The sequence below is a fragment of the Solanum lycopersicum genome, chromosome 6 (genome assembly GCF_036512215.1).
Source record: "Solanum lycopersicum chromosome 6, SLM_r2.1".
Classification (NCBI taxonomy): Eukaryota; Viridiplantae; Streptophyta; class Magnoliopsida; order Solanales; family Solanaceae; genus Solanum; species Solanum lycopersicum.
The window spans coordinates 6,895,046-6,967,134 of record NC_090805.1 but is presented as its reverse complement, the minus strand read 5'-3'; the positions used below and the strand labels follow the sequence as shown (position 1 = coordinate 6,967,134).

At 35.2% G+C, this 72,089-nt stretch overlaps 1 protein-coding gene across 14 annotated transcripts; it reads left to right on the top strand.

The window, feature by feature from the left end:
• The first annotated feature begins 36,334 nt into the window (after positions 1–36,334).
• Positions 36,335–71,789, top strand: LOC101248680 (uncharacterized). Of its 14 annotated transcripts, XR_011221668.1 has the most exons (11): positions 36,335–36,459; positions 36,562–36,660; positions 37,685–37,861; positions 42,149–42,228; positions 46,420–46,459; positions 48,797–48,904; positions 51,770–51,850; positions 61,186–61,308; positions 66,867–67,523; positions 67,883–67,994; positions 71,610–71,789. XR_011221668.1 is itself a non-coding variant. In XM_019214570.3 (10 exons), exons 1-10 carry the CDS (start codon positions 36,448–36,450, stop codon positions 71,621–71,623), a joined length of 846 nt encoding a protein of 281 aa, XP_019070115.1. In that variant the 5' UTR covers positions 36,335–36,447; the 3' UTR covers positions 71,624–71,789. The 14 variants fall into 14 exon arrangements, 11 of the variants coding, with proteins under 11 accessions (XP_019070115.1, XP_069155154.1, XP_069155155.1 ...); XM_019214570.3 differs by lacking the exon at positions 66,867–67,523; XM_069299053.1 differs by lacking the exons at positions 66,867–67,523; positions 67,883–67,994 and adding an exon at positions 61,535–61,609.
• The last annotated feature ends 300 nt before the right edge of the window (positions 71,790–72,089 follow it).

Below are 72,089 nucleotides of genomic sequence, written 5' to 3'. Positions count from 1 at the left end.
TCAATGACTTTCATAAGGATGATTTCATGTTGTTTCAGCCAAACAACCCTAAGTCCAACATTCAGACAAGAAGGATACCATTACGGCTTTCAACTTCAAGGATTTCATAACCTTCCAACTAGAATGAAGGTTCCACATAAAGGACCTTCTTAACAATGTTCAAGGTCACATATCAATCACACATACAAGACTAAGAAGCTTTAGCATACTAATTCAAGAACTCATATTCACATTATACATGTATCAAGTAAGGGACACAAGTCTACCAAAACAAGATACACACATACTTTACCATATCACATATAGCATATCATTCTAGAAGCATGTAGGTATAACAAATATCATCTATAGGTCACCCTATTCACTACTATACTATCAGCAATTTAAGTATCACAAGTATCATATAATTTATCTAGAAACATCATATTTCAAAATCAAGTAATCCACATGATGAATACACCATAGTCTACTAGTGACTCACATCATCAACTATAAAAACTCATGCTTTGACTCCACATAAACACATAAGTCTTCTTGACATTCATACTATCCACATATTCAAGTTATAACATGATAAAGACATAATACATAAAGAAATGCCGGTGAGGCCAAATGATTCTCAATTCATAAAGTAATGCCGACAAGGCCACATTGATTCACAAGTATAGCACATAAGCAATGCCACCATAAGTGGACCATACCAACCATCATTATTATTTAACAACTAGACTACATAATATCAAAAAAGTTAGGTCAACATACCATTGATTCAATGTCACAAATTCAATCTATAGTCAACTCAACCAACAGAATATACCAATGCCCTTACCAATGGTTATGACCACCAATTCAATCCAATAATTACAACATACAATGAATAAAGGATAATACAACATGAATTTATGAATTTAGGGAATCCAACTAACAATTATAGCATGACTTATTCAGAATTCAATATCTCTAATAGAACTACACAATAATTCAATAACATTAAGACATAATCAATTCACCCACAAAGTAGTCAAAGCTAGGGTTACATGAAGTACATGGGTTCATAGAGATCTTAAGTTAAAATCTAATTAGCAATAATTCAATCAATATACAATGATTCAAAACATTTAATGCAAGAACCCATGGATAGATTACAAAATTGGACAATTTAATCTTTGAAAGACTTTAGAATTCACTTTAAATATTGGCTCCATGAAGAAAAGAGATTCAAGGATTAAGTTCATACCTTAATTGATGCTAGACCACGAATTTAATGAAGAACAAATGAAGAATCACTAAATAAATCTTCAATCCAAACTCTATCTTGATTTTTGGCTCCAATGGAATTCTAGAGAAAATCTTAGAGAATTTGGGTTATTATTTGGTAATGTGAATTCATCTAGGTGTTTAAGACATATAAAACTTATAATACCCAAAATACCCCTACTAAACTGCCTAAACATTTATTTGGACGTGGGGTGAATTTACGAACTCATATTTTCACTTAACAATGAAGCTGCGAAATCGCAAACTCCATCGACGCCTGCCCATCAACGCCTTGTAGCCCAACCAACGGATCGTCATGTTGGTCCATGGTTTGGGTCAGAATCTGGACAAAAGAATATCAAGCCTCCCACACCTAAGTGTCAATCTTCTCCTCCATCAATGGGGCGTTGACCATCCTACTAGGCGTCGATTGCCTCCGTCTTCTAGGGCTGGTTTTTGACAGCTTTTGGCTCTTGGGTAAGGTCCTCCTCAAGGACCCTTGATTGGTCCTTGGGGACTTTTTTCCAGACGTTTCCAACTGAATTAGTTTGTATACGAGTTTAGGACCTCTCACATCAATTTCATTGAAAACATAACATGTAAATCTCAACAAAACCTACTAAGACACACAAGGTCGTTTCAAGGCAAACCTTTCGAACGTCATAGTCATTCTTGGACGTTTGACCTCCAAACTTCATGAAAATTTAAAAATGAATCCTAATATCATTACAACCCATTTTAGGACTTCACAACATCAAGATACAAGTGTTAGACTCTAGTTACACCTAAGTCATTTTAGAGGTGTTACAATTATCTTGGAGTTGTGGTGGGCTGCTTAGGATATTCTTCAACCCACACCTTCATTTACCTAGGTTATTTTGGTATTCGGATAGGATATTCTTATGTTTAGATTTTCATATTAGTATGGACTTGTATCATATTGTAGAAACTCTTGTACTTATGACGGTAAATTTTGTGGTGGTAATTTAGGTTTCTGCATTCATGTGATGACTTAGTGATTGGATATTATATTTTCGTTTATCTTTATACTTTAATTATTGAATTGAATTGGTAAAAGTATTAGATTGGTTAACCTATCGATTGGGAACATAGGTTCAATCACGACTTGTGATTTTGGGTCATGAAATTTATAGAATTTTTTGAATTATATAAATTTTTAATCATTTTATAATCGACAGTGTCTATTACGTAAATTTGTAATGAAATATTTTAACTTATTAACTCTAATAATTTGTGGTATATTAAACGTAATCTTTGAATATATGATAAATTAAAAAGACAAATAAAATAAATAAATCATAAATTGAATAATTAACATTTCCAAAAATTAATTTTGTACAAAATAAAAGTGAATGAAGTTGTGAGGTAGAAATAAATAGAAGGGAATGGAATTGAAGAGGTAAGGTCCATATCTATTAAAAGGGATTGAAATAAATGCACGGCAAATAGAAAAGGTGTTAAACAGAGAGGGAAATGGGCCCACATGCATTGAGCATTAAAAAACTTTCGGTCGATGATGGGAATGTACAATTATAAAGTAGTCTCGTACAATAGTGTTGAAGCTTGGCTAGGGAAGCAGGCATATTAACGAAGAACTACTTCACTAACCTGTTCTCTCTCTCTCTCTCTCTCTCTCTCTCTCTCTCTCTCTCTCTATATATATATATATATATATATATATATATTCAATAATAATTTATATTTGTCATTTTTAAATTAAAAATTATTCATTTCAAAATATCGTTTATATTTGAAAAGACAAAAAAGAGTAAAAAAATGAACGGAGAAAATTTAAAATTAAAAAAGAAAACTTTTGAAAATATTGGAAATATTAATTTCATGCCAAAAAGTTTTTAATTACTCTAATGTGACTAAAAACAAAACCAAGATTTATTTGACATATTTCATTTAAATTTACTATTCGCCATCTTCTTGAGATAACTCGAGAAAATTAAATGAAAGGTGTCAAATAAGTCTTGGTTTGGTTTTTGGTGACAGATTGATCATGAGTTAGTCAAATCCTCTTGAAAATGTAATTAAGTAAATTTGGGATCAAATTATCATTTTCAAAATTCTCTTATCTTTTATAAAATACAAAAACACTTCATTTTTTCAACTTTTATAATTCTATCCAAACTATTTTTTTTTAAAAAAAAAAGGTAAATCAAAATATAATTTTCTCTTCTTCTTCTCCCAATGTTCTCTTTTCTCTTCTCTTCTTCTTCTTCTTTAAGAAAATCCGAAAATTCAACTATCAAAACAAATATTCTTACACATTATCTTATCTTCCTCCTCATTTCTTGTGGTGACTCTTTCCTCTTTCTGTATTGAAGATTGTGTTTGACCTAAAATGGGTAAGTCATTTTTTGAGAGATTTACAATTTTGAAACAATATTAAAAACATTTCTTGGGTTAATGAAGAATAAATCATTCTATAGATGTGAAAAATGAATAATCGTGTTATGATACCTATTATTTATTATCTTTTAAAGAAGTTAACGAACCCAAAATGCCCTAATTTTGAGAAAAATGTATATATATTGTTAACATTAAGTGAAAATTCATTTTTTCGCTTTTTGTGACCATTTTTTTCATATGATTTTAAAAATATAGTTTTGCTCAGTTGTCCAACATATATTTGAAGTGTAGGAGAATGAAAAAATCTATTTCTCAATCACTATCTATAATTAATGAAAGAAAACAATAATGATTATTGCTCCTTATCACACTCAAACCTAAAAAGCAAGATGAACAAGAAGGAGAAGGAAAAGGAGAAGAAGGAGAAGCAGAAAGTGAAAAAGAAAGCGAAAGACAAAGAGAAAAAAATTGAAGTCGTCAATTATGATGTGAAGTAACAATATCCTCAATCGATTAGATTGATGGTTATATTTACCACTGTGAATTAATTTTTTGTTGATAAGTTGAATAAAATAATTTGTGAACTGTTCATTTTTGCTAACAATATTTATGATTTTTTTTGTTGTTGTTGGAACAAATGTCAATTATGATGTAAAAGAAGAAATGTGGTGTATGTGGCAACATATATACCTTATGTTGTAAAAAACACCACAGAATTATCTACATGTACCCTAACAGAAAAGATATATATGACAACATTTGTTATAGAAAGAAGATATGTGTAACATATGTCACATAAAGAAGATATATGTAAACATATGTTAGATAAAGGAGATATGTGGAAATATTACATCGTCACCAATTGTTGATTTTTGCTGATAATATTAATATTAATGATTATTATTTTTTATTATTTTGCTGGAACATATGTCAGTTATGATCAAAAGGAAGAAATGTGGTGTTTGAGGAAACATATATAACCTCTGTTGTAAAAAATACCACAGATATATCTGCATGTGCCACCACAAAAAGGATATATGTTGCAACATATGTCACAGAAAGAAGATATGTGGTAACATATGTCACAAAAAGGAGATATGTTGCAACATTATATTGTCACCAATTGTTCTTTTTTGCAGATAATATTAATATTAATGATTATTATTATTATTATTATTATTATTATTATTATTATTATTATTATTTTATTTGAATAAATGTTAATTATGATGGAAAGGAAGAAATGTCATGTCTGTGACAACATATCTAACTTCTACTATAAAAAAAACCACAAAATTATCTACATGTTCTCTAACATAAAGGATATATGTTGCCACATATGACATGTATGTTGCAATTTTTTCAACAGAACGTGCATATGTTGCCACAAATGACATTTCAAGGATGGGTTAATCGATAAAGTGAGCGATTTAGGAATGTAAAAATATCAAATTAGACCAAATTTTAGTACATTGAACTATAATTAAGTAATAAAAATATGTTATAACACTTGGAACAAAGATTTACAAGGGTGTTATATAACTATCATTTGATGGTATGATGAACCAATGGTATGATAATTTTGTAAAAATAATTGATAGATATGATTAAGGTTGTTGTTTAAGACCAAAATTATATACATAGACGTGTTGTATGACTATATATTAGTGTTACATGTTGAATTAGGTGAACCCCAAAAGACACATTTTAGGATATACATATGTTGCTACATATGACATATTTGTTGCAATTTTTCGACATGACGTGCATATGATGCCACATATGTCACTTCAAGGTGATGTAATCGATAAAATAAGAGATTTAGGAATAGAAAAAAGTCAAATTAGATAAAATTTTAGTACTTTGGACTACAATTAAACAATAAAAATATGTTATAACACTTGGAACAATGATTTGCATGGGTGTTATATAACTATCATATGAAGTTACTTGGTCATTGCATGATGAACTAGTGGTATGATAGTCTTTGTAATAATAATTGATAAAATTGATTAAAGTTGTTGTATTACACCATATTTTTATACTTAGACATGTTGTAGGACTATATATTAGTGTTACGTGTTGAATTAGGTGACAATTTCATTTAATTAATCCCAAAAAAACCATTTTATTATATACATATGTTGTTACATATGATATGTCTGTTGCAATTTTTCTAACAGGATTTGCATATGTTGTCACATATGTCACTTCAAAAATGGGTTAATCGATAAATTGAACAATTTAGGAATAGAAAAATGTAGAATTGGACCTAATTTTAGTACTTTGAATCATAATTAAGGAATAAAATTATACTATAACACTTGGAACAACGATTTACAAGGGTGTTATATAACTATCATATTAAGTTACTTGGTCATTGTATGATGAACTAGTGATATGATAATTTTTGTAAAAAAATTGATAGAATTGAGGAACATTGTTATATTAGACTATAGTTTTGTACTTAGAAATGTTGTAGGACTTTATATTAGTGTTACATGTTGAACTAGGTGACAATTTAATTGAATTAACCTCTCAAAGGCCATTTTATGATATACATATGTTGTCACATATGACATTTCAGTTGCTATTTTTCAAACATAACGTGCATATGGAAAAATGTCGAATTTAACAAAATTTTAGTACTAAGGACCATAATTATGCAAGAAAAATGTGTTATAACACTTGAAACAACGATTTAGAAGGGTGTTGCATAATTATCATATGTAGTTACTTGGTCATAGTATGATGAACTAGTGGTATGATAGTCATTGTAAAAATAATTGATAGAATTGATAAAGGTTGTTCTATTAGACCATAATTTTGTACTTATACATGTTCTAGGACTATATATTAGTGTTACATGTTTAATTAGGTGACAATTTAATTGAATTAACCGTCAAAAGATCATTTTATTATATATATATATATATAAATGTTGTCATATATGACATTTTTGTTGCAATTTTCCCAACAGAATGTGCATATGTTGCCACATATGTCACTTGAAGAATGACTTAATCGATAAGTTGAGCCATTTAGGAATGAAAAGATGTCAAATTGGATAAAGTTTTAGTACTTTGAACCATAATTAAGAAATAAAAACATGTTATAACACTTGAATCAATGATTTACAACGGTGTTATATAACTATCATGTCATTTGCGACATGTAAGTCATTTGATTCTATATGTGTAAGTTATATATAAAAGCTTGTGTAAGTTATATGTTGCAACATATGTCTATTTGTTGGTATTGAAATAACCTATCGGTTGCTACATATGTCTATAATTTGTTCCAATAGTCAATCGTTGCAACATATAGCAATCTGTTGGAAACGCAAATGCAAATTATTGAAAAAATTGAAGGTACCCAAGTAATGATCAATGACTTCAAAGAATTATTAATTTTTCATATCAAAACAACGATTTGTGACCCCAATCATTTATGAAGTAATTCTAATTGATACAAAATCAAAACTATAAATTAGTTAAATCTGATTCAAGAAGAAGAAAAGAAGAAAGCTTTATGTCACATCCCGCCAATTCTCAGTAAAATTTTGCATCCGGATAGGTGAGGAAAAGTCTAGAGTATTGGAGAAGTTTTTGTAGAAAACTCTAGAAGCCTCTAGATCTTTCTAGAAGGCTTTGAAGAGTTCTAGAAAGAAGACTAAATATTTTCTAGGAAAACTTTGGAAAATCCTAGAAAGTGTAGATAGTTCTAGAAAGGGACCAAAGTGTAAATACGTTAGGGACTTGTAAGGTAATTATAAATTACACTTTATCCCCTAGAGAAGTAGTATAAATAGAGGAGCTCTCATTTGTAAATTATCCAAGAAGTTGTAAGCATTCTTCCAAGTAATCAAAATCCTTCTTCCAAACTTCTCAAGTATTTCTTTACATTCTCTTAGCGATCTTAGCATAAAGGGATTACTTGAGCTTACAAGATCGTGAAAGATTCATGAGTAAGTTATCAAGTTCCACACGGAGTTTTAGCAAAAACTCTAAGTCCGTGACAATGTGGTATCAGAGCGAAGGTTGCACTAAGGGAATGGCCAACGAAGGAGACGTAAACGGTGCAAGCACCACCAACGTCCGTATGATGGTGGAAAGAAGAACCGAAAGGCGAAGAAACATCAAAAGAGCAATGAGGAGATGTTGGACAATCCCACACCTAGCGAGGCACTAACATTCCACCCTCGACGTCATCGCTGGAGAAGAATGAGTCGCAAGGGTGGAAGTGGCAAGGCAGGCCATGGAGATATTAGGTCGGCGCATGAATGTGGCCTATGGAAAGTTCAAGACCCTCGAGGACTTTACTCTTGAGGAGACCGAACACCTCCGCAAGGAATTGGAGGGACGCTAGCATGCCGAGTTCAAGATGAAGAAGACTATCACTTCCTTAAAGTTTTGGCTCATGGAGGCGTTGAACACGATTGAGACCAGAAAGGTAAAACCACTCAAGGAAGGCGCAGAAGTTTGAGGATCACTGTCGCTCGATCGAGATAGGGAGGCCAAGGTTGAGGCTGCCAAACCACCTATGTTCAAAGGCGTCCATGACGCGCAAGAGGTGGAGAATTTCCTATGGCACTTGGAGAATTACTTCAAAAGAAACAGGTTGGAGATGGCCATGCTATGGTGGAGGCATAAAGTGTCAAAAATAGGGAAAGGGCGTTGTACCATCAATACTTGGGACTAATTCGCGAGGAGTTCAAGAAAGCCTTCTTCCCTAACAACGTTATCTATGAGGCAAACCGCAAATTTAGGGTACTGAAGCATACGGGCAACATACACGCATATGTGCAGGAGTTCACCATCCTCACGCTTCAGATTCCCAACCTCACGTATGAAGATATGTTGTTCCACTTCATGGATGGGCTGCAACACTAGGCTAGGACGGAGTTAGAACGCCCACAGGTCAGGACTATTGAGAAAGCCATCACACAGGCCGAAGCTTTGACAAATTTCAAGCACGAGAGGCCCCACAAAGTCGGAGGATGAAGTGAGAGGTAGTTATGACCATGGTGGGGGGAGATCGTGGCAAAGGAAAGGAGCATCGGCCACATCCTAAGAAGAATGATACCTTTAAGTCTGATGGCAAGAAGTCTGGACGTCATGGCAACACGGAGAAAAGTACAGAGGTTGCCAAAAGAGATGGTTGCTACATATGTGGTGGGCCGCATGGCTATGCAACTAAGCTGAAGAGCCTTGGTGCTATCCTGCGAGAGCAGAAATAGAGGAAAGCAGAGCAAGAACAAGGCATAGAGATGATGCAGTTGGGCTTAATAGGAATATGAAGAGCTATCACCAAGCAACCAGAGAAGCTGAGAGTATGTGCAGCGCAGTATGTTGACATCACAATCAATGGAAGACCCGCTCGTGTTATGGTCGACGCAGGTGCAGAGGTCATTACCATGACCAAGACGGCATCAACAAAGTTGGGGCTTTATTACAGTCCAAGAAACGCCCAACTCAGGACGGTCAATGCACCACCAACTCCCGTGAATGGAGTCGTGCATAGAGTAAGCATCCCGCTAGGAGAGTGGAAAGGTAAGATCAACTTCGTTATCACTCATTTAGATATCTTTGACATTATTCTTGGGAAAGAGTTCTTCCAAAAGTAACACAAGGTGATCAATCCTTACCTCCAACAACTTCTGGTCATGGATCAAGGAGGAATATGCATGGTTCCCATGGTTAAGTCACCGAAGACAAAAGGGCAGGTCAGACTTACAGCCATACAGCTCAAGAAAAATCCTAAGAAGGAGAAGACGACATGTGTAGCCACCATTACAAGTTCAAAAGAAGACAATGGTGCTAAGAAGGCCTTGTCATAGCGCACGAAGAAGGTTCAAAGAGGGAACATGATGTGATGCCAAAGAAGTCGTCGGGGCGCTTGCCTCCTAGGAAGGAGGAAGATCGTGACACCGAGTTAGAAGTGATAAAGAAAAATTTGAAGGAGTTGCACGAGGGCATTACTCGAGTCAATGGACTGCTGGTCGCGCATACGAGAAGACAAGACTCAGTTGCTGATAAAGGGACGATGTGACGCGATCATCGCATTAATAGGTGGGGTAGAGTGTCACGTCCTACCAATTCTTAGTAATATTTTGCATCCGGAAAGGGGCGGAAAAGTCTAGAGTTTCGGAGAAGTTTATAGAAAACTCTAGAAGCCCCTAGATCTTTCTAAAAGGCTTTGGAGAGTTCTAGAAGGAAGACTAGCTATTTTCTAGGAAAATTTTGGAAAATCCTAGAAAGTGTAGATAGTTCTAGAAAGGGATAAAAGTGTAAATACTTTATGGCCTTGTAAAGTAATTATAAATTACACTTTAGACCCTAGGAAGTAGTATAAGAGGAGCTCTCATTTGTAAATTATCGAAGAAGTTGTAAGCAATCTTCCAAGTAATCAAAAGCCTTCTTCCAAACTTCTCAAGTGTTTCTTTACATTCTTTTAGAGATCTTAGCATAAAGAAATTACTTAAGCTTACAAGATCGTGAAAGATTCGTGAGCAAGTTATTAAGTGCGGCACGAAGATTTAACGAAAACTCTAAGTCTGTGATATTTAGGATTAGCAGTCAAGACCAATAATGTACAAAAAAGAAGAAGAAAAAGATAAAGATAACGAGAAGAAAGGCAAGCAAGCAAACAAGAATAAGAAGAAGAATACAACGAGAAGTGGGGGGAAATATTTTATTGGGAAAAGGATCAAAAATACCCCTTAACTTTGGTTTTTATTGTTTGATTTTACCCTCGTCGTTAATATGAAGTAAATTTACCCCTTTATTTATTAATTTCACAAAATTTACCTATCATTAAACGGAATCCCCAAAATTGACCTAAAATTGACTCGAATTTTTTTAAAAACCCTATATCCTATTCTAACTCGATGACCTAACCTCATTTAGAATAGCCTGATTAACCCTATTTTACCCATTCTTCCAAATTTTCTTACCTATTTACCTATTCTCTCTCTTTTTGTCCATCAGAAGCATGTATTAATCAAATACTTCTCTGGAACGTTGATGTACCATGGTTTCACGGTACTTTTAATGCTTTTTGCTTAAGTTTAGTGTGTGTCCAAAAGCCTTTTTGTATTGATTTTTATGTAAGTTTCTCCTTATTTGCAGAAAATCTGTCCAAAGATGAACGTGGAAGTTTTTGAGTGAGAAATGCAAAAGAGACCACCTACGGAGCTTATGAAGGTCCGTTGAGTCTGTGACGGTTCGTAGGTGGCATAGTAGGGAGGAGAGAAGTTGCAGAAGGAAGATGGGGAAGTCTGACCTAGTGTGGGATTTCGGAAGTCCATGACGGACCGTCATAGCCACGACGGTCTGTCCTGCTGGTACGTCGTAATGATCAGAGAATAGTCTCAGTACCCAAATTCCAAGAAGTTAAAGTATTATGCAACGGAGACCCTCGAAGGACTAATTGTTGTATTGAAGAATTAATTTCTGTAATTTATACTTTTTCTAGAATTTATTTGTTGGTGTTTTGTTGATTAATCAAGTGAATTTCTGGATTTTATTCTTTCTCATTAAAGTAAGTGCATGAATTCTTATATTAAATATATGAATAGTGTGATTATAACCATGGGTAATTAAACTCCATAACTAGAGTTGTGGAACCATGGATGAATAATGAGGTAAAATCTAACTAAAATAGCAATTATAAAATAGTGTCATGCATGTATTGATAATTCTTTCATTTAGAAGCCTTTTTAATGGATGGTCAACGTTAGATTTCGCCTTAATGCTACTTGGCGGACCAAGGGGGTAGATAATAGGAAAAGAATTATCAACATAGATTTAGTGTACACTATCTAATAGGCTAGTGTGGGTTGGTAAGAGGTAATAACTTAGTCAAATATCAAATACAATGCTTAATATGAGGTAAAGGTAACGGTTAGTATAGCAACACACTTAGCCGGACCAAGGTGCGGAGTGAAATTTTCTAGATGCCGGACCAAGGATTTAGAGATACATAACTTATCACTTTACATGTAAGATACTAGGATAGAGTTATTATAGTTAGAATTATCAAGTTAGGAACCTGTAGGGAACACTTAAGCCCTAGTTACTTTTATTAATTGATTAAGCTCCGAGATTTGAATCTGTTAGTTGTTTACTTTAATTTAGTTAATTATTTTCATTAATTTAGAAATAAAAACCCCCTTTTTTATCTTTTGTGTTCTAAGGAAATAGTTGACTAAATAATAGTAATAATTAAATAAAGTTAAGTCTGAACTATTTTCCTCGTGGGATCGATCCAAACCTCATTAGTTGGGTTCTTTACTTGATAAGACTGCTTTACTTCTTATTTGAGAAGTAAGTTTGAGCGTATCAAATTTTGGCGCCGTTGCTGGGAAAGTAGCTTTTAGATTAACTTAAACTTATTACTAAAGTTTAGTCAATATTTTCTTAGTTTTACTTTTCTATTGTTTTTTATTCTTGCAGAACTAACTTCCTTGTATGCCAAATACATGGAGAGGAAGAGAACCCTTGTTTCCCTACGACCACGAATTAGAGCATACACTATGCAATATGAATTGAAACTTGGGTATGAACGATAATGATCCAAACTAGAACATCCCTGCTCCAGTTGATGCTCATGGTCAGTTATTACCAGATGATCCTGGTGAAAATCAACAAAGGGGACAAAATCCCGCTCTATGTCCTCAAGAACAGTACAGAGGTTATGATAATATTGCAGACTCTGATGGGCCACTTGTCTTGCACCCTCTACCACAAGGCCACACCTTTGTGCTAACAAGTAGACTGATGCAAATGCTCACTACTAGAGTATTGTTTTCACGGCTACCTTCTGAGGACTCACAATCCCATATAGCTAAGGTAAGGGCAGTGTGTAAAAGCTGTGTAGGGAGGCCTGATTTGAATTTTGATGTAATAGGGCTAAAAGTATTTCCTCCCTCACTGACATGAGAGGCTGCTATTTGGTTCACTGAGCTCCCTTATAACTTAATTTTCACTTGGAACCAACTAAGGGACATTTTCTTAGAACGTTACTACCCGGTATCCAATAAAACTAAATCACAAAGACAGAGTCAACAACTTTGTGGCACTACCAGGAGAGTCAGTTAGCAGTTCTTGGGATAGATTCACTTCATTTTTTAGAAGTGTCCCCAATCACCGCATAGATTATGAGTCACTGAAGGAATACTTCTATCGGGGATAAAATAATAATAATAAAGTGGTATTGGATACTATAGCGGGTAGTTCTTATGGGGAGTGCCCTTATGTCGAAATTGCCGAAAAGTTAGAGAAAATCTCGCGGAATAATAAAGCTTAGAGTACTAGGAAGTCATTTATTAGAAGAAATACCTTCGCAGTGCAATCCGCACACAACCCAGCCACAGATTAGATTCGTGAAGAGATGGCTCAAATGAGAACTGATCTTGGGTTGGTATTAAAACATGTCATTTAGGGTGCAGAAAAGATAAATGCAGTGAACTACTTGTCTAAACCACCACCACCAAATGATGAATATTATTATGAGGAGGATTCCTATGCGGTAAACGAGCAGACGATGGGTTTCCGACCGAATGTCCAAGGCTCAAATCAGGAGAATTGGCGCCAAGGTCAAGGAAACCAAGGTCTCAACTATGGTAACTATAACCGTGAGGGTAATTATGTCCGAGATGGAAATTACAACCGCGATAACAACTTCAACAAGGGTAACTATGGTAACAGAAATGATAGGAATGGGACCTATGTTCCTCCTCAAAATCCTGAAGTTGGTGCTAGGGATGGTGGAGGTAGTATAGTGTGAATTGAGGATATGTTGCGCAAAATGATGACAAGCTTCGATGCTAGAGATGAGCACATTAAAGAGTTAAGGAGTGATTTAGAGGGTATTGGGAAAAAATTCGATGCACATGCAATATCGATAAGCAGCTTGAGTTGCAAATGGCCCAATTATTTACGACTGTGAACACACGACAACCAGGCACTCTTTCTAGAAACACTGTCCAAAATCTGAAAAATGATGGACACTGTATGACAATCACTACTCGGGGTGGTAAGCAAACCATTGACCAACCTATTCCGTCTAATGAGGAAAAGGTGATAAAAGATAATGATAAAGTGGTAGAGGTTAGTGGTGAAGTAGAGGATAACATTGGAAATGATGTTGAAGTGCCTAAAAAGGTAACTCCCATGCCTAGAACACCCCCCCCCTTTCCTCAAAGATTAGTGAAAAAGACAGAGGATGGTAAATATCGGCGTTTTATAATAATGTTGAAGAAGCTTTCTATCAATGTCCCTTTGGTAGGAGCTCTAGAACAAATGCCCAATTATGCCAAGTTTATGAAAGATCTGGTTACAAAGAAAAGATCGGTCACTTTTGAGGATGATGATAGAATGCAGAATTGTAGTGCTATTGCTACAAGATCTCTAGTACAAAAGAAAGAAGATCCGGGTGCATTCACTATTCCTTGTACAATCGGGTTATTACATTTTGCGAAAGCATTATGTGATCTGGGAGCAAGCATAAATCGCATGCCCCTCTCGATTTGCAAGAAGTTGGGTTTGGGTGATCCAAAACCCACTGCGATGCGGCTACTGATAGCTGATCAAACAGTAAAAAGGCCTATAGGGATACTCCACGATGTGCTAGTAAAAGTGGAGTCATTCATATTTCCGACAGATTTTGTTATTCTTGATTGTGAAGTCAATTTTGAAGTGCCTATTATTCTTGGAAGGTCATTCCTTGCTACGGGTAGAGCCTTAGTTGATATGGAAAAGGGGCAGATGAAATTTCGATTGAACAATGATGAAGTGACCTTCAACATTTATAGGTCCATGAGGCAGAGTGGTGAGCTCCAATCGGTATCTGCTATATCCTACAAAGAAAAGATGAAGAAGTTCCATGACCTAAAAATTAAAAAATGAGAGTTTATGGTTGGGGATTTAGTGCTTTTATACAATTCTAGGTTGCGCTTGTTCTCGGGCCAGCTCAAGTCCAAATGGACTGGCCCTTACTTGATTATCCAACTATTCCCTCATGGAGCAGTTGAGTTGGAAACCAAGGAGGGTGTGCGGTTTAAGGTGAATGGACAACAAATAAAAATCTATTTCGGGCATGCTGAATCGGCTAATGAAGTGATCGAGGCATACCATCTTGATGACGTCAGAGTAATCAAGTGTCTTCAGTCGTGCCGCGACGTTAAATCAGGCGCTAGTTGGGAGGCAACCCAATACGTATCCTCTAACCCAACTATAGTTTTCTTCATAGTAATGGTAGCATTTTCTACTAATGGGTTTTAAATTTGCAGGTAGCACATCACCAAGAAATTCTACAAAAAATCACTCCGTAACATTCACTGACGGATACATCAATGGACCGTCTCGCTAGCGACGGACCGTCGCATGAATTCGTCATGCCAGGTAAGTTTTTCATTTATTTTCAAAATTAGGGATCCGTGATGGAACCCATGACGGACCATCGTATCTGCGACAGACCGTCGTCGGGGACTCGTTGCGTCATTAACAAGCAACCCGACCTGACCCGGCTGGGAATTTTAAAAGTTTTCAACCTTTTAAACTCCCCACCCCTTCATTTAAACTGTTTCTTTCCCTCTTTATCCCATTTCCTCCCTGCCTTTCTCATCCTCTTCTCTATCAACTGGTCCATATCACTTTCCCAAATACCAAAATCTCCTTTAATTTGGTTGGAGTCTGCTGCTGTGTTTCTGCTCTTGATAGTTGAGTGCCTCACTTGCTTATTTTTCTTCTCTTCTGAGGTATGTGTCTCTGATCTCTACCCATTTACAATGCAGTTTTTTGTCAATTACTATTGGCATATTTCTTTTTGGTAGGTCTTTTCTCTTTGATCCAATTTTGTCTAACCTAGGTTGAGAGTCTCTCGAATTGCCTTGTTAAAACTCAAGAAATTGATGTTTTAGCATTGCTAGTTTGCTAGGTATTTGGGTTAGAAACATGTAGGTTAATATCAAGTATTCCATTTGAGTCACAGGGGATGATTGTGGCATCCTCAGTTCTGTCACTGAATGACAGAATGAGACCCCGATGACGGACTGCCATACCCACGATGGACCGTCATAGGGTCTGTCCCAACACCCCATTATTCGTTTTCTATAAGTGTCTACTAACGGACATATGTGACGGACCGTCGTTCCCATGACGGTCCGTCTTGCATAGCCGTTATGGTTGTCAGACACCCTATTCCTAAGGATCTCCAACTTTTTCTAAGTGTCCTCTGACGTACATCTACAACGGACCGTCGTACCCACGTCGGTCCGTCCTGCACAACCATCATAGTTGTCAAAGACCCTTGTCCTAAGAGTCTCCATGTTTTCCTAAGTGTCCACTAACGGACATCTACGATGGACCGTCGTACGCTCGACGATCCGTCCTGCACAACCGTCATGACGGTTAGAGACCCCTCTCCTAAATGTCTCCATACTTTTTCTAAGTGTCCTCTGACGGACACCTACGACAGACCGTCGTACCCACGATGGTCCATCCTGCACAATAGTCATGATTGTCAAAGACCCTTATCCTAAGGGTCTCCATCATACTTTTTCTAAGTGCCCCACAATGGACATGGACGATGGATCGTCATTATCACGATGGTCCGTCCTGCTTGTCCGTCATAACTGTTAGAGACTTTCCTTCTGAGCGTCTCCAAATAAACATTGTTGAAGTAAGACATGACGAACCCCATGAAGGTCCGTCATACTCACGATAGGCCATCACCTGGGCCGTTGTGTTTCACTACTACTACAGAGATGTCATTACAGCTTTGCTCTTATGTGTATTTTGTCTCGTTTTTGCTTGTCTTGTTTTCTCCTTCTAGTACTTATAATGATTCTTTACAGGTACTATCTCTAATGACACCGAAACAAGATTGAGTTTACGCATGTGGGAATTCAATGTCTATCACCCCATCTGCCCAATTGTTTATAGGCTCTAATGATGAGCATGATCCCGAGTACGTGCCCCTAGGCACTGCCACTCTAGCATGAGTTGCACGTGCAACCAGAGCTACACCCAAAAAGGTGGCGTCTGGCGTAGTCACTGCCTCCCAGTCTGACGAGGAGCTCACACTGACCGGCACACCTTATGGGTCAGCTACATAAGAAGAAGGGACATTTGGTTCCTTAGGAGTTTCGTGGTCGGAGGAAGCCTCCAGGTCCACAGAAGTCTCTGCACCCGCCACTGCTGCATAGTCTGCCTCGTCTGATGAGGCTGATAGTCCTAATTCCACTCCAGGCTCACCGACTGGAGTTCCCGCCCCGCTTGCGGACTAGCCCAACCGGTGGTATGTTAACGGGCAATACCAAGTGTATTCTGACGCCAAGTTTCTAAATGATAAAGGCGTGATGACACTGACCCTTACACTGGACAGGCGGGTCCTTACGGGAAGTCTCCCCACCATGCCAGATATCCACACTCTCTTCACCAGACATCGGCTAGAGTGGACGGCTCGTTCTTTGGTCCACTACAGTGAGGAGTTGGTCCGAAAGTTTTACGCTTCTTATGTGGCTAATCTCCTATCACAGATCAATAGGTGGGATGCCCCCGCCAAACAGTCCCCACTTGAACACGTCAGAGTATGCGGCATACTGGTCGACATCTCCCTGCCAGCCATCTGCCGGTATCTGTATGGCAAGGATGTTGATACCACCAGGACCCCTGTCACCGCCGAGTTCGACTACCGGTGGCAAATTGTTAAAGAAGGCCTATTCTTGCATGAGCTGAGAGAGACCACACAAGAGGTGGATGGCCCAGCACTTATCTATTGATAGAGAGTCTTCCTGCTGGGTAATGGAGCCGAATGGAGTTATCAGGAAGGCTAACTTGACCTTCACGACTATGTTTCTATGGTTGATTGTCTTCCACTTCCTCTCTCCCATGGCTGCAGTAATATAGTTACATGGGATCGCGCAGTTATGATGGAATCGATAATGGCCGGGTTTGAGGTTGACTTCGCTTGGCTTCTTCAAGTTGTCATGCACGAGAGGTCTTTCAAGGTCACCACTACTTACCCTTTTACGTGCATGGTATTTTCATTATGCAGGTCTGCATGTGTTCCCATCTGGCACATTGATCAGCTCAAGACTCCGTAGGGCAATATTGATATCGGCCTCATCAGGGATGAGGCCAATGAGTTCGCTCCACGTAGAGGGCCCTGTCCAGAGGTGCCTCCACTTGGTGAGAATCTGGCTGATACTGTAGCGCATGTTCGAACGGCTATGCAGACTACTTCAGCACCCACTTACACTAGCCCGGTCGAGTCTATCCCGGGTAGTAGCACTGCCCAAGCTCCTCTCACTCAACCCCTTCCCCCGCTCTGGTCCCGCTTGCTAGGGTCCAGAAACTAGAGGCTCAGATATCCACACTTCTAAATCACATCCAGCCTTGTATGCGGAGGTCTATTGCTGAGGCGGAGGAGCGCTTGGAGCGTAAGATGGCACAACACACAGAGAGGATATTGCAAAGGTTCATCAGCGCTTAGATGCTTTTGAGTTGCGGGTGCTAGCAGGTTCAGCCCCTCCGGTGGACGTGTCGACACTTCAGGCTACGGTTGAGAGTTTGCGAGCAGATCTTGATATGATCCTAGAGGCAGGGGTGCCTGAGTCTAAGGCCCCTTCTGTAGAGCCTGCTTAGGACAAAGTGTTGGCTGCTTCATTCGCCACTTCTGAGATTCTACCACCTCCCCCTTGAGAGCATGCCAAGAGGCGCAGGGGTTGAGAGTAGGATGAGACTAGGGCAAGAAAGAAGGAGCATCGTGAGATGGAGGCTGCGAGGAGAGCCTCGATTGCTGATGAGGAGCCACGTAAGATTAGGGTTGTAGAGTCATCTTCTAGGGCATCTAGCTCCAGAGATGTGGAGACAGCGGGAGGCACGACTGATAGTGCTGTTGCTGATGAGGACACTACTGAGGGTGTCCAGACTACACAGGTAATGGGTTTCGGGGAACCGAACCCATCAACTTGTTGATAGCCGGCGCTTTGCGCCTCAGGTTTGTTTCACCTACCACTCTCGTAATTTAGTTTTTTTATGCATTGGGGACGATTGCATATCTTTTTGTTGGGGTGGGGTAACTGGAAAGTGAGTGCTAGGGGAAGTCTGAGTAGCCTAATTCACGATCCTCTTTTGGAGTTTTCTTGCCTGTGTTCTTTTTTCCCCAAAAGACTGATTACTTTTATTATTGAACCTGCATGTTATATGTTGTGTACATAGTATAACTCTGAAGCATGATAGCTAAAACAAATATGATATGCCGATATGAAAATGATGCATGACTAGGCATAGTAATTGATAATTGTGTGGCTTTAAACATGACATAGAGATACACTACTGCATGACCTTGACTCTAAGACTCGTACTAGGTGTCTAATAATCTAGGAATGTAATGAATGTCAAGTGAGTGTGAGGAAAATTCAAAGGATCCACCATTGAGACTAAGCTAGAACTTGCCTGGTTAGTCTTGCTAAAAGTAAGCCAAAATGAACAATTAGGAAAGGATCATAGGCCTTTGTTTGAAATAGTCAATCTTGAGCCCCCCCCCCCCTCCCCCCCCCCCCCCTCTCAAAAAAAATAAGAAGTTAATCCTGTATTGATCCAAATGATTTGAGCCTAAAAATAGATCTTTCTTTTTCACCCCAACTGATCTTCTCTGGGAACAATGTGTTGGCCCTGGTCCCTCCTTAGACATGTGCACCTCAGTTTATGCCAAAAGCATAAGTTGAGGGTGGCTAATGCAGAAAACAACCTTGTCATGGCCCTGACCCAACCGTGGGTATTGTGAACCTTGACTCATGGCAAAGTCTTGAGTTGAGGGTGGTTGTTATAAGGAATACTCCGGAAAGTGGGGTTAAAAGAATGAAGAGAAAGAAAGAACAAAACATAAGTGATTAAAAAAAAGAAAAGAAAAGTCACTTACATATAAGGATAAGAAAGGGAAAACAGCAAGATAAAAAGAAAATTAAGAAATTGGGCGAAATAAAATGATAAAAAGGTGGTACGTTTAGCCGATATGTCAAGGAGGCAACAAGTCACTAAAGTGAACCTAAATATACCCTACTTGACCCTGAGCCTATATTACAAGCTAAGAAAGTCCTATCGTGATCCTAAGAGTTGTACGGCGAACTTAAAGTAGTGAAAATAAGGACAAGCTTATGGCAATATGTATGAATAAGTTGTGAATTTGTTCTGAGAGTGAGTGTTGAAAAGTAATCCTTATACTCAAACTGAAATCATTTTGTGAAAAATGAGGATAGGTGTCAGTGCACGGTGAGTCTGTGTCATGGTCTGGTTCCACATAATTCAAGCCTAATAGTGATAACATGCATAAACATGATGGAAATGATCAAGATTGATAGCCAAATGATTGGGAAATCTAAAATATGGATACTCTTGTACAAAGATTTTGTAGTGAGTCATAGTGCGTCGCTTAAGGACAAACAACGAATTTAAGTTGAGGGTGTTGATGTACCGTGGTTTCACGGTACTGTTAATGCTTTTTCCTTAAGTTTAGTGTGTGTCCAAAAGCCTTTTTGTATTGATTTTTATGTAAGTTTCTCCTTATTTGCAGGAAAATTGTCTAAAGATGAACGCGGAAGTTTTTGAGTGAGAAATGCAGAAGATACCACCTACGGAGATTATGATGGTCCGTCGAGTCTGTGACGGTCCGTAGGTGGCATCGTAGTGAGGAGAGAAGCTGCTGAAGGAAGATGGGGAAGGCTGACCTAGTGTGGGGTTACGGAAGTTCATGACGCACCGTCATAGCCACGATGGTTCGTCCTGCTGGTTCGTCGTATGATCAGAGAGTAGTTCAGCACCCAAATTTCAAGAAGTTAAAGTATTATGGAGCGGAGACCCTCGACGGACCGTTCCGTCGTGCTTGGAACGGTCCGTCATACCTGTTCGTTGAGGGTAATGAAGAAAGCAGTAGAAGAATTTGTGAAGTATGGGACGAAGGAGGCCATGACGGTCCGTCGTGACCACTATGGTCGGTCATGAAGTCCGTTGACTCAGACGCGTTTGGACAGATTTTCAGCAATTAGAATCCTTATTTTATTAGGTTTTTGTTTTTATTAGAAATAGTTTGAACCTCGTTTTTTCGGGGTTAGACTTTTGAGTTAGACTGTTAGATTTTTCAATAATTTTTAGTTCTCTTGTTCAAGTATTGAAGAATTAATTTTAGTAATTGATAAACTTTTTCTAGAATTTATTGTTGGTGTTTTGTTGATTAATCAAGTGAATTTCTGGATTTTATTCTTTCTCATTAAAGTAAGTTCATGAATTCTTATATTAAATATATGAATAGTGTGATTATGACCATGGGTAACTAAACTCCATAACTAGGGTTGTGGGAACCATGAGTGAATAATGAGGTAAAATCTAACTAAAATAGCAATTCTAGAATAGTGTCTTGCATGTATCGAATATAATGCTTAATATGAGGTAAAGGTAAGGGTTAGTATAGCAACACACATAGTCGAACCAAGGTGCGGAGTGGAATTTTCTAGATGTCGGACCAAGGATTTAGAGATACATAACTTATCACTTTACATGCAAGATACTAGGAAAGAATTGTTATAGTTAGAATTATCAAGTTAGGAACCTGCGGGGAACACTTAAGCCCTAGTTACTTTTATTAATTGATTAAGCTCCGAGATTTGAATCTGTTAGTTGTTTACTTTAATTTAGTTAATTATTTTTTTCAATTTAGAAATAAAAATCCCCTTTTTTGTCTTTTGTTTTCTAAAGAAATAGTTGACTAAATAATAGTAATAATTAAATAAAGTTAAGTCTGAACTATTTTCCTCGTGGGATCGATCCCAACCTCATTAATTGGGTTCTTTACTTGATACGACCACTTTACTTCTTATTTGAGAAGTAAGTTTGAGCGTATCACACATCCCCATAAAATTTGGCTAGAAAGAGGAGCTCAATATGACAATTTCAAGTCCTAAGTTCGAGTTTCTGGATAATAGTTGTTGAAGCCAGCAATATGCTTTCCCTTGGTTACATTTAAAAAGAAGTATGGTATTGTGTTTTACAGAGGAAAATCAAGCTTTGAAAAATAAGAAATCACTAAGACGCAGATTATAGGATAGCTAAGACGAGGAAATTGGGGTAAATGGGTAAAGAAATTTGGGAGGATGGGTAAAATAGGATATGTCAGATTATTTTAAATGGGGTCGGGTCAACTAGATAAAATAGGGAATAGGGTTTTAAAAAAATTCAGGTCAATTTTAGGGATTCCGTCTAATAAGGGGTAAATTTGGTGAAATTAGTAATGGGAGGGATAAATTTAACTTCATTTTGACGGGCGAAGGTAAAATCAAACAATAAACCAAAGTTAAGGGGTATTTGACCCTTTTCCCTATTTTATTTCCCATTTTGGTATAAATTGCTGGTGGCTTTCTCCCAATTTAATTTCCACCAAAATTGATTAAATTAGATTTTAGTCAGTTTACCCTTTTACCCTTCATTTAATTCATTGGACCAAACTGTCAACTTATAAAGTGAGGGCAATTCCACAATCCTTAATCATTAATCACATAAGTGTCAGCTGAGAAAATTAAATGAAAGGTGCCAAATAGGTCTTGGTTTGGTTTTTGGTGACAGATTGACCAAGAGCTAGTCAAATCCTCTTTAAAATGTAATTAAGTAAATTTGGGATCAAATTAACATTTTTAAAACTTTCTAATCTTTTATAAAATACAAAAAAGCACTTCATTTTTCAACTTAATAATTCTATCCAAAATATTTTTAAAAAAAAAGTAAATGAAAATAGGATTTTCTCTTCTTCTTTCCCAATATTCTCTCTTTTCTTCTTCATCCTCTTTAGAAAATCTGACTTTCAAAACAAAAATTCTCTCCCGTTATCTTATCTTCCTTCTCACCTCCGGTCGTAACTCTCTCCTCTTCCTGAACTGAAGATTGTGTTCGACTTTAAATGGGTAAGTCATTTTTTTTTAGCTTTTACAATTTTGGAACAATACGAAGCTTTTTTCTTGGGTTAATGAAGAATAAATCATTTTATAGATGTGAACATAAATAATAGTGTAATGGTACCTATTATTTATTGTTTTAGAAAGAAAATAAACAAACCCAAAAAGTTCTAATTTTGAGAAAATGTATACGTAACGTTAACATTCAATGAAAATATATTTTTTGTTGCTTTTTTTGTTCTTTTTATGACCACTTTGTTTGTATGATTTAAGAAATATAGTCTTGTTCAGTTGTCCAACATATATTTGAAGTGTAGCATGTTGAAAAAAAATATATTTCTCAATCACTATCTATAATTAGTGAAATAAAAAAACATTGACTACTGCTCTGTATCACACTCAAACCCAAAAGGCAAGGAGAACAAGAATGAGACGGGGAAGGACATACAGATGGAGAAGGAGAAAGTGAAAAAGAAAGTGAAAGAGAAGAGAAAAAAAATTAAGTCGTCAATTGTGATGTGAATCAACAATATCCATCATTGATTAGATTGATGGTTATGTATACCATTTTGAATTACATTTTTGTTGATAAGTTGTATAAAACAATTGGTTAAGTGTTTATTTTTGCTGATAATGTTAATGGGTTTTTTTGTTGAAACAAATGTCAATTTGATGATAAAGAAGAAATGTGGTGTATGTGACAACATATACAACCTATGTTGTAAAAAACACCACAAAATTATCTACATGTGCCCCAGTAGAATGATATATGTGGCAACTTATTTCACAGAAAGAAGATATGTTGTAATATATGTGACAGAAATGAGATATGTGATAATAGTATATCGTCACTTATTGTTTATTTTTGCTGATAGTATTGTTGTTGTTGTTATTGTTGTTATTGTTGTTGTTATTATTATTATTATTATTATTTGGTGGCAAATGTCAATTATGATGGAAAAATACAGTATATACAAAAACACCACAAAATATCGACATGTGCCCCAACAGAAAGGATATATGTGACAACATATGTCACAAAAAGAAGATATGTGGTAACATATGTCACATAAAGAAAATATGTGACAACATGTATAACCCCTTTTTAGTAAAAAAAAAACTATTCAATGATTTGCATGCATCCCAACAGAAAGGATCACACTATGAATTGTCAAAAAAATTTAAAATAGTAAAATAAAAATGTCTAAAGTCCATTTTTGCTTTCTCCTTTCCTCTATAAAAGGTCGTTTTACTAATTTTTGTTTTATTTTCTCTTCTTTCCTTTCTCTCATTTCATTATTTTTTTATAGTTCAGCGTTGCTATGTTTTCTAAAATATCAATGGTAATATGTTGCGATTTTATTCTACAACAAAGCATCGTTGCCCTTATCATTTCTAGTTTATCGTTGATATCTTCTAAGGTAAAATTTAATTAGGATTTTGAAACAGTTATTGGTATTAAATCTGGACTTTTTAGTATTTTTTATCACTTATTTGTTTGTAAGATCGTTGGATTGTTATTCCTTTTGAAATATTATATAATTAAAAAAAATATATTTTATGATGTACATGTTGCCACATATGACATGTCAGTTGAAATTTTTCCAACAGATTGTACATATGTTGTCACATATGTCACTTCAAAGTTGACTTAATCGATAAATTGAGCAATTTAGAAATGGAGAAATGTCAAATTGGACCAAATTTTAGTACTTTGCTCCTTAATTAAACAATAAAAATATATTATAACACTTGGAACAATAATTTACATGGGTGGTATATAATCATCATATGAAGTTACTTGGTCATTGTATGATGAACTAGTGATATGATAATCTTTGTAAAAATAATTTATAAAATTGATGAAAGTTGTTGTATATATATATATATATATATATATATATATATATATATATATATATGTTGCCACATATGACATGTCTGTTGCAATTTTTCCAACAGGACGTGCATATGTTGCCACATATGTCATTTCAAGAATTAGTTAATCGATAAATTGAATGATTTAGGAATGAAAAAATATCAAATTAGATCAAATTTTAGTACTTTGGACCATAATTAAGCAATAAAAATATTTTATAACACTTGGAACAACGATTTACGAGAGTGTTATATAACTATCATATGAAGTTACTTCGTGATTGTTTGATGGACTAGTTATATGATATTCTTTGTAAAATTAATTGATAGAATTGAGGAATGTTGTCATATTAGACATATTGCAGGATTATATATTAGTGATACATGTTGAATTAGGTGACAATTTAATTGAATTAACCCCTCCAAAAACCATTTTATGATATACATATGTTGTCAAATTTGACATTTCTGTTGCAATTTTTCCAAAGAACGTGCATATGTTGTTACATATGTCATTTCAATAATGGCTTAATCTATAAATTGAGTAATTTAGAACGGAAAAATGTCAAATTTGACCAAATTTTAGTACATTGGACCATAATTATGCAATAAAAATATGTTATAACACTTGAAACAATGATTTACAAGGGTGTTATATACGGAGGCGGATCTAGAATTTGAAGGTCGGGGGTGCCACAACATTCAAGTATCTTTTAGATATTATGTGATCAGAGATAACTAAAAAATTCAATTTTTATTTTCTTTTTAGAATTAAATGTCTTATTCGCTGAAACATTGAGAAAAAAAGTCATGTTAAAATTTGAACTTGTATAAACCATCTAATAATATTAACATAATATATTCATCTTGCATTGACTTTATGTGTTGTTGGAGATATATAGTTGGGAAATAATAAAAGTTGTATTTTCAGCCTATTCATCTTACTTAGCAAAAACGTCGGTGAAGATCGAAAGAACCTTTAAATTAAAAAAAATATTTTTGAAAGTTACGTTTTTTCTAAAAACTATTATTTAAATATATTCTTAGTAATATTTTATTTGACGCTCATAACTCAGTACTCACTAATTGATAAAATAAAATAAACACATTACACTCAAATCAATAGAATAATAATTAGTGCGAGAGAAAGTAAAAAAATAAAAATTAATTATGAAAAGGGGTCAATTTGAATTAATAAAGAATAGTAAATAAATAAGAATGAATGAGAAAAAAGAGGAGAAAAAAAAGGAACAAGCAAAAAAACTAAATGTTGTTACTGAGGTTCGAACATAGGTTGATGAGGTGGCAAACTCTCTCCTTTGCCAATTGGCCTATTCCATTATCTAGTCATTGGGTGGCATATATATATATATATATATATATATATATATACATTTTTTTCCGAAAACATTGGTTGTCGTGGCACCCCCACCCGTACACCTTGATCTGCCCCTGATTATATAACTATCATAAGTAGTTACTTGGTCAATGTATGATGAACTAGTGAGTGGTATACTAGTCTTTGTAAAAATAATTGATAAGAATTGATGAAGGTTGTTGTATTAGACCATAATTTTGTACCTAGACATGTTATAGGACTATATATTAGTGTTACATGTTGAATTAAGTTATAATTTAATTGAATTAACCCTCAAAAGATCATTTTATGATATATATGTATTGCCACATGTGACATTTCTGTTGCAATTTTCCCAACAGAACGTGCATATATTGTCACATATGTCACTTCAAGGACGACTTAATCGATAAATTGAGCGATGTAGGAATGGAAAGATGTTTAATTGGACAAAATTTAAGTACTTTGAACCATAATTAAGCAATACAAATGTGTTATAACACTTGAAACAATGATTTACAAGGGTGTTATATAACTATCATGTCAGTTGCGACATATAAGTCATATGTTGCTATATGTCTAGCTTATATGTTGCAGCTTGTGTAAGTTATATGTTGCAACTAATATCTATTATGTTGCTATTGAAAAAACATTTTTGTTGCCACATATGACTATAATTTATTCCAATAGTCAATTGTTGCAACATTTAGCAAGCTGTTGGAAACGGAAATGCAAATTATTGAAAAAATTGCAGGTACTCAAATGATGATAAATGATTTCAAAGAACTATTAATTTTACATATCAAAACAATGTTATGTGACCCTAATCATTTATGAAGTAATTTCAATTGATACAAAACGAAATCTGGTCCACTGATTAAATTAGTTAAATTCGATTCAAAAAGAAAAGAAAAAAGCACAAGGACTAGCAACCAAGACCAATAATGTACGAAAAGAAGAAGAAAAGGATAAAGAGAATGGGAAGAAAGACAAGCAAGCAAGAAAGAATGAAGAAGAAGAAGAAGAAGAAGAAGAGGAAGAGGAAGTAGAAGAATACGACGAGAGATGGGGGGGAAATATTTTATTTGCCCTTTTGGTACAGCTTGTTGGTAGCTTCCCCCAATTTTGATTCCCACCAAAATTGTTTAAATTAGTTTTTAGTCAATTTACACTTTTATCCTTCATTTAATTCAATGAACCAAACTGTCAACTTATAAACTTGAGGTCAACTCCACAATCCTTAATCATTAATCACATGATTGTCACATACACCCAATACCTAAGACTTATGTTACCACCCATCTATTTTGAAACCTTACTGTTACTTTTTTTTTTAAAAGTCCCTTGTCAGCTACAACCAATACTTAGAGACTTATGTCACCGCCAATTTATTTTGAAACCTTAGTGTCACCTTTTTTTAAAAAAGGGAAAGGGTAAAAAATACCCCTCAACTTTGATTTATTGGTTGATTTTACTCTTGTCGTTAAAATGAAGTTATTTATATCCTTAACTTTAGCAAACTTGTCATATATATCCTTATTTAGATGAAAATCCTCAAATCAATAAATATTAACCCTATTTCAATTAAAATTACCAATTATTAATTAGCCAAACCCGACCCGACCCCATAACCCGTCTCTTTTCTTTCTCTCAACAACTTGAACAGTGAATTCTCATGCTCCATCAAAAAGGTTACCAGAATCTCTCAGGTAACGATAACTCTCTTTGTTCTTATTCCTTTTCTTTATTATTCTTCCTATGATTCCGACGAGTGCACGTTCCGTTCTTCTTTCTCTTCCTCCAATTCCACCAAATCGATACAAATTGGTTTGAACCAATGTTGTTGCCCGTCGATTACGAACATCATTTTTTGAGATAAAAGAAAATTGAAATATTGGGTTTTTTTGTTCAAATCAATGACGAAAAATTAAAAGATTGAAAGCAGGGAATATGAAAGAAAATATAGTGCAAAAGATGAGATGGAACAGTGAGACAGAAGGGTTTTGGCCTCTTGCTTTTTGATTGTAAGTGTTGTCAGGAAAAGATGTGAATCTACAGTTTTATTTGTCACCGTTAAGGTCGCTCAAGAGTCCAGGTTTGTCGGAGTACAAGGAAACACCATCAAATACTCTAATGGTGTTTTCTCATTTATTTCATACCATCTATGCAAAAACAATTTATACGATGGCAGTAACTTTTCCATTTCCTCTAATGGTACTTTTTCATTTTTGTTGGTCTATGTTAAGACTGCACAACGGAATGGGACGTACCGGTACCGTTCCGGTTCGTCCCGTTTCGATTGCCTACGGGACGGTTCGGGATAGTCTAAATCGATACACGGAACTGGACGGAACCGTAGTTTTGTACCGGTGTACCAGTTCATCCCGGTTCCGGTCCGGTTCGGTCCGATTTATTTAATATATATTAATTTTTTTATATTTTATATAATTTATATTTATATTTTTTATAAATTATATTTTAAAATTCAAATTTTTTCAAATTCCCCGCCCCTGCCCGCCCCTGCAGCCTGCAGACTGCATAAAGCTGCACTGCAGCTGCAGCAGGCAGCCCCCCCACCCCCTACCCTTTTCCCGAGACCACCCTTACCAACAGCTTTAAAGTTTAAACGGAAAAATTAAAATGTCTAGTTTTTTTGTTTTATAAATTAGAGTTGTGTGTAAAAATTTTATATACAAATTACAACTTACAAATATAAGTCTGAGTATTTGAGAGAATATATATTTCAAAATTACATTCATATTTATAACATATATCATTTGGTCATTTGGTGTATTTCGGAGGAGGAATCTTCTTCAAATTTCAAGTTTCGACATCAATATTTTAATTTTCATTATAATCGTTTGTTCTTACACAAACGTTTGGTAACTTCGTTCCACTCTCTAATCTTATATTTATTTTTTTTATTTATTATTTAACTTGTAAGTTGTTCTTGTTATATTATTGTTCTTGTTAAGTTTCGTATTTTATAATTTATAATTTTATATCATGGAGTCTTCTAAAAAAAGTGGAAGTAAAAAAGGTCTAGTAGAATCAGTAAAAAAATTAGTTAAAAAAACTAATAAAGGTGCTAGTTCGTCTAAATCTAAAATTCCTCTTGTTAGAATAAATACAGATGAATTTACGCATGTGAATGAAACTAGTTTTTCCCGTCCCGGTCCTATAAATATTAATTCAGATAGTCCGACTCCCCATGAACTCTATGAAAGACATTATGGTATTAATCAAGAAAATGAAGAAGTGGAAACGGATGAACAATTAAATTAGATGAAGAAGTAGATTTAGATGATACACCGACTAGCCCCACCGCCGACCTCAATACAGTCAATAGTATAGGTATTGAAGCTCCACCTCCGGTTGGAACTACTCGTCCCCCTATTATTCCAACTAGAGGTAAGACCAAGGTACAACGTTCTTTAAAATCACATGTGTGGAAACTTTGTTATTTGAATGAAGAAAAAACTTTTAGTATATGCAATCTTTGTAAACAACATTTTAAATATACATCTGGTGAGACGGGAGGTTCAACGGGGGGATTAAAAAAACATTTGATTAACAAGCATAGTAAAGAGTGGTTTGCATATGTGTCTTCTCTTGAAGTTGTTGGAAATTGTAATGTAGAAGAATCGGTTAGAGGATCAAATATGGTTCAAAGTGAGTTAAATACTTCGAATCCAAGTGGTCCTCTTACACATCGAACCTATAACAAGGATTGTGATCGTGAAAACTTTGCTAAAATGGTTGTTGTTTGTGGTTTACCTTTTAGTTTTGGAGAACATACGGGTTTTATTGATTATATTCGTGAAACATATAATCCTAGTTTTCAAGGTTTATCAAGAAGCATGGTAAAAAGAGATATTTTCGAATTTCAAGAAAAACATTGTCAATATTTATGTGCCTATTTTGAACTAATGGATTGTAGAGTTGCTATTACTACTGATATGAGTCGTAGTCCAAATGGTTTTGATTATTTAACTGTTACTGCGCATTGGATCGATTATAATTGGAATTTACAAAAAAGAATTATTGGTTATAAAATTTTTCTAAAGAAAAAAACTGGAATTTATATTGCTACTACTGTGTTGGAAATTTTAGATTTTTTTGGTCTTTGTGATAAAGTTGTTAGTATTACTTTAGATAATGCCTTTGCTAATTTAAATGATATTAATATGCTAGAACCTAGACTTTTTCCTATTAGTAAATATGCTTTTCATGTTAGATGTGCCGCGCATATATTAAATTTGGTTGTTAGTGACGGTGTGAAATTATTTGAAAATAGTTGTGATAAAATTGATAATGCTTGTTTTTACATTTTTCATATGAATACTAGTAGTAGAATTAATCAATTTAAAGAACTTTGTAATGCATTTAAACTTCCGTTTAGAAAAGTTCCGAAGCATGTAAAAACTAGATGGAATTCCTTTTATGATATGCTTGAAGTTGCTTATGCATATAGGCAACCTATTACTACGCTATTTAATAATTATAATGCTTATCCTGAATTTAAAATTAATGATAGTGATTGGGATGAAGTAAATGAACTTAGAATATTTTTGAAATCATTTTATGATGCTACTAAAATTTTTTCTGGAATATATTATCCTACTATTTCTGAAATTTTAATACACATATGTGAGATTTCATCTATTTTTTCTGAATATAAAACAAATACTTTATTCACCTCTGCTATTGAAGTTATGATTACAAAATTTAAAAAATATTTTTTTCCTATTCCTCAAATTTATTTAACTGCACTTTTTTTCAACCCCGAATATAAAGAATATGGTGCAAAAGTTTTAGTTGAATGCATTTATCAGAATTTAGATATTCAACCTGAAGAAGAACCTGATTTGGTAACATGTCAAAATAGTATAAAATACTTTGCAAAAGAAATGTATGATAAATATTCATTCTTAGATAATGTTGAAAATCCTCAAACGTTTACGAATCAAGTAGGTGCTCATGGACGAGTGAAACATAAACTTGGTCTTGAATCTTCTAATAAATGTGAATTTGTTGAATATCTTGAACAGGGTACAGATGATATTACAAATGATAATGGTATACCGGAACTATTGAACTGGTGGAGGAATCGTGGAGCTCAATATCCAAAACTTAGTAGGATGGTGAAGGATGTGCTTGCAATTCAAGAATCATCAGTAGCTTCGGAGGCAACTTTCAGCGCGGCAAGATTTCAAATTGGAGACCACAGATATTCGTTAGCAGAAGACAGCCTGGAGATATCAGTGTTATTTAGAGACTGAATAAATGCTGAGCGTAGAAATCAAGGACTTCCAAAGTTAGATAGTCAATTTGAACTTTTCATAGATTCAGCTATTGGATGTGGTAGTGATGATGGCATCGAAATTCAAGATCGTCAACGAGCTTTACCAAGATCAGAAGTTGATCACAATCAATCCATAGCTAAGTTAGAAAGAGGATTTACGGGACTATACAACTATTAGTATTACATTCGAGACATAGTTGAAACAGAATCCTTCCTAGAAGGTGGCTGCGTAAGCTATGTACTCTACTAATAGTTGTAAATTGAAATTGTAATTTGTTACAAATTTAAATAAATTAAATTGATATTTTTTAATTTTTGTAATTGTTTTATCCTTATTTTAATTTACTTTTTTAAAATTACAAATTTTATTTATTTAATATTTACAAGATACAAGTTATAAATATAACTTATAAAATAAATATTAATGAATATAAGTAATAACTTATAAAGTATAAACTTCAAAAGATTTAAATTTTGAAAACTTTATTAGATTACTTGCAAACTTAACAATAATCAAAAAAATTAATAAAATATCTTTAAAATAAACTTAAGTTAAAAATTATAGTATAACTTTAAAAACTATTAATTTATACTTAAAAAATAAAAAAAATTATATTTTCGTAATTTCAAAAAATATCGTCCCGTTAATCCCGTCCCGTTCCATCCCGGTCCGTTCTGGTTCATTCCGGTTCCGTCCCGGTATATAGTAGAACGGGACGGAACCGATGAACCATTCCGGTAATTCCGGTCCGGTTCATCCCGGTACCGGTCAAAATTCCGGTCAACAGATTTTGGTCCGGCCCGGTACCGGTTCATTCCGGTCCGGTGACCCGGTTCCGATCCGTTGACCAGTCTTAGTCTATGTATATTCAGTGGTACATGACTCTGCAAAATATTTATTTTTTTACCACATTGAGGAAGAAAGCTTGAACTTTGAAGTCTCACCAATATTATTTGGTTTAATGGGTCGGGTCTAAATTAAAAGAGGTAACCACTTTTAAATGGATAATTTAATTGAAATTGAGAATTTGGGATTGATTTAGGATAACAGTTAGTTTGAAGGGTATATATAACAAGTTTACTAACGATAAAAGTATAAATAACTTTATTTTAATTATAAAAATAAAAGAAAAAATTACATAAATTGATACATTTTAATAAATAATTACTAATTTTAGAGATACTTTTCATTTATTACCATTTATAGCAACTTTTTTAATTTTTTTCCTTTTTTCTGTCTCACTCTTTCTTTCTTCTTTTCTATGTTTCACTTCCTTTTTTTTTTTCTTTCTTTCTTCTTTTCTATGTTTTGCTTCTTTTTTTTTCTTTCTTTCTCTTTTCTCTGTCTCACTCCCTCTATTTTTTTCCTCCCTTCTTTCTTTCATTCTTCCTACTTTCTTTCTGTTGTCCTTTCTTTCTTGTTTTTTTGTTGTTGCTTTGTCTCCTCTTACTATTGCTCTTTTTTCCTTTTTCCGTATAATAATTAATTATTCTAGACCCTATAAAACTTATATCAATAGTTAATTAGAGAAGTAATATAATTGTAACAAATGAAGAGACATAAAAAACTGCAAAATGATTTAAATTTAAATTAAAAATATATACAAACATATTAAAGTTGAATTATTAGAAAGGAACTAGTATAATCGTAACAAATGAAGAGACATTACTGCAAAATGAATTAAATTTAAATTAAAAATGTATTACAAACATATTAAAGTTGAATTATTAGAAGAGAACTAGTATTATCGTAACAAATGAAGAGACATAAAAAAATGCAAAATGAATTAAACTAGAATTAAAATTGTATTACAAATATATTAAAGTTGAATTATTAGAAGAGAATTAAAAATATGAATGCAGAATGTAGAAAACAAAAGGACATTCTTTGATCTGCACGTAACCTGAATAAAACTTGTATCAATAATGAATTAAACAAGTAACCAATTGTAACAAATCAATCAATTAATTGCAAAATGCATTAAATTTGTATTTTAAAAATGTATTACACAAATATTAAAATCGAGGTAGAAGAGAAAATTAAGCATGAATAAAAAAATGTAACAAATGAAATATTAGACAATGATTTATAGAGTTAATTAAACTTGTACCAAAAATGAATTAAACAAGTATTCAATAGGAACAAATAAATAAAAATGCAAAATGAATTAAATTTGTATTAAAATTGTGTTACACTGTGTTAACTTTGAATAAGAAGAGAGAATCAAAAATGAATGAAAAACATAGCTAATGACTGACAAGATAATGATCTGTAGAGTGAATTAAACTTGTATCAATAATGAATTAAACAAATATCCAATAATAACAAATAAAAAAAAGTGAAATGAATTAAATTTACATTAAAATTGTATTACACAGTATTTAAAGTTGAATTAGAAAAGAGAATGAAGAATAAATGGAAAATGTAACTAATGAAAAGACATGACAATGATCTATAAACTGATAAGTTATATCAGTAATGAATTTGTCACAACCCAAACCGGGTTGCGACTGGCACCCACACTTACCCTCCTATGTTAGCGAACCAACCAATCTAACCTTAACATTTCAATATAATATCAACAGAAAGTAATGCGGAAGACTTAAACTCATTAAATAAAGACCAATTCATTAACTTCTAAAATTCAACATCTATTATTCCCCAAAATCTGGAAGTGCATCACAAGAACATCTACGATCAAATGACTAAACTAAGAGTATTCTAAAAGCTAAAAATACATAAGAAGCTAGTCCATGCCGGAAGTTCAAGGCATCAAGACTTGAAGAAGAAGATCCAGGCCAAGCTAGAAGCATTAGCTCACCCTGAATTTCCGATGTAGTAAGACTGGCTTGAATTACTGTTGAGTCGAAGACGACGGCACGTTTGCTGCACTCCACAAATAAACAAGAAGAAAACATAAAAGTAGGGGTCAGTACAAATCACGGGTACTGAGTAGATATCATCGGCCAACTCAAAATAGAAAACAGTATGTATTAAGCAATATCATAAAATCAACTAATATCCTTAGCATGCAGCATTTACAGTTACCATAACCTTTGGTTACAACACCAAGCACATCAATGAGGACTCACACCTCCTCATCATACTCATTTGGGAATTTAGTTCATTAGATTGGATATATTAACATATTTCAAGATTCATTATCTTTATTCCCCTCGTGTCGGTACGTGACACTCCGCTCCTCAATATACTATCCTGGTGTCGGAACGTGACACTCCGATCCTCAATTCTATCCTGGTACCGGAATGTGGCACCCGATCCATATTCTATCCTGGTGTCGGAACGTGACACTCCGATCCTCATATACTATCCTGGTACCGGAACGTGGCACCCGATCCATATTCTATCCTGGTGTCGGAACATGACACCCGATCCTCATATAATATCCTGGTACCGGAACGTGACACCCGATCCATATTCTATCCTGGTGTCGGAACGTGACACCTGATCCATATTCTATCCTGGTACCGGAACGTGGCACCCGATCCATATTCTATCCTGGTACCGGAACGTGGCACCCGATCCCCTAATCTCACCACTTTCGTTCATCAAGCCTTCTTTTATACCAAGGCATCATCATTAACAAAGTAGATTAGGGTTTCTTTTCAAGATTTGGGATTCAATAGCTTCATCATGCTTATTTATTCACAATTACATAATCACATCATTCATGCAAGCATACAATTAAGCATATAGAAGGTTTACAATACTACTAACACATATCATTCGCTATTAAGAGTTTACTACGAATAGCATGAAAACCATAACCTACCTCCACCGAAGAATTGCGATCAACAAGCTATCTTCTCAAAATCCTTGCTATCCTCTTCGTTTCTCTCTCTCTCTACTCGTTCTCTTTCTTTTTCTATCTCTCTTTGTTCTTTCTATTTTTCTTATTCAAACCCTCTTTCTTTTACCCTAATTAGTATATAATTAAGAATAAAAGATGGCAATAATACCCCACTAATTAACTTAAGGTTACCTCTTTTAACCCCCAAGAATTTGAGTTATTAATATAAACCCACGAAATATATAATTATAGCAGGAATAGTCTAAAACGCCCCTTTAAAACTTAACCAGAAATCCGACTCCAACTGGGATTTCGCAAGCTGTGACGGGCCGTCGCGCCTGCGACGGTCCGTCCTGCTGTCCGTCGCGCCTGCGACGGTCCGTCCTGCTGTCCGTCGCATAGTTCAGAAACTTGATTTTTGGGTGAATGGCCTGTGACGGTCCGTCACACCTGTGACGGTCCGTCCTGCCACTCCGTTACGAAGTTCAAAGAGTCGATTTTCGGTACCCAATTTCAGATTTTCTAAGTGTTTTGAAACGAGACCCTGCGACGGTCCGTCGTGCCCATGACGGTCCGTCGTTGGGTCCGTCGCCTCAGCCTATTTTTCCAGAATGAAATCTGCTGCTCAAAACGACTAAACAGGTCGTTACAGAATTAAACAAGTATCCAATAGTAACAAATAAATCAAAAGATTTTCAAAATGAATTAAATCTGCATTAAAATTGTATCATCTAATTCAACCTTAATACATTTGCAAGACAATTTTATGTTATATTTAAATCATTTCAATCTAATATTTCTCATACAATCAATTATAAACTTGACTAAACACTCTTAAAATTAAGATATAAACTCCAAACGACATTTTCAATTATTTGTAGAATTACCTATTTAAACTTATCACAAATTCGTAAAATGCAAATAATGAATTCAAAATTTGAAGCTTTATAATGACTATTAATGGTGAGATCTTACTTCTGTAATTTTAATGATTTGAAATTTCTACTTTAAAATGTGATTTTATACAATATTACGATTTTTTTGTTCCTCTTTTCATCTTTTTTTTTTGTATAAAAATAGTGACATGCTCATAATGAAATATGAAAAATTGATTTGTTAATTAAATAAAAATCAAAAGAAGAAGAAGAATTTTTTAAAAAAAGAAAAGAAAAGAAAATAAGAATACGAAAATAATAATGATAGCTAGAGAAAGATAAGAAGAAGATCTTTAAAAAGAAAAGAAAAAGATTAAGAGGCAAAATGACCGAGAAAGGAAGCGACAGTACTTTTTTGTTTATTTCAAAAAAATGTTATATTTAGTTATAAAAATTATATTGACATAAATGGTAAATATTTTTTAAATATAGCGTGATTTACCCAAAATAAAATTAATCAATAAATCAAAAGTTGAGGTTATTTTTTAACCATTTTCCCTTTTAAAAAAAAAGCCCATATAACTCCAATTGTTTGTCGGGAAGTTGCAGGAGGAATCGATCGTTCATGAATAATAATGGAAGAACTGGTAAGAAGCTATTAGAATTGCAGAATCAACTGGACATATTTGAATTCGGTCATCTCATCTCCATGAATCAGCATTTATTAATCCTTATTTGCTTTGAATCAGAAAAAAGATGATTTGCTGAGTGAAATAAAGCAAATAGAAGAAAAAATTGACGGTGATTCCACTGCGCAGAAGATATTATGGCTTCTGGAAACGTCCAAGGTAGGTGCTGAAGTTGTGTCTCTTTCGGTAATAGATTTTACATTACTTGTACTTAGTTTTTGATGGGTTTAGTGAACTCTTGTGTGTTCGAAATAGTTTTTCGCTACAAACAGCGGTAAAAAACCTTTCATCGTTTAACCTAAAATTTATTTATAAAATTATTGTAAATCTTCCTAATGTGAATTTAATTGGAATAATGATATGAAAAATAACAAAGACATTAGCCAAATTTAGATAACCTATAAAAGACGAAAGTAACATTTGTATTCCGGTGAATTCAAATGGTGGGGAAGAGTGGCGGAGTTTAAAAGGTAGGCCAGTGGTGATTGCTTCATGATTCATGCTCATTTCAGCCGTTACATGGCTAAGTTCATTGCCATTAAATGGAAAACCAGATATCTTGGAATCTGACCGTTGTTTGGGTTATATACTGTACGGGCACTTTGAACCTCCCCGGATGGATTCTTCCAGACTCCTGATGTTTGGTGCGAATAAGGCGGGTCCAACAAGTCTTTGGTCTGACTGGCGTTCACTGACTCGACAGTTGACTGTAATCCTATCTACGCTTGCGACGTGCCTTGTATAATAGTTTTCATTTCCTGTATTTGTTTCGCAACAAAATCATATTGTTGCATTCTGGTTCTTGTGGATGATTAAGTTTAGACTGTTAAAATTGTTTCTATATTTTTGGGTGAAATCCTTTTCTTGGCATAAAATATTTAACCTGATATGTGCTGCGTTTTGCAATCTTGTAGACGAGCATCATTTGTTGCTTTAGCAATCTCTCAACCTTGTCAGATTTTAAATCTTAAAAATAAAAAGATTACATGCAATTCTATTGAGCTCAATATCCTTTTCTCGATGTTTCATCATCTTTCTTCTGTTATTTATACTCAATATCTTGGTAGCTTTTTTTTTTAAATCTCACTTTAAAAGATTATCTTGTCTCATGAAGCCTTCTTCTTTGATGTCCTTCTGCCATGATTAAATGCATTTGACCAACTTTTGCTCTTGATTCTTTTAGGCCCTTGACAACCAAGAATCTGAACTCCAATCTAGGTGCATCTTAGAACATGCTAAATTGCAAACCAAGGTTGATGAGTTTGAGGAGCTACTGCAAAAAGGCAAAGAGGTGAAGTTCTCTGAAAATTTGGACCATACTTTTCGGGACTCCACTAAGAAGCTTGATTTCGCAAAGAGGGTAAGAAAATGCTTTACTTTTTTGCTTACAATAACAAAGAACTAATAGATTGAGTTATGCCCCTTTCACGTGGTGGGCACACCATGGCGACCCACCATAGCCAGTCAAACTTCTAAATTTATATGTGAGCCCCTTGACAATGGGCGGACTGATGAGTGTGGGCCTAGCAAGCTTCTAGGTTGGTAAATTTCTGAAGATGAGGTGCACATAACACCTTAGGCGAATCTCATATCGAAATGGGAGAGGAAAATAAAGAGCTTTATAAGGCATAGTTCAAGTTCACCTGGTATGCGCGCTTTTGGGGCTGGATCTTGCGTAGCATGAGTCATAAATCCGCTCGTATATGGCCTTGGGTTGTGACATTTTAGTTCCTTTTTGCTATGTCTACTTACCTCTACCTCACTTGTTACAAATCGACACCTACATCAATATTCAAACATCATAATTAATTACCATCACAAAGTATCACTCAATTGGCATGTTTTAAAGCATGGCATGAGTTTAAAATTACCTAAATGCATGTGGGGCATTATAGATTGAGTCCAGATGCATAGCCACCAACTTTTTCAGACAGAATGATAAGCTTAGGAAGACCTCGAGTCGAGTATTTGTATCAAGATTATGTAAGCTCCAACTTGAGGTAAGATTTACAATGATTAGAATTAATTTCATTAGGAATTTGATTATGACTAGATTTCGTGATTATACACTTACTATATTGTTAAAGAAGTTGCAATAAAATCCAAACCAAACTTGAGGGATTAATCAAGCTTCTTACTTGGTTTCTCTCTAATTTCTCATGGCAGGGCCAATTTGAGTAGCCTTTATCTGATATGCTATGTGTATGTTTCTTACAAAATTTTATGCTTTGTTTGTTGGTTTGGATGTTCGTCACACAAACTTAGATATTGCTTTAGTTTTACCAAAAATATGAAGAATTATATCTAGTTTCAATTACATCAACCTTTATCTTTAATCAATCTTCTTATTGTCTTGGCTTATTATGCTGTATATATCTTTTTACGCTTCTACATTATTATTTCCTTTTCATGATATTTTTGGAGGTAGTTATTGTTATATTGATTTTGAAGAATTTCTACTTGGTAAGGACCGATACCGTAATTACTAGATTCTGCTTTACGACAAGAAGGGAAGACGGAAGAGAAGATGGGCTTGGGACATTGCTCCATTTGCTCTTATGTGTTTAGTGTGGAGAGAAAGAAATACAAGAACTTTTGAAGGAATTAAATATCATTTTGTATATTTGAAGAATGGCCCTCTATCCCTCATGTTTCTTTGGTGCACCCATGAGATTCTTATTTGTTCAGATCTCTTTTTTTTGTATTCTACTTGTATATGGGAGTTTTTTCCTTTTATTAACGAAATTATTCCTTAATTGATCAACGGAAGTAAATAATCCAGACTTGATCAGGGAGGGGGTTGAGAAACATACAAAATAGAAGGGTATCTTCTGGCTCAAGAAAGGTAATCTAAGATGGAAGTACAAAGTTGTGGGTATAAATTCTCTCTGCTAGACTTGATGGTTATTGTGGGAATTGAAGATATGATGGGGTGAAAAGGACACACTGAACATTGACCTTCAACTAATTATAAGCTTTAAACTATACTCATGTGTTTCAAAAAGAGCTCTTTTCAACTGTTCTGCAAAAGTGAAATCACCTCCGAAGTAGATTTATTTGAACTCTATCTGAGGACTTTAGTTAGATGCAGGAAACAGCTCACAGTCAGTGGTAAATGTAGATGTTAAATGTGGATTTATCATTTAAGGTATAAATCTTTGAGTTGATCAGATAATATCTAACAAAAAGTCAATATTATGGCTCAAGGTTTCAAGTTTCTCTTATTTTGGAGAGTCAACACTAACTTTTCCTTGTTTCTAAGACATAATTTTTTAGATCTTCCTTCAGAGTTCCACTTTGGTTAGGATGAAACATTCTGTAAAAGACTAAAAGTTAGTAATCAAATTACTCCATGATTGCTTGTACCTGTCCGAAGTGCTTAGACATCCAATTCATGTTTCTTTTAAGTTTGTCACCCTTGATATAACATCATAAAATGAGATTTTATTAGTGTATAAAGTGTGGGCCTTTTCCCAAACTGAATAAAATGTATTATAAGGATCAAAGGATGAAATGAAGGCATCAACTTGGAGTCCATAGATTGCCACTTGTGATTACATAATTGAGTATCAGTCTTTTACCACTGTGCTTGAGCCTTGTCACCTCCCTGAATAGTCCTTTTGGTCAAGTGATCTTGAACACCTTGGTCTTTGCATCACAACTCAATTAAGGAAGTCCTAGCTAAATAGTTTGAACTAAGGTCTTTTAAGTAATCATAAAACCTAAATTTCTTGTTCTGTATTTTTGGAGCCAAAAATGTCAAACTTGAAAGACTATTCGATGGCAAAGAGGTCTAGCAAAATAACAAAAAAAGTGAAAAAGTCACTGTACCATTTGAAAACACTGTTTCAGTGACCGTTTACTGGAAAAATCCCTGTGATTAGGGTTGGAAACAACAAGCGACCACTGTACAGAAGACTCCAACTTGACAAATACCGGGAAACTACCTCACACGTCGGCGTGTGACTTTACTGTTTCGTATGAAGACTAGATGCTGCGGCTCATGCAGGATTGGATGCCGGAAAGTCTTATTGGGATTTGATCTCTGGTCGATGATGAATTTTATGGTAGTGTTGGTTTTCACACAAAACCTAAATAAGAAGAGGATGATGCAAAACTTCTGAGCTAGTCATCGAATAATTGAGGCTCGCTGACTGTATTCTCTTTTTCTGAATATTTTTCACCACACACCATGTGTATAATAGTGAGCCGAGAAAATATCATTAAGATGCGTGAATTAATTTTCTTGCATTGAACCCTGTTTATATACAAACTTTACACAATACTCAATACCTATCTTCCAATATGGGACTCGTAGGTCGTTTGGTTTGAGGGATGGGATAGACAAGATATCCCATGGATTATCTATCCCACCTTTTATATGGGATAATTAATCCCACTATTTTCGTACAAATGATGGGAAATAATTGCGGGATAAATTGATACTGATAACCAAACACATGATAAAATAATCCTGAATTTTATCCATGAGATTATTTTGTCATGCGCTTGGTAATGTGTATTATATAGTCCAGGATTATTTAATCCCACTATTTTAGTATAAAATGGTGGAAAAAGTTATCCCATATAGATTGTGGCCAAATAATCCCATGAGATATCCTTGCCTATCCCAACCCACCAACCAATCAACCCCTTAAGTATATTATTATACGAACTATCTAACAAGATGCATATGATAGGCTATGTGTTCCTTGCCGTCATTGTTCAACATAAATGACCAATGAAGACAAAAAAGGATTATAGAAATCGTCTTGTCAAATTCCAAATAGTAAATAAAGCCATACAATATGGTAATGCTTTCTCTTTTCATATCATTGTGTAAATTCATTATTAAGTGTAGTTACCACACTCTAAGGAATTTTATAGGCCTACATCTCGATGGTCTTTTTGCCCCACTAATAAGTTTGCATTCTGCAATGATCTTTAACAGTATGCCACCCCAATTTTTACTGTGTCTGTGTTGAAGCTATTTTTTGAAAGTTATGCAGAGTTATTTTCCTAGGATATACACCCAAAGAAAAAAAGGACCACACTCTTCTTTGCTGCTTGTGAGTTATTTCTTTAGTCCGGTACATAGGGAAAGCTTTGTATTCGTCCTCTGCTTGGCTAGAGGACTTCTTCAGATCTAGTCCTTAACATGAATCTTGGTTTCTTGTTTTGTACTTCTGGCATACCTCATGATAAAGCCCATGTTGATGCATTACCTTCTTTTCAGGCTTTAAGAAAACAATGTCGAGTGGGAAGCTCTGCACATTAATTGCTTTTGTGTTTCAAGTTTTAATCATCCAAGGAAAGTCGACAGCAATTTGGACTATTTGTTAGATAGCCGATGGACCATAATTAGTTCTACATAAAGATGTTTAGGCTAACAGTCATCAGGATTTCTAATTCAACTCTGACAGCATCCTTGATATGCAATCAGTTTTTGTAGCTTCACCAGTCAACTTACATGATATGCATCTTTCTACTTAATTTATAGCATCTTTGTTTTTGGATAAGATAAGATTTAGATTAGCATCTTTCTAATTAAAACACAGCATCATTATACCTAAGTTCACCGCTATCCAATAAACTGCACCTTGATGTTGTATGTCATATTAGAATTACAGGTCTTTTTCTTTTATAGGAACTTGCAGCTAAATTGAGGTCCACTCTGTCATTTAAACGACAGCTCGATGATGTGCCATCACAAGCTGAACTCATTCAGTATGTTCCTCTATTAGTGCTTTTCCATTTTGTGCATGATAATCCTGATACGTGCTGAATGTGGAAATCCCTCTTAAATATGTTCGGTATACAAAGAGCATGAGTTTTGAATCGGTGTAGAATTGTTTCATTGAATTGAAAACCAATTAAAAATTTATGTCTCTCTGAAACGTTTATCTGGAGCAAATTCAAGCTAAGGATTATGGGGGAATTTTCTGTTTTGTTCTGTTTTGATAACTGATGTCTTGGTCTACTTACCATCATCATAGGTACTGGGTTACTCTTTCCACCAAGTTTTTGATAAATGGAAAGAATCACTTTGTGTTTTTGCCTCCATTGTGATTTGAACCTGATACCTAATGGTTGTTGATCTACTACGTCGACTATTAGGTCACTCTCCTTGGGTGCAAGGTTATGTGAGAGTGTATCCTTATCTAAATGTACTTGAACTCTTTAAGCTTTCATTATTTGTCAATGAAACCTCATTTCATCCTAGCCTAAATCTTGTAAGCCCTTACATTTGTGAAGAGTTGTTTGCTTCTAGAATTAATAGGGTAGCATTTAGCTGAGATGAATGAAAGCAATTAGTACGATATTGATTTAGAAAACCCTGGAATTGGCTTTCACCTGTTAATTATCTGGTTTTAGTTTGTTAATGAAACAATCTACACAAGCTGTCTAACTAACTACTTTATAGTTTATAGATGCTTCAAGTTTATTTAGTGAAAGAGTACCAGTATACAAAGTTAGAGGATTTTATGTTTGACTTTTGTCCAAGTCCAAGTTTCAGAGTCTTACTATTGTGAATATCTTAGCAGGAGGCGGGATTTGATTCTTTAGCATCCCACCATGATGATTTGGAGATAAAAACTGCATAAGAGCATGTTAGCTTGTAGGCTTTAGATATATTTTAATAGATTATAGGTTTGATGGCCTTCATAGTTTCTTGGCTGTTTGTGTTGGTGTTTCTAAAAACAGGGCAACAAAAAGTATTGATTGAAATATCTCTCAATATTTTTATTAAGCATTATAGGGCTTTAAATAGCCAACTTGATGACATAATTAGCAGAAAATCTGCATTATAAAAATCTAAAAGGCTACATAATCAACACACATATTTAAAATTCAAATTCACCCTAAAGTTAGGTAACTTATTATGCTAAAAGTTTACTTGCAATAACTAAAAGCAAATTCAACACTTCTCATTTCCCCTAGATACTACAATTTAAAAAAGTTGCTCCTCTTTTTCTGCTTCTATTGCTTGTGCTTGAGGATTGTTTTTAAGCTTGCACACTTTTAAAATATGGCCGGCTTGTTTGCAATTTCCACATATTGCTTCAGGTCTCCACTAACAAAAAATTTTCAAGTGTTTTTTTTGTAGTATTTGCAAAGAGGATAATTACCTTTTCCTTTTCTAGTTTTATACATAAAAAGCACCCTCAATAGCATTATCTTGTCTAAATGCTCTTCTTTGCTCTTGTGCTTGAAGAGAATTTATTAGTTCTTCAACAGTGATAGTAGAGAGATCTTTAGATTCTTCCAGAGAAGAAATTTTAGACTGATGCTCTCTGAAATTTGCCGCAAGAATATTTTCTACTTTTCTGTCATTTTTGAAATTCTCGCCAATCCACCTGATCTTATTAACAATCAAAGAAATCTTGTTAGAATACTTAACATTTTTTTATCCTCTTGCATCCTAAGAGATTCAAAATCCCTTTCCAAATTCAAAATTTGCATTTGTTCGATTTGATCACTTCCTTTATATATATATTTTTAAAAAAATTCCCAAGCTTCTTTTGCCGTCTCACAATCAATGACTTAAGAAAAAATTTAATTCGCAACTAAATTTTGAATTACAATTTTGTTTTTGAATTATTTGTTTTTTTCATTCAAATGACATTTAATTTGATAAAGGATAGGATTTGTAGGGAGAGATTGTAAGGGTATATCTTCCGTTACAACTTCCATAGATCATAGGCTTTAAAGTATGATCTTAGGTTATAATTTGGTTGAGAAAAACTTTTTTTTTTGAAAAAAGCATGAGTTAACCCAAAACTTTTGTTTTGAAAAAAGCATGAGTTGAAAATAACCCTGGTGTTGTATAATTGATTGAAAAATAGCCCTTGCCGGTTAAAAGTGGACCTCACGAGTTAAAAATGATATGATAGTTCTTTGGAAGAACTCACAGATCACGTAAGATCATTAAAGCTCTTGATACCACTGTTGGTGTTTTTAATAATGGGCCAACAAAAAGTATTGATTGAAATATCTCTCAATATTTTTATGAAGCATAATAGGGGTGTGAGAATTTCACAATATCTTACAAGGAGGCAACAAAACATACACCTACAGATTTTGGATTTCCTTATGGACTTGACTAATCATTTGAAGCTTGTAGTAATGTAACAAAGTGGTCCAATGTTGGGTAACCCAACATCAGAGACGGGTCTAGTTTTAATATCACGTTAGGAAAATGCACATTGGGAATGTTACGACCCCAAAAGTTAGCTCAAGTGATGAGGATTGACCCAAAACAAAATACAACTGATTTAACCGGCGTGGAACTTTAACAGTAACAAATAAAGGTTCAACAACTCGCTTTTTGACAGAAAGAGAGAATTTGAGTATTAATGAATGTTAGAATCCTAGAAATATTATATAGCATATGTATATTTGAGCTTTTTGTAAGTGTTGGTACCAAAGTTGTACAATATTATCCATCCATAGACATACACATTTATAGCATAGGAAAATAAACTAACTAGCTATCAGATCCCTTGATTCAAGGAGATTTGAGAATCAAGGGATGATTTTATTTCATCTAATATCCTAACCTATTTAATAGCATATCAGATATGATTTTATTAGATCAATTTAAATCTTTCAAAATCATATCTGATCACATTTAGATTTACAAATCAGCACTCCCCCTCAAGTTGGCATGTAAATATTCATGCCGAACTTGCTTACAAGAATTTCCTACTTTGGTTTAAACAAGCCTTTTGTGAAAATATCTGCAATTTCCTGATTTGGGACAAAAGGCATGCACACATTTCCTTCTTCATCTTTCTTTTTATGAAGTGTCTATCCACTTCATCATGCTTTATTCTGTCATGTTGAACCGAATTGAGAGCAATACTTATGGCGACTTTATTGTCACAGTACAACTTCATTGATAACACAAACACTATTTTTAGTTCTTCCATCATCTTCTTGAGCCAAATCATTTCACAGATCCCATGGGCCATCAATCGTTCAACTTCAGCACTGCTACGGCCCAATCTGCATCTCTAAAGGCCTTCAATGTCCTTATCTTGACAATTTTTGCAAAACAATCCTTTCCATGGCGAGCTTTTCAAATATCTTAGAATCATGTAGACCGCTTCTTGGTGATCCTCCTTCAGAGAGTGCATAAATTTGACTCACTAAGCTTACAACAAAAGTCATATCAGGTCGAGTGTGTGATAAGTAGATCAACTTCCCAACTAGCCTCTGATATTGACTTTGGTCAATTGAATTTCCTTCTTCATTTCTGAATTTTATATTCGGATCAATAGGTATTTTAGCTGAACGACAACCACTCATACCTATCTCTTTTAGAATATCTAGTTGATTCTTCCTTTGTGAAACCTTAATGCCTTCTTTTGATCTTGCTACTTTCATGCCAAGGAATTTTTTAAACTGACCCAAATCTTTGGTCTCGAACTGTGAGGCGAATTGTTTTTTTAAATTCTTTATTTCAGGAAAGTCATCTCCTGTAAGTATGATATCATCGGCATACACTATTACGATAGTTGTCTTTCCCTCAAGAGAGTATCAAATGAACATGGTATGGCTTTATTTCAGGAAAGTCATCTCCTGTAAGTATGATACCTTTGTTTTTTACAAACCAAGTAAACTCTTAAACAAAGCTCTTGGAGATTGTTTGAGCCCATAGAGAGAATAACACTCCATTGTTTCTAGGTTTTGTTACTCATTTAGGTGATGTTTTTCCCGAAGCATGAAAAGATGCTATTTCACAGCCTACACGACTTCTTCACTATATTGATCCTAAGGTCCCAATATCTCTTGTATTAAATATTTATAAACTTGAGAGGATTTCTGTGTTGGTTTGCTTATTATTAGCCATGAATGTGGTCAGATTTATTAATGCCTTGTACTCATACTTATGACAGAGCTTTTCTTCCGCAGGTATGAACTCCGATTGTCAGAACTTTACACTCATATCCAGGTACAACCATAGACAGTGGCATAAATCTTCATTAGACCATACCTCACATTTCAGGTCCTTGTCAATCAATTTTTATTTTTTTGAAACTGGCAAATTTATATTTAATATACAAGTAAAGAGTAGTACATGGATTGAACTACAACCATATTTACAAAATCCTATGATCCTATGTCTACAATGAATTTAGAACATCAATAATAGAGATATGATAATAGACCAAATCTGATTACACCAAAAACACAGAATCAAGATATAATTCAACCTGATCTGATATATACTATTTTCTATGTTCTCAAAACACCTAGCATTTCTTTCCTCCATATAGTCTACCATCTATTGGCTAGTACGTTTCTCCACCTGCTTCTGCTTTTGGCCAGTACCCCTATCTCTTCCCAGCTTTGAAGTGTCTGTGATCTTTCCTGGCATTGGACCTAGATAAATCTCTCAAGTTTAGAAACAACCTCCATAGTTGTCCTGTAAACTTTCAGTGCAAAAAGAGTTGGTTTACGATTTCCGCCTTCTCCGGATAAAATAAACATATAGGGCATAACCGCATAATGTTATCTCCTTTTCATTGAGTTATCCTGTGAAAGCAATGTCTCTTTGGATAAGAGCCAGAAGAAATAGACAACCTTATTAGGAATTTGACCCTCCAGATATTCTTCCATGGCCAGTTGATAAGCTGTTGATTGGGAAAATTTCTTGTATGCTTTGCCAACCTTGAATGTGCCTTTCCCAAAGCCCTGCCACCATAGCTCATCTTCCCCCTCTTGTGTCCCACTGAACCGGCCAATTATGTTGAAAAACTCTGCCACTCTTACAATTTTTCAACTATTAATTTGTCTCCTGAAGGTGATGTCCCATCCTTTGTGTCCAAATTTCTGCTATGGTACTGTGTTGTTGTATTGCTATGTTGTGCATGTCTAAAAAAAGGTTTTCTAGGATGCCTGCCTCATGCCATTTCTATTTCCAAAACCTTGTCTTTCCCCTTGTTGGTCACTTTGATCTTGGTGTTTATCTTAAGTTCATTCCATAGAGTTCTGATAGGCCTCCGTTGGTTCACTCCATATGGTCCAGTAACTTCCTCTGTTATCCAACTATCCTCCTCATATTTTGCTTCTAAGTGCGACTTGTCATTTGCATACCTTCAGAGCCACTTCGTTCTAAGGTCCTTTTATAGTTTTTCAAGTTGTTTATTCTTATTTCCCCATATCTCTTTTCTACAATCACCTCTTTCCATTTAACTAGATCATACCATTTTCTTTCTTAATTTCGCTGCCATAGGAACTTCCTTCCTAGATTATATCATTTTCTTTCTTTGTTTTCCTGCCATATAGGAACTTCATTCGGATTCTGTCCAATCTATTGCTTATCCTTGCCAGGGTTGGAAATAGTGACATCATGTAGGTTGGAATCTAGAACAGAGTTGATTAATGTGACCCTGCCTCCAAGAGACAAGTATTGCCCCTTCCATCCGGCCAATTTCTTCTCTCATTTTCCAATCACTGTATTCCAAATCTCGAATGATTCCCAAAAGGCATCCCCAAGTACGTGGTAGGAAGGAATCCCACCTGGCCACCCAGTATTATATTCAGAGCCTCCATGTTAGCTACATCATTTGTAGGATACAGAGAACTCGTTCTACAATTGATATGTAGCCCCGGAATCCCTTCAAACAGAATCAGGATCACCCTCAGATGCTTGAGTTGACCTTCTTCAGTCCCACAAAAGATGAGTGTATCATCAGCATATTGCAGATGAGTCACTTCTAGTCTTCCACTCTAGCCACATTTAAGAGTAATTCAAATAATCTTCTTCTTTAACTGATTTTCTCTTGAGTTCCGACGAGATTTCCACTCGACCCATATTGTAATGTCATATGTGAACCCATCTTCTGACTGTTATTTTAATCTCTAGATGCTTCCTCTAGAGTGACGTAGATCCACTCCATGGTCTTACTGCTCATCTCAGATCTTCTCATGAGCCTGCAACTTCTTTACACCCATTCGTACCACACCGAGTTGTTGGCTATCCACCTTGTAATGTTAAAAGACTTGTGCCTTGCATTGAAGTATATTCTGTTTTCCCGCGTGATCAGTTCTGGAAAGAAATGAAGAGAGGATAAAGCTAACACAAATAGTGATAGCTTGTGTTAGAGGCAAAAGAAAGGAAGGATTCCGGCAGGTTTTACTGCCAGAAAAAGTGGTTTTTTTCTCCTAAGAATTAGGAGAGAGAGGGTTCTTGGGACCTGTGCCTAGGAGCATATATTTTCTTATTACAAATATTTTTTTACTTCCTTTTTAATCACTCTGTTAACCTCTACAATGAGTCATGCAGGGCAAGGATCGTCAAACCCGTAAATACTATGCTACTTACAATACATTGTTGGGGATAAAAGAATTGATGCTAAAGGAAACATCATTACTGAACTCCATACGCTCACAGGTATTGTACTAAGCAAAATAAACCTGTTGAAGTTTGCTTTTAGTTAATGTAGTAACTTTTAGTAAAATAAATTGTTTAGTTTAAGATGAATTTGAATATTGAATTTTAGTTAGGTTGTTTGAATTGTTGAGATATTTTAGGTTGTTTTAAAATTCAAATTATGCAGATTATGTTTTTTATGTTTGCTATTTAAAGCCCCTCAATGCTCAATTAAACTATTGAAAGCCATTTCAATTCAATTCTTTCAATTCAATTCTTTTGTTGTCGATTTTTTAAAAACAAACACCAAAAGTGGTATCAGAGCTTAATTGATCCGTGAAATCTTTCAAAGAACTACAATACCATATTACCATTTTTAACCCATGAGGGCTATCCTACCCGTCAGGGCTACTATTTTCAACTCGTGCTTTTTTTTCTTTCTAATACCCCAAAAGTTTTCCATTGATGAAAACTATCAAATTTGGTCTATCAGAATAAAACTATAAAATTTGGTCAATTTTAATGAAAATAATTAATAGTAAAACCTAACTAGAAAACTTTAAACTAGGAAAACAAGTGAAAATTTTATGTCACACTTTCTGCCAAACAATCAAAAAAAAAAAGAAGGTAAAAATGCCTTTTTTTTTGCTCCAAAAACACAAGCCCGAATTTAGGATGTTTTGGGCATGAATTTCAGCCTATTTTGGGTTTAATTTGCAGCACCCTTTGACTCCATGTGATCTTGATTTTCAGATTCTTCGAGCTCCATGTGACACCAATTTTCCTCTGGGATTTGGAGATGCACCATGAAATCTGTAACGCTTATTCCACTCTTCTCCACAATTTTTGGACTCATTCTTGGATCTTCTTCCACGATAAGCATCTTCCTGAAAGTCCTAGCACGGTGCTCAAGATGCAAAAGAAGTACTTCATCTTCAACATCGTACTTTGAGGTCGTGGGGAGCTAGAAGAAGCAAAGAAGGTAGCAACTACTATCATGTATCTGCGAGGGGATACCAAGCTTTATTAGTGAGTGAAGTATGAAGCCATTAGGGCTGGTGAAGACACTCTGGAGACATGGGAGGACTTATCTAGTACAATGCATGAAGATGACTCGGGGAGCTGCAGCAAATCAAGTCAATAAGGGATTATGTGCCTGAGTTTTCTGCTCTCATGACGAATATTCCAGACATGCAAACTGTTGAGTGCCTTGCGGATTATCAGGTGGAATCCTGGAGGAACAATCAATCACAACCTTCAAAACTACACGGAACCAACTTAGCCGGGGTGTTCTTAATAGAGGTGGGGGAGATTGGGTTCAAATAACTCTTAAAGACTCTCATCAGGTAGGTGTTGCATTCACAAAGGGCCCTTGATGCAGAGAAGTTGGTATTTTACATGCTGTGATCTGCACACGGCAACTCATTGTACCTAATAGCGGAAATTGAACTCCCAACAAAACCAGGAAGAGGAGGCGAATGAGTAGGTAGCAATTGATGTCTTTTCCCATACATATTATTCTATATCTGCCACTAAGGTTGTATGTGTTACTTGGACAACTCTATATGAGGCATGTATTACTCAAGATAATATGAAGAAAAGGAAAATCCAACTCCCAAACAGATGCTATATGTGCAAAAAGGAGGCTGAAACTACTGTGACATCTCCTTCTTCAGTGTAAAATCGCCTCAGAAAATATGGAACGTGTTCTTTTTCTATTTGATCTTCAAAGGATCACACCCCTCTCTGCTAAGGATGCTTGTAAGAGGCAGGGTCATCGAATAAGGGGGCTGATCTGGGCAGCAACTCAGCAACTGGCTTGAGAGACCTCCTCACGTAGTACTGTCAAGTCTGCAAATGCGCCTTCCTTGGCCCTCTCATAAAAGATGAAATAAAAATATTAAACCTGGCTATATCTGCGTACCTCACTTGAGCAATGATGGATGCACTTGGGTAAGCAATCTACCAATTTTCAGCTATCAAATTGGCCAAGTGTTGGCCGTACTTTCCTAGGGCTGGCTGCACTTGGCCCTGTTTCAGTTGTTAAAATTTTAGCATCTTGTCCGATGATGCAGAAACTCACCCCAGTTTCTCGAGTCCCAAATCAAACATCCCAAAATGTCCTAACATCATGTGCACCTAAGGGAAGTATCGAACCATTGAGCAAAGCGTTAAAACATCATATGCACCTAAGGGAAGTATTGGACCATTAACCAAAGCGCAAAACTCAAAACTAAAGGTTGGGATATTGAATCTCCCAACACGATGACCATGCAGTGAGGTCTTACTCACTGTTTAGCATGCAATTCCTTCGTCAGAATCTGCCAGTCGCCAATGCTTTGACCATGCAGCACATCAACCCGCATGCGTACTCTGGATTTTTCTTTTTTCCTTTATCTCAGTTGAAATTTTCTTCCTTTCCGCTCACGACTTCCTACACATTAAAATCCTTAAATTTAAGATGAATAGGTCATTTTTTACTAATGAAAACACTTAAAATACACCAAAGTATGAGGTGAAATGCATCAAATTATATGTCAAAGGACCTATTGATCTTATTATCTATGAGTGAGCGAGGTGTATTTGGTTGGTTGTTCTCTTGAAGAGTGGAAAACCTTTTTCCGCTTTTTTGAGTTCCTCTTCTTTTGTGTAACTGTACTGATTTAGCACAGATTGAATTTAAAAGAATACTTGTACTCTATATCACATACTTTGTAGTTCTCCGATAGTTTTCTTGGGTTTCTACCATGTAAATGTACATTGATTTCTTGTTGCTATCCAAACTTTTTTTTGAATCTTCCTCCCTTTGTTCCTGATCAATCCTATTTTATCTATAGACATTGTTGATTTCTTCTATCTTGTCATTTTTTGTCTATGTTTGTATAGTTCAAAGATGCTCTTACTAGCCCTGCTGGTCGAAAGAAACTAATTGATTCCATGGAAGGAATTATGCACGGGACTCAACAGGTATATATGCTTCTCATTCTTGAAATGCATCTCTACTAATATACAAGGGAGAGTGAAGCAGTTTCTTGCTCGTCCTGCTTGGGATAAATTTGAAATTTTAACAACCATGTCATGTCTTTTAGTTTTTTATCTTATATTTCAGATATTTGTTAACATCTGAAATAGCCCTTTGATTCATTATTTAAGACAAATTAATCTAACATCTTTTAAGCTGAGCTACTTTTGGCGAATTGGGCCATAATGTAATTAAGAGCGAGAAGAAAAATGATTTTAAAGTGAAAATACATTCAATAGAAACTCCCAAAAGAAAACAGCTTTTCTTACTTTAGTTCTAGAAAATAATTATCTCAAAGTATTTTTAATTCAGTCCTAGGATTCACTTAGTGCCAATATTATTAGATTGCTACACTTTTCAAATGTCAGTTTGTCATGGTTACTCTAATAAGCTTTTTCTCCAATTCTTTTGAATGAGTGAGGAACTCTTAAAAACAGGAAAATAAACAACTTTTAAGTCAAACTGAAATGACTTTTAAGTCAAAAATAAAAAGGTAGGGAGAGACCTACTTTGGGTTTTTGACTTATTTTAAGTCATTTTAAACTTAGTTTAAGTCATTTTTTACCTTTCTAAACACTTTTCAAATTATTTTAAGTCATTTTTGATTTATTTTAAATTATTTTTTATATTTGTCGCCAATCACTTTCAGAAGTTAAAAACTGACTTAAAAGTATGTTTGAGCAATTTTAATTGATATCCGTCAGTGTCTTAAAAGGACTGAGTGCAAGGGGGGACATTTTTTCTAATAAGGGGTGAGGTATAAGCCTCCAGGCGCTGGATATAGGCCTTGAGGAACTGGGATAAGCCCCAGGAGACTTAATTTTTAATAGTTTAGAAATTAATACCATAGAAATAAATATAAAAAAGATGGAAAAGGTATATAGAACTACTTCATCTAAACATGCTAATGAGAATCATCAATATATGAAAACACTAATTAGAACTTGATCCATCAAAAAAACCTAACCAGACTTTGAAACAAAGTTAAAGTAGAAAATCATAAGAGCAAAAGAACTTGAAAAGAAAGAAAAAGTGAGAAAGAAACCTAATCAAAAGCGTTGAACCAAAGCAAGTGATGAAAGATGAAGTCTTTTTGCTTTTAAATTGCAAAAATAACATTTCTCATTTTACATGACAAAAGGTAAAGAGAGGGAATAAAAATTAGGACTAAAAATAAAAAATAAAAAATTGACTTTCAAGTTTTTTAACTTTTTAGAATTTATAACAAGCCCACTTTTGTGGTTTTGGTAATAAATTGAAGACTTGTTTAGCAATTCTAGTAATTTGGAGAAGCTTTCTAAGCTTACGCCCCAAAACAAAAACTCTCCCAGTGTCTAGGTGTCTGCCTAGAATAATGGGGCTTACACCTACCAATATTTTTTTACCCCCGGGTCTCCCTAGAACATTTTTGTTGTGCCCCACCCCGGGATCAATCCTGATTCTCCCCAAAAACTCCTTTTCAAACACTTATGTATATGTGCGGTGTAATGATTTTTTACAGTCAGGTTACTTTTATATCTATTCTCAGAAGCTCTACTTTATTTCAAGATTATTAACTTCTGGTGTTAAATAAATTTTACTTCTTCTATTACAAGTTGAACTCTAAATGTATTTATGTCCGACTCTTTTCTATTTGTGTTTGTTAAGATAAATAATTCTTCTCCTTTTCTCACCACTCTATATGGGTAGCACTCAGAAAAGAGTTACATCTTATTTTTATTTGTTTTTCTTTAGTTTGAAACAAACGACTTTGACACTTTCTAGTGCTTTTATATCTGGAGGAAGTAGTATCTGTGTAATAGTTTCATAAAAGTTCTCTTATCGTGACACCATCAATTTCAAGTTCTAAAATCTGAAATGATCAAAAATGGATATTTTGAGAAATATTGAAGGAGTATATTATTGATTTGTTGTTTTAATTATTACATAGAGAACCCTATTTATAGACACTACAATACAATTCCTTACCAAATAGGAGACTATAAACTATTCATATTCTTTATAAAGTTGTGTATACCTATTCTATTCTAACACTCCCCCTCAAGCTGGTGTATACAAATTATATGTACTTTGCTTATTACAAATGTAATTAATACGAGGACCGGTAAGGGACTTGGTGAAGATATCAGCAAGTTGATCATTTGACTTCGCAAATTTAGTAACAATATATCTGGAGAGTATCTTTTGTCTAACAAAGTGACAATCAATCTCAATGTGCTTAGTCCTCTCATAAGACACTTGATTTGATGCGATATGAAGGGTTGCTTGATTATCAAACTCAAGTTCCATATGACCGGTTTCTCCAAACTTCAATTCTCCAAGCAATTGTTTGATCAATACTAGCTCGCAAGTTGCTACAACCATTGCTCAATATTCTGCTTTGCATTATATCGAGCAACCACACTTTGTTTGTTACTCTTCCATGACACCAAATTACCTCCTACTAAAACACAATATCCGGATGTGGAACGTCTATCACAGGGTGATCCTGCCCAATCAATGTTTGTATATCCGGTGATATATTCATGTCCTTGATCCTTGAAGAGTAGTCCTTTACCAGGAGCTGACTTTATATATCGCAGAATCCGAACAATTGCGTCCCAATTACTATCACAAGGAGAATCCATAAACTGACTTAGACACTCACAGGAAAGAGATGTTCGATCTAGTCAACATGAGATAATTAAACTTTCCAACCAACCGTCTATACCTCTCAAAATTATTGAGTTTCTCCCTTGTCATGGGAGTAGTTTTAACATTCGAATCCATAGAAGTGTTAATAGGTTTACATCCTATCATTCCTGTCTCCTCAAGAATCTCTAAAGCGTATTTGCGTTGAGAAATAACAATACCTGATCTAGACTGAGAAACCTCAATACCTATGAAATAATTCAGTTTGTAAAGGTTTTTGGTTTGGAAATGCTGAAAGAGATACTGCTTCAAATTAGCAATACCAACTTGATCATTACCCGTGATAACGATATCAACGTACACAACCAAGTAAAATCACAAGATTTGGTGCTTAATGTCGATATAATACAGAGTGATCAGCTCCACTGCAAGTCATGCCAAATTCCTGAATTACTGTATTGAACTTTCCAAACCAAGCTCGATGAGACTGTTTCAAACCATAAAGTGACCGACGCAATCGACATACAAGGCTTCTAGACTCCCCCTGAGCAACAAAACCAGGTGGTTGCTCCATATAAACTTCTTCCTCAAGATCACCATGAAAAAAATGCATATTTAGTGTCCAACTGATGAAGAGGCCAATGACGAATGACAACCATAGATAGAAAAAGATGAACTGATGCTATTTTGGCCACATGAGCGAAAGAGTCTATATAATCTAGCCCAAATATCTGAGTATACCCTTTGGCAACAAGGCAAGCCTTAAGCCGATCAACTTGATTATCTGGACCAATTTTGACCGCATAAAACCAAAGACAACCAACATTTGAGGGGGAGACAAGCTCCCAAGTACCACTCGAATATAAAGCACTCATCTCATCAGTCATAGCCTGTCTCCATCCAGAATGAATGAGAAAGTGCTTCTTCTGTAGTCTTAGGGATGGAAATAGAGGACAAAGATGATTTTAAGGCATAATGGGATGAAGATAAACGATGATAACCAAAGAAAGTATAATGTGGATTAATATTTCGAGTGAATCCTATACTTCTTTGAAGTGGAATCGATTGGCTAGCAGGAGGCACGACCACTGTAGGAGCAGGGTCTGGCACATGACATGAATCATTTGAGTCTATTGCTGGACGTGGATGCTAATGATAAGTTAGTGTAGTGGCACTTCAACTGGAGATGGAGAAGTAATCGTAGGAACCTCAAAATTCGGTATAAGCAAGACCTGAGGTGTGGGTAAGACCTCAGGATGCTCAGAAGATGTGTAGTAAGGTTGAGATTCAAAGAATGTTACATCGGCAGACATAAGATATCGGCGGAGATCATGTTAATAGAACGATACCCTTTTTGAACTCGAGAGTAACCAAGAAAGACACATTTAAGAGCACGATGGGTTATTTTATCTTTTCCTAGGGCTAACTTATGAACAAAACATGTGCTCCCAAATAGACGAGAAGGGATACAATAGAGATGTGACTGAGGATTTAGTGTGGAATGTGGAACCTGATTCTGAATAGAAGATGATGACATTCTATTTAATTAAATAACAAGATGAAAGGACTGCATCGCCCTAAAAATGCAGCGAAACATGAGATCCAATGAGAAGGGTGCGAGCGGTCTCAGTGAGATGTCTATTCTTTCTTTCTACCACACCATTTTGTTGAGGAGTGTATGTACAATATGTTTGGTGAATAATGCTTTAGTGAGACATAAACTCTTGAAATTGGGATGATAAGTATTCTAAGGCATTATCACTACGAAATGTACAAATAGAGACACCAAACTAATTTTGTATTTCAGCAAAGAAACTTTTGAATACAGAAAATAACTCCAAACGATCTTTCATTAAGAAAACCCAAGTACATCTCGAATAATCATCAATGAAACTAACAAAATAACGAAATCCTAAGGTGGAACTGACTCTACTAGGACCCCAAATATTAGAATGAACTAATAAAAAAATAAACTCTGAACGACCCTCGATACCACGTGAAAATGTGGCACGAGTGTGTTTCCCAAGTTGATACGACTCACAATCTAACTTTGATAAATTAGATAAACTAGGCACCATCTTTTGAAGTTTGGATACACTCGGATGTCCCTGTAATTGACATGACATGTTAAAGAATTTGAAGAGGTAAGATAGTAAAGTCCTTGTGATTCATGTCCTGTGCCAATTCTCTGTACTGCGGTCCTGCATGAGAAATAAAAATCATCAAAAAAGGTTATGCTACAATGTAGGGCACGTGTAAATGACTAACAGACGCCAGATTAAAAGGAGAACCAGGGACGCAAAGGACATAGTCTAGAGTGACAGAAGATAAAGGTATGACTTTTCCAACCCCTTTTTGTTTTGTTTGTATCCTATTGGCCAAAGTAATAGCAGGAAGAGATTGTGAATAAACAATATTTGACAGAAGTGATTTGTTATAAGAAATATGATCAAAAGCTCCCAAGTCCCCGCAACAACATCATGTTGAACAACTCGAAGCTACTTGTGGAGATGTTTGCTTACTTGCTCAATATTGAAGAAATTCATCATATTTTGATTAGGCAATATGAGCATTATAGGATGGTCGATCAGGCGGAGCAACAAATGCTTCTTGTGGAGATTTCTGCTTACTTACACGATTACGAAGGAACTCATTATATTCCTTTAGAACAACAGAATCATAATTGGGTGGTGGACCATGTAAATATGACATATGTCACGAGTATGTCCAAACTTATGACAATAACTACACTTTGATCGAGATTTTCCAAGACGACCTCCTCCTCGGCGAGTCTCCATAGTCGAATATGCTCGTTTTTCTATGGTTTGAGATGTGAGAGCAGATGAGTCAATGGTCAGTGATGAAACTACTTTGTGGCTGGGAGGTGCGGCTAGACGAAGTAGACGAGAGAATAATCCATCAACTGCATGAATTGTAGGACTAGCTAAATCTGATCACGCATTGAATCATGGTCAGTAGGAAGTCCATCAAGTGTAAGTACTAAAAACAATGTTTGTCTATGTGGTTGTTGTTGAACGTCCGTGGTGACTGACATCAATGTTTCAAATTCCTCCATGACTTCCTGTACTTATCCCAAAGTAGGTGGAGATATCTAATTCTTCTTTCTTTAAGTTGGTCATACGATATATCACATCATAGAATCGAGATATATCATTAGTGTATAAAAGCACAAGCCTTATCCTACACTGAATGACATGTTTGGAATGGACGGAACCAGTGCATCAACTTAAAATCAATTGATCGCCATAAGAGACTACATAATTGTGCATCAACCTTCTCCCATTGTGCTTTGGCTTTTACATCTTCCCTACTACCTTAGTCTTTTCATCGACAACACAAGCAATGTTCGTTAAGTGATCTTGGACACCTTGACCCTTGCACCACAACTCAAATGAGGTTGCTTGTGTGGCCAAAAATTGGGTTTTTTTTTATCGTCAGAATCTGGTAGATCTGATCGCTGAATGTTGGTCAGAATAAAAAAAAAACATATGGTTAGCCTTGGAATGAAGAGGCGATCCAGATGGAAAAACAATTGGCGAAAAACTGGTCGGAAGATGTCTCACGCGCCGGCGCGTGGATCTGAAAACTCGTTGGAGAAATTCTTCCGGCGGCACATGCGACACTGTTTACTGGCCGATATGACTGGGTTTTGGTCGCCGGGATGTCCTCACCTAGTGGTGGTGTTAATTTTTAAAAAATATTGACGGAAAATATTAATTACCCGGACAGGTTCTAGGTTATCAGAAAAACTGGACAATGTGATATTTTATTTTATTATTTTTCTCACAATTGCTCTGATACCATGTGAGAAATATTGAAAGAGAATACTATTGAATTGTTTTAATTATTACATAGAGAACCCTATTTGTAGACACTACAATACAGTTCCTTACCAAATAGGAGACTATAAACTATTCCTATTCTGTGTCTACATATTCTATTCTAACACATATATCACAGTATACCAAAATTCTGTACTATTGTACATCACATAGTATTGTGGAACATCATTTATCTCTATTGTGACAAATAGTAGATGCAATGCTTTTTGTAACATTAAATTAAAAATGTTTAAAACTTCTTACACAAGACAACTGCTCCCTCCGTTTCAAAACATTTGCATTATTTCCTTACTAGTTTGTTTCAGAAAGAATAACATGTTTTTAAATTTGGAAATTGTATAACTTGAGCTTTCCATTTTATCTTTTATGACTACATGAAGTGTTGTGACATGTTTAAGACTACAAAATTTTAAAAATCTTACCACCATTTGAGAAAGAACAATAATAATCACATGTTGGACCTGTGCTCAACATGGACATCAACTCACCTATCATTCTACTAAGTGATGGTGGATCGTACATAAAAATTGCTTGCAAGATCTAGAATAGTCTCCGGCTATGCTTTCACAAAGTATAGCCACTTCAACTTGGAAAAAGTAGAAGAGGTGTTGTAGATTAACAAGAGCACGGGCATCAACCCACTTAGTATTCTACGAAGTGATGGTAGATCTCTAATAAAAATTTGTTTGCAAGATCTAGAATAAGTTTTGCCTATACTTTCACAAAGTATAGCCAGTTCGTAACTTAGAAAAAGTAGAAGAGGTGTTGTAGATTAACAACTGCCGGAAAATAACATAATTATTGTGAATCGGCTGGACACTTAGATACAAAGAATTCATATATTAGTGGAAACTGATATTTATTACTAAATTTGGTGCGAAAAAAGAAAAAAGAATAAGCAAGCAAGATTACTTCATAATGGATTGATTATTATCAATGTAGAAGAGAGGCTCCTTATATTGTCATTTTGATTATATAATATGCTAGGTTATTATTCTTTATGCCTATTTAGTGACTATTTATAAGAAAACACACAATTTACATTATTAATGTTCTTTACTACGTAATTTTGTGTGTAAAATAATAGTGTTTTAGTTTTAATGACGGATAGATTTTAAGTATTATTTTATAAATTTCGTGATTTTAAATTTTTGCGTGAAGCGCGGATAATTTTACTAGTGTTAATATAATACTCCCTCTGCTCCCATTTGGTTGTCTTAGTTTAACCAGACATAGAGTTTACGAAATTAAAGAGGACTTGAATCTTGTGGTTGTTGACTAAAGATATACAATGTACCAAAATGTACTTTAAATTTGTGGACTTCAACATGCAACGTGGAATGTTGAAATTAAGGAGATGCCATATTAGAAAAGAGACATTCTTTTTTAAACGAAGGAAAAAGGAAAGTAAAACAAGAAAATTGAAAGAAAAGGAGTATTTTACAGTATCTTTCCTACTCAAATTCAATAAATCTTGACATATTGAGAACCTTAGACATATATGATATGATTACTTCTTTTTTACTTCCACTTACCCATTACTTAAGGTAAAGAAACTTGAATTTGCAACTCTATATTGTAAAGTCAAGTTGAGCGTGCTAGATTGACTTTTTATTTCCCTTTTGTCACCATGAGACATACTAGCTTAGATGATAATGATATCCTTTTTTTAGGGAATAATGGTTGCATATTCAATGTTTAGAGAAGAGTTTAATACTTTAAACTCTATACCAATACCTCAACGAAAGAGCAGGGTGTGTAACTTTTCTTGAACAGTTGTAAATTTATTTTTTCAGAGCATTTAATCAATTCCTGTATGTGAGAAACAAGCTTTTTCAGAACAATGAGAAGGTTCATAATAACCAGAAATTTAGTGTTAATAGGAGGGACTAGAATCAATACATAGACTCTGATCCTTTAGATGGATACAAGAAGTTCAGGAATATCCTTCCGTTAGAACTCATCAAAAAGTTGCCTTGGAGAGGGGCAGTATTTTTTTTTGGGGGGGGGGATGTTAAGTGGATAGGATTATCATACCAATATGGAAAAATTCTAGATTAGTCGGAGCATTGCTTCTAATTTGTTCGCTAGATGTGTTCAACACATTAAATGTTATAGCCCGAGATATATCTAGCTAAAGTAGTTCTAGAATGTCTGTCCAGACACATTGTTGGCAAACATCGGAAGGACTGTCAAAATGCCAAGTCTATCTAAACATTACCTCTTTGCACCCTCTTTTGCCAGTAGATCAACTACTTGATTTTTCTCCTTGTATGTGACTGACTGTTGGATTATCCTATGACTGCATCTATGACCTGCATTCAAAGATTGATAAACAGTAAGTCAGATGGCCATTTTGTAGCATGTTGATAACCTCTAATGAATCTGAGGCTATTCTAATGGGAGTAGGATTATGTTGCGAAGCAATCTTTAATACCTGCATGATAGTAATTAATTCAGTGGGAGTGTAAGTGACATTGGGGATACCTTTCATGAAACCAATAATGCCTTTAAAACGAAAGCTTGAAGATCTCCTTGATGGTCTCTTGCATTGCCTATTTTCCTTTTGGCAAGTTGTGTAGAGGAGTACTAGATCTTCTCAGTGTCATATTCCATTTTTTCACTGACAACTATATTTCTGCCATTTATATTTGCTCTTGCCTATTGTCTATGCTTTCTCTCATCCAAAACAAATCTCAGCATAAACATTAGAAGATCGAAATATTTCTTAGTGGCGCTTATATGGTCTGTAAGATGAACACTTACTAGTGAGCTGCATATTCCAGAAGCTGGAAAAGGTGCAAATTGCTCTACAATCAGAGCGGAAAGCTCATGAAGCTCTCAAGGGGCAATATGCAGCTATAGTTTCAGAGCAAAGGCATTACAATTCTATCTTAGAGGCTTTCCAGGTATGGTCTTTATTAATATGATCTGAATAAAGCAAAATACATTTAGAAACTATAGTTGAAAATGAATCGTAAAATCTTTTTTTTTCACTTTAACTTTTATTGAAGATGTTGCACTTTAATAATGCATTTATCTAAACTTTGAGTCATTGAGGGGAGCATTTAGTTTGCACCTTTTGAATACATCCTGCTAAAGTTTGACTCATTGAGGGAAACAGTGTATAAACAGAGTAGCATGCGGACTCTGCAACTTTTTTTGATGACAAGGGAAACCTGCAGCTGCTACCCTTTGAGTGCGCACAAGGTAAAACCCCCGCTCCTATGCAATAGCTTGCAAATCACATAGGAGAGGTAACCCGCACTAGGCAAGTCTGGTGCGATGAGCTCGACCCAAGAGGCAAACCCCTTGCTTTCACTGGCAAAGGGTTTCGAATTTGAAACTTCCAACATGGAAGTCCCAAGCTCAAACGACTGGGCCATCCAGAAGGGTAACTCTACAGCTTTGTATCTCTGTAGAGTAGGCTTTGTTGGATATGGACAACTCACTGTGGTTTTTAAAGAAAACTAGTCTAACCCTCAAATACACATTTGTGCAAGCTAAGTATGTCTTGTAACCACTATGACTCCTTTTATCATAATTACCCAAAGAAACTTGCGGCACAGGTACTTTAGAATAACTTAACCCATCAAGAACCTTGGGTTTCTTTTGTGGTGGGGTTTGTGGTTGGGTGTTGGTGTTGGTGCAGGTATAGATTCTTGCTACTGTTGCCTTTTGGTGTTAGACAATTGACATATTTTTAGCTTGTTATTATTTTTACTGGTTTTTACTTATTTTAATTTAGTGCTTCCTATTCTTTAGCTAGACTTAATCAACTTTAGTTCCTCAACTTTCTGAAGTTAATGGTCCAATTATGGTTGTTAGTGGCCCCCTTTTATGGTAGTTAGTGGCACATGTTCTTATTTTATTTTTTCAAATAAGTTTCTTGAGTATTTTTGTTCTAACAGTGGCATCAGAGCCTCTAGTTGTTCTTACAGAACAAAAAAAGTTTTAACCTACAACACAAATGACATCCAACAACCTACCTTTAAATCCACGATTCACTTAAACTGGTGAAAATTACCAAATTTGGTCTGTGAAGATGCAAACTTTTTTGGAAGCCTATGAACTTTGGGAAACTGTGACGGAAGATAAACCACTTGCTGCTCTACTAGCAGATCCTACCTTGGCTCAGATCAAATCCAACAACGAAGAGAAGGCAAAGAAATCTAAAGTCAAGTCACTTATGCAGAATGCTGTGGCAGATACTGTGATTTACAAAATCATGGCTTGCAAAACTGCAAAAGAGGTTTGGGATAGGTTGAAAGAAGAACATCAAGGCAGCGATAGAACACGTCAAATGCAAGTGTTGTTGGGCTATTGCCTGTGTTCCAGCCAAAGGCCCATGGCCTAATCCTACTTGGAAAAGGATTGGAATTATTCTCTTTGTTTGGTTTCCAATTCTATTAGGAAAAGGATTGGAATAGTAATCATATTTGTAGTTGGTTTTGGCTTTGTAAGAAAAAGCACAACTCTATAAATAGAGGATGTTTTTGAGAGAATTAATTGCTCATTGGTATTGTCTTTGAAAGACATTAGAACATAAGAGAGCTTTTTGAGAGAGCTTTCAACAAGAGAAAAGATAGAAAGAAAAGGGTCCTTTTGTTGTAGTCTTTTCTCCGACCAGTAACGTTCAGATCGTGTTTCCCGATTAACTAACCGTTGGATCAGGATGAAATTTGGACTGAGTGTTCCTGACATCATGGTGGTTGATTTGAACAGTGGAGATCGAATTCGGAGGTCAGCAAGATCCTATTTTAGGTCCCGAACCGAGGCTGGGTTTGAGTGGTGTTTCTTTCTATTTATCTTTTGTTGGTGTAGCTATTATTTGTTCTCTTTTGGCACTTGTTGTGTATCAATTAGAAGAATATTTGTAACCCTCTTGTTGGTATAGTGAAGCAATTCGGATCTTGTCGATCCTGTGGTGGTTACCTTTGGTTTGAAGGGTTTTTCCACGTTAAACTTGGTGTTATTTATTGTTAGATTTTCGGTTTCATCTTTTCATCTCAACAATTGGTATCAGAGCTAAGGTTATCTATATGGAGGGTAATATGAGCAAGATGGTATGTCTAAACGGAAAAAATTACAACATATGGAAAAGCAAGATGAAAGATCTATTGTTCGTGAAGAAGATGCATCTTTCAGTTTGTTCTGCTCATAAACCCGAGAATGTGACTGGTGAAAATTGGGAATTTGAAAATTGGGAATTTGAGCACCAACAAGTATGTGGATATATAAGACAATGGGTTGAAGATAATGTTCGCAACCATATTGTGAATGAGACACATTCTAGAACATTGTGGGAAAAGTTGAAGACGCTTTACGCTTCAAAAACTTGCAACAAGAAGTTGTTCTTGTTAAAGCAATTGATGACCTTTAAATACAAGAAGGGCAGTTATATTCTTGATCATATAAATGATTTTCAGGGTATTCTTGATCAGCTATCTGGAATGGGTGTGAATTTTGATGATGAAATACAAGGACTTAGGCTTCTTAATACTCTATCGAATTCTTGGGAAATTCTTCGTGTTTCTTTAACAAATTCTATCACTGGTGGAAAGGTGACTATGGAATATGCAAAGAGTGGTGTGTTGGATGAAGAGGTTAGAAGAAAATCTCAAGACACATCTTCACATTCAGATGTTCTATATACAGAAGATCGAGGGAGACATAAGACAAGAGATCCGAGGAGTAGAGGTAAAAGCAGAAGTAAGTCAAAATTCAAGAATCCAAATATTATATGTTATCATTGTGGAAAGAAAGGACATTAAAAGATTTTGTAAACAATTGAAGCAAGATCTTAAAGAAGGGAAGAAGGAAGAAAACAATGAAAATAATGTTGTTGCTGTTGTCCAAGGTGAACTTCTCTTCGCTTGTGATAAAGACGTCATCAATTTTATATCTCAATATACAAGTTGGATAGTAGATTCTGGAGCCACATCACATGTCACACCAAGAAAAGACTTCTTTTCATCTTATACTTCTGTTAACTCTGAGGTGTTAAAAATGGGTAATACTGGTGAAGTTAAGGTGTTTGGTGTTGGCACTGTTTGTTTGAAAACCAATATTGGTTCAATGTTGGTCCTTCAAAATGTCAAGCATGCTCCAGACATTCCAATAAATTTGATATCTGTAGGACAACTAGATGATGATAGCTATCATAATGACTTGTGCAATGGCCAATGGAAGCTCACCAAAGGCTCACTGATTTTAGCTCGAGGAAGAAAACATTCAATTTTACACGTGACACAAGGATCGATTCTTGGTGACTCTATGAATTTGGTGGAGAGCGAGACTTTATCAGAATTGTGGCACAAGAGGCTTAGTCATATGAGCGAGAGGGGGATCACCTGTTTGGCTAAGAAGAATTTGTTTGCTTGTATGAAACAAGCAAAGGTGAAAAGATGTGTTCATTGCTTAGCAGGGAAACAGAAAAGAGTTTCTTTTCACAGTCATCATCCTTCAAGAAAGTGTGAGCTATTGAAGCTAGTACACTCAGATTTGTGTGGTCCTTTCAAAGTGAAGTCAAAAGGTGGTGCACTTTACTTTGTTACTTTCATTGATGATCATTCTCGGAAGATTTGGGTATATCCTTTAAAATTCAAAGATCAAGTGCTTGATGTGTTTAAACAGTTTCAAGCCTTATTTGAGAGACAAATGAGAAAGAAATTAAAATGTATTCGCACTGATAATGGAGGTGAGTATATTGGTCCCTTTGATAACTACTGCAAATCGCAAGGAATTTGTCATCAAAAGACTCCTTCAAAGACTCCTCAATTAAATGGTTTGGCAGAGAGGATGAACAGAACTTTAGTTGAGAGAGTTAGATGTGTGCTTTCAGAAGCTAAACTTTCAAATTCTTTTTGGGCTAAAGCACTTAACGTCGTTGCTTATGTTATCAATTTGTCTCCTGTTGTTGCTTTGGATGGTATGTTCCAAATAGAGTTTGGTTTGATAAGGATGTTTCTTATGATCACTTGAAAGTGTTTGAGTGTAAAGCTTGTGTGCATGTTCCAAAAGATGAGAGGTCAAAATTGGATGTTAAAACTAAGCAATGTATCTTCATTGGTTATGGTCAAGATGTGTTTGGATATCTCTTTTATGATCCAATTGATAAGAAACTCATTAGAAGTCGTGATGTTGTGTTCTTTGAAGATCAAACTATTGAAGATATTGACAATACTGAGAAACTAGATTCTCAAACTGATGAGAGCTTAGTTGATGTTGATCCAATTCCTATTATTGATACATCTTCTGCACATGAGGGAACCCAAGGTAATGATCAAGATAATGATGAGAGTGTAGAACATATAATTGTTCCTGCTGATGATGTTGTGGTTGATAATCAATCAACTCATGTTGGGTTGACCGCTTCGGATGCTCCAGAAACCTCTTGTAGAAGATCTACTAGAGAGAAGCGAAGCTCAACACGCTATTCTCATGATGAGTATATTCTAGTGACTAATATGGGAGAACCTGAAGGTTATGATGAAGTCATGTTAGATACTCATAGAGATAAGTGGAAAGAACTCATCGTAGACAATCACGAGTTTTGTAGAAGTGTGGCAGACAAGAAGCCTGTCAAAAGTTCCTCCACTTGAAGTCCATTTGGCCCCTTGGCTGGAGGGGGAGTTTGTTGGGCTATTGCCCGTGTTCCAGCCAAAGGCCCATGGCTTAATCCTATTTGGAAAAGGATTGGAATTATTCTCTTTATTTGGTTTCCAATTTTATTAGGAAAAGGATTGAAATAGTAATCCTATTTATTGTTGGTTTTGACTTTGTAAGAAAAAACACAACTCTATAAATAGAGAATGGTTTTGAGAGAATAATTAAATTGCTCATTGGTATTGTTTTTGAAAGACATTAGAACATAAGATAGGTTTTTGAGATAGCTTTCAATAAGAGAAAAGAGAGAAAGAAAATGGTTCTTTTGCTGCAGTCTTTTCTCCGACCAGTAACGTTCAGATTGTGTTTCCCGATTAACTAACCGTTGGATCGGGCTGAAATTTGGACTGAGTGTCTCTGACATCTTGGTGGTTGATTTGAACGGTGGGGATCAGATTCGGAGGTCAACAAGATCCTATTTTAGGTCCTGAACAGAAGCTGGGTTTGGGTGGTGTTTCTTTCTATTTATCTTTTGTTGGTGTAGCTATTGTTTGTTCTCTTTTGGCACTTGTTGTGTATCCATTAGAAGAATATTTGTAACCCTCTCATTGGTATAGTGAAGCAATTCGGATCTTGTCGATTTCGTGGTGGTTACCTTCGGTTTGAAGGGTTTTCCACGTTAAACTTGGTGTTCTTTATTGTTAGATTTTCGGTTTCATCTTTTCATCAGAACAGGTGTTGAACCTGAAAAGAGAGTTTGAGTCCTTGAATATGCATGAGGATGAAACTATCAGTAAGTATGCTGATCGAATCTCCTTAATTGTTAATAACATTAGACTTATGCCTGAAGAATTTACAGATAAACGAATTGTGGAGAAAGTTCTTGTGACTCATCCTGAGAGATTTGAATCTAAGATTTCCTCTCTTGAAGAATCCAAGGACCTGAGCAAACTTTCATTAGGTGAACTAATGAGTGCTCTTCAAGCACAAGAGCAAAGGAGGACTATGAGACGGGAAACGTTCATTGAAGGAGCTTTCTCTGTACAAAAGCAAAAAGGAAAGCAACAATTCCACCAAAAGAATAAGGGCAAGCATGATGGAGGAAACAATAGTGGAGATGTGAAGCAGAAGTGCCCTCCTTGCAAACATTGTAAAAGAAATACACATCTGGAGAAGTATTGTTGGTAGAGAGTCGATGCTATATGCAACAACTGTAAGCAGACGGGACACGTATCCAAGGTCTGCAAATCAAGAGCAAAGGCCTCTAGTGCTTTGCAAGCACAAGTAGCAGAAGCTGTCGATGTACATAAAGAGCAACTATTTGCAGTTTCATACTTTTCAATCAGTGAATCCTTTGATTCATGGCTTCTTGACAGTGGTTGCACACATCACTTGTGCAATAATGTTGAACTGTTCAAATTCCTCGATGATACTTACAAATCTAAAGTAAAGGTGGGAAACAGTGAGGCAGTAGAAGTCAAAGGCAGAGGTACAATGTCTATCTCAACAATATCAGGTATCATAACTTTTTCTAATGTTTTGTACACACCTGATATGAGTCAAACTTTGTTGACTGTTTGACAAATGCTTGAAAATAATTATTCTCTGCATTTTAAGAATCGTGAATGTTTTGTTTCTGACCCTTTTTGGAGTAGAGTTATTTTATATCAAGATGAGCAACAAAATGTTTTCAGTTTATTGCGAGAAAATAACTGAGCATGCTTACACTATTACTTAACAAACATGTACAAACCTATGACACAAAAGGTTTGGTCACTTCAATCTCAGAAGCATCGCCGAGAAGAAAAAAAATGACTAGTGGAAAATATGTCCGAATTTCTTTCTAATGCTCAAGTTTGTGAAACTTGCCAATAGGGAAAGCAAACAAAATTATCATTTCAAGCAAATCAAGTACGAAGAGCTAACCAGAAACTTCAACTCATTCATACGGATGTTTGCGGCCCAATGAAAACAGATTCGCTGAGTGGTAACAGATACTTTCTCCTCTTTATTAATGACTACACCAGAATGTGTTGGGTTTATTTCATAAGATTGAAGAGTGAAGTCTTTGATCTTTTTAAATAATTTAAAGCTTTAGTAGAAAATCAATGTAATCTTAGTATTAAGGCTTTAAGGTCTGACAATGGAGGAGAATACACTTCTTCTCAATTTGTGGAGTTTTGTAATAGCACATGTATTGAACGCCAATTGACATTACCACACACTCCACAATAAATGGCGTGTCTGAAAGGAAGAACAGGACAGTAATGGAGATGGCCATATGTCTTTTGCTCGAAAGAATGATCCCAAATCAGTTTTGGGCTGAGGCAGTCAATACCTCTGTATATTTGCTGAACAGATTGCCTACTAAGGCCTTGCAGGATCACTCCATATAAAGCTTGGTATGGGAACAAACCATCAATACACCATCTCAGAATCTTTGGGTGTATATGTTATTATCTAGTTCTATTAACAAAAAGGAGTAAGATGGATAACAAGGCTCATAAAGGCATATTTATGGGCTATAGTTCATCCAAAGGTTACAGGATTTTCTGTTTGAATCAGACAAACTAATTCTCAGCCGAGAAGTTTGATGAAGCAGCTGGTTGGGATTGGAAAAATCAGAAGTCCTCTTATTCTGATTCATTTTCAATAGAGCAGCCTCAACTTTCAGAAGATGAATTAGTGGATGATGTACAAGTAAGGGGAACTCGATCGTTAAAAGATGTCTATTAGCGGCGTAACTTGGTTAGCTCTGAACCAATAAGCTATGCTGAAGCACAAGACTCTTAGGCATGGAGGAGAGCTATGCAAGAAGAACTAGACATGATTGAGAAGAATGGATACTGGCAGCTTGTTGACAGACCTAGAAATCGCAAGGTAATTGGTGTAAAATGGATTTTCAAGACAAAACTCAATCGTGATGGAACAATTTGCAATCATAAGGCTAGATTGGTGGTGAAGGGATACACACAACAATATGGTGTGGATTACCAGGAAACATTTGCTCATGTAGCAAGGTATGACATAATCAAACTTATTCTTGCATTTGCATCTCATAGTTCCTGGCAGATTCATCAACTTTATGTCAAATCGGCTTTCTTGAATGGTTTGCTTGCTGAAGAGATCTATGTAGAGCAACCTGATGGTTTCTCAACTCCTGGAATAGAGGATCAAGTTTATCTCTTAACTAAGGCCTTGTATGGCCTAAAACAAGCCCCAAGGGCATGATATGAGAGGATGGACAATCATCTCATCCAACTTGGCTTTAGTAGAATTCAAAGTGAAGCTACTTTGTATGTGAAAGTCAATGCTGTAGGTGAGTCCTTAATTGTCTCAATTTATGTGAATGACATGCTTGTGACAGGAAGCAAAATTGAACTAATCCAAAGGTTCAAGGATGAAATGGAGAAAATCTTTGAAATGACTGATCTTGGAGTCATGAAGTACTTTCTCGGCATGGAACTGTTGCAATCCAGTGATGGGGTTTTCATATGCCAGCAGAAATACATTTCGGATATTCTAAATAGGTTCAAAATGCAAGACTGCAAACCTGTGAGAACTCCAATATCTACTGGTGCCAAGCTTGGCAAGGATGAGGATTCTGAAAAAGTGGATGATAGTATGTATAGAAGCATAATTGACAGTCTTCTATATCTAACCGCAAGCAGGCCTGACATTCTATTTGTTGTTGGTTTGCTCTCTAGGTTCATGCATGTTCTTGAGACACATCTCACAGCTGCTAAAAGAGTGTTAAGGTATATTAAAGGAACTAGCAAGTGAATTTTTTTCCCAACATCTACCAAAGTAACTATGAACCTGACCGGGTACTCTGATAGTGATTGGGGTGGTGGAGTTGATGATTCCAGAAGCACATCTGGATATCTTTTCTGTTTGGGGACAAGTTGTTTTAGTTGGAGCTTTAGAAAACAAGAAACTACAGCTCAATGAACAGCAAATGCTGAGTACATAGCTGCTGCATTTGCTGTGAATCAAGTATCTGGCTAAGGATGATGATGAAGGACTTAGGCCATGAACAAACATAAGCTATTGAGATCATGTGTGACAACAGTTCAGCAGTTTCAATTTCAAAAAATCAGTGTTTCATGGTCGAACTAAACATATCAAGATCAAGTTTCATTTTATTAGAGAAGTCCAACAATCTAATGAAGTGTTGATTGTTCATTGTTCATCTGAGAACCAGCTAGCTGACATTTTCACCAAGTCATTGCCAAAGGAAAGGTTTGAAAATCTGAGGCAAAAAATTGGTGTTTGCCACAAAAATGCCAAGGAGGAGTGTTAGACAATTGACATTTTTTCAGCTTATTATTATTTTTATTGATTTTTACTTATATAAATTTAGTGCTTCCTATTTTCTAGTAGACTTAGTTAACTTAAGTTGCTCAACTTTCTGAAGTTAGTGGCCCCATTATGGTTGTTAGTGGCCCCCTTTTATGGTAGTTAGTGGCACATGTTCTTATTTTAGTTTTAATGTTTTTTTTTCTTTGTATAAATTTAGACTTTTTGCAGATTAATATACACAAGGAATTTCATAAGTTCACTCTATTTTTATTTTTTCAAATCAGTTTCTTGAGTAATTTTGTTCTAACATTTGGAATATATTTGTCACCACTCACCAGATGTTATCACCCTTAGTTATTCAATAATTATAGCATTAGTTATTTCTTTTTAGCAGTAATTATTTCCTTTTAGTAGTAGTTATTTTCTTGTAATAGTGCAGTTTTTCATTCGAGTAGTGTTAGGAAGTCATGTCCTAGTTTCTAGAGGTAGTTATCTTTTAAGTATTGTATTTAAATTGTCAGTTTGTCTAAGGAAATGTAAGTAGAAAAGTAATTTCAGATTCTCAGTACTTTTGCTGAAGAGATTGTAGGTTCTCTCTTAAAGAACCAACATCATATATCGTAAGAAGAAAACTTCAGATTTCATATTGCATCACCCCATGCGAGATCCATATCAGGGGACCATAACACCATACTCATAGCATATAGCAAATCCTTCTGCTTGTCATACTTCATAGTTCAACTTCTCTAGACTAAGAAGATCTGACGAGCCTGTCTTTCATTTTGGTGAAGTGCGAACTAACTTTATTCATGTCTATTCTTCATACATTCTGATAATGTTATGTTGGGGTTTAAATCGTACTTTGGTTTACTCCAGTTTTTGTGGGTTTTCAATAAGAAGTTGTGCACTGATGTTCATCTGTAGCACCCATAAATCATGTTTACTCCATTTGTCAATGCCTATTCAACGAGCAAAGGTGCACTGCTGATGATTATTTTTTCCCTACTGATGTTGGCTCGGTAATCCCCTTAAATCGTATACTGTGTTTAGAAATTTATTCTTTCAGATTTTTAGGGAAGGACATCTAGTTCTGTTTGAATTGTAGGAATCATGATGCTGTGAGAATTTATCTAAAAATGAACATCTCACATAAAGTTGTTTTTTTTTTATAAATTTTTTTACTGTTCCGCTGTTTATAGTGCCTCTTCTTGTTTAACAGTTATATGAATGTGATTTTTTAGTTTAGAATTACCACCACATCGTTGAGTAGTTCCTAATGTAATGCTTCTATTATTTCCAGGTGGAATGTGCTAGGAATGAAATACTTCGCATGCAGACTTCAAAAGAACGCTTAGCAAGTTAAATTTACATATACTAGTTTGTTTCAAGTCATGCACAATGTATATTTTGAAAAACAATGTTAGTATTATTGAAGTAAATTTTGAATTATATATGAAGGTACAAAATATAGTTAATTTTATAGAGATAAGGGTCAAAAACACACCTAAATTATCCGTTTTTTTAGTTTCATACCTAAACTATTGAGGGTGAGTTTCATATATAAACTATCTGTTTTTTAGTTTGAGAAACATACCTCAGTGGTGAGTAATGCACTCTCTTTTATTTGAAAAAACCATGTCACGTGGCATTCCACATGAATAAAAATATTTTACCTTGACAAAATTAAATGATAAACTATAAATATTAAGTAAAAATTAAAGATCAAGTATAAAATATTTTTTTAAGATTAAAATTTAAATTATTTTTTACTTCACTCCAC

Excerpts from the sequence above, each read along its gene's own strand:
- LOC101248680 (XM_069299049.1), top strand. The coding sequence starts at position 37,001 with ATGCTCATTTCAGCCGTTACATGGCTAAGTTCATTGCCATTAAATGGA. Across the intron at positions 37,211-37,684 it reads CACTGACTCGACAGTTGACT|GCCCTTGACAACCAAGAATC; the intron begins GTAATCCTATCT and ends TGATTCTTTTAG. Across the intron at positions 46,460-48,796 it reads AACTTTACACTCATATCCAG|GGCAAGGATCGTCAAACCCG; the intron begins GTACAACCATAG and ends TGAGTCATGCAG.